Here is a 71,437-nt window from a genome sequence, read left to right on the forward strand (position 1 = left end):
GAAAACAAATTAGACAACTTAATCAAGAAATTCCTTCGTCACCCATCCCAAAATATTATTAATAAAATTCACTAGTTTCCAAAGAGAAAAAGAAACAAATTCTTATTCTCACTTGTTAATCAAGATTAAAACCTACCACGTCATGCCACGTGGACCTCAAATGTACACCCTGGACCACAGTCGTTACATTCATTTCTATAATTATAATTCCTCATTACTGTTATTTTAATTATTTAATTAAACCTAAAATCATTTCCTTTTTTCAAATTTTGAGTTTTCCTTTTTTATTACAAAGCACCCATCGTCGTTTACTTTTTATCACCTTCTACGCAGATCCCTCTCTCTCACTTCCTTCTCCACTTTCTTCTTTCGCAGAGATTCAAAGCTGAAGTCCCTCTATAAAAATGTGTTCAAATCTTTGAAATTTTTGGGTTTTTTATTGCTTCCTTTTTTTGTATTGAAACAAGGTTTTGAGCTGCTGCGGAGCAATACAAGAAAAAGAAACAGAGATTTTGTGTGTGTAAACGGAAATGGGAGTTTGCACTTCTAAACCCAAACCCTCTCAAGAGCTCAATTTCCATTCATCAGATGAAATCAGCGATAATTATGCTCCGGGGCAGAATAGCGGTGAACAACCAGTTCCGGCGAAGAATAGCGGCGAGAATGCGAGAAGTTCTGGAAACCTCGAGAAGAAAAAGGGCGAAGAAGCAGAAAAAAAGTCTCCGTTTTTCCCCTTCTACAGCCCGAGCCCAGCTCATTATCTCTTCTCCAAGAAGTCTCCGGCGAGATCTCCGGCGCCCGGGAGTGGGACGCCGAGGAGGTTTTTCAAGAGGCCGTTTCCGCCGCCGTCTCCGGCAAAACACATCAAGGCGGTGCTGGCGCGGCGGCACGGCTCGGTGAAGCCGAATGAGGCAGCTATACCCGAGGGGAAGGAGGTGGAAGGGGCAGGTTTGGATAAAAGCTTCGGCTTTTCGAAGAATTTCTATAGCAAATATGAGGTTGGGGAAGAAGTTGGGCGAGGGCATTTTGGGTTTACTTGTAAGGCCAAGTTCAAGAAGGGGGAGCTCAAGGGCCAGGAAGTTGCTGTTAAGGTCATACCTAAAGCCAAGGTGAGGAACCTCTCTCTCTCCAATTTTGGTGATCTGGTGTTTTTTCATCTTGATGGATTTTGATTTGTGGAGATCTGTTCTATTCAGAAAGGGGTTTAATTTTGTAAAGAGGCTAGTGTCTGAGAATGAGATTTCATTTGATTAGGTTATGTTTTGGAAGATGGTTGAAATAAATTAATTTGAATATTGGATGATGAGGTCTGGAAATGGCTAATCATTTTATTAGTATTATGAAGATGAAAGATAAATGCCCGGATCTTGCTTGCCGATTTTCAAATTCTAATGATATTATATGTCTGATGTTGGGAGTACTTGTTTGTGTTTCTAGATGACCACAGCTATAGCTATTGAGGATGTGAGGAAGGAAGTAAAGATATTGAGAGCTTTGACTGGGCACATCAATCTCATCCAATTTTATGATGCTTATGAAGATCATGACAATGTTTATGTAGTCATGGAGTAAGTCATGCTTGCCTTTTTTTGTTGTTTAATTATTCTCTTATTTTTGCTTATGATGTGTAGAAGCATGATCTTGAGTTTTACTTAATTTCTCAGGTTATGCGAAGGCGGTGAACTTTTAGATAAAATACTTTTGAGGTATCAGTTCGTATGGACTTATTTTGTTTTGAGAGGGCAATATCCTGTAACTTTGGATGTTTTGAGCTTGAATATTCGTGTGAGAGGCATCACCTATAATAGGTTATGTTTCCTAATGGTTCAGGGGTGGCAAGTATACAGAAGATGATGCAAAGTTGGTGATGATACAAATACTGAATGTTGTTTCGTTCTGCCATCTCCAGGGTGTGGTACATCGGGATCTTAAACCTGAGGTAGGAGCTTCAGCCGTGTGTCTTGAGTTACAAATGGTTTATTAGAAGCCTAGATTGCCTTCTCTTGTGTTATTATAGTGTGTCAACAAACAGCTGGAGCTGAATGTTCTTTTTTAGCATGTTTGATTTACTAATGGAATACTAGTACTATTTATAGTATCGACTAACTGGTCCATGCCTCTTGACCAGAATTTCTTGTTTACATCTAAAGAAGAAGACTCAACATTGAAGGCCATTGATTTTGGATTATCAGATTTTGTGAAACCAGGTTTGTCCGATTTGTTCTTCTTATAAAATTTGTGGAGGAAGTGATGATTGACACTGTTAGATTGACACTGATTCATTTCTTTATAGATGAAAGGCTTAATGATATCGTTGGCAGTGCATACTATGTAGCTCCTGAAGTTTTACATAGGGCATACAGTACTGAGGCCGATGTTTGGAGCATTGGTGTTATCGCTTATATATTGTTATGTGGGAGCCGGCCATTTTGGGCTCGAACTGAATCTGGCATCTTTCGAGCTGTTGTTAAAGCTGAACCAACTTATGAGGAACAACCTTGGCCAACTTTGTCCTCTGAGGCAAAAGATTTTGTCAAACGTTTGCTTAATAAGGATCCGAGGAAACGAATGAGTGCGGCTCAAGCCATGTGTGAGTGTCAAATGCTAGTAATGCTCAACCCTGCCCCAACAAAATAAGCCAATTTGCTAACTTACGAAAATATCTGCTGCTTCAGGTCATCCGTGGCTCAGAAATACCAGTGACGTGAAAGCGCCATTGGATATATTGATATTTAAGCTCATGAAAGCATATATGCGATCATCTCCCCTTAGAAAAGCTGCATTACGGGTGGGTAAAGTGTATATTCCTTCAATTTCTTTTGTGCATTGCATTGAAAGACTTTAAATGTATTTCGGCTTGAACTTGAATCTGCTATGGTGATGGAGTCTGAATGTGTAGATTATCTCTCCACTAGAAAGATCATAAATATTTTTCGGTTTCAATGATTAGGTAATAGGCGCATTCTGGATAGAGTAACCAAATTTAACTATGTTATTTCTTACTCTAAGGTAGATATCCCAAAATGGACATTCCCTTCAGAGATATTGGATTGGAAGAGATGGATAACATTAGGGTGCACTTCTCTACTGATATGGGATCATAATTTGTTAGAGATACGAGTGTGAAAGTTTCCGGTCATAGGGCCTATTGTGAGAGCTATCTCGTGACAATCTGATTTGCTACCCGGTCATTTTAAACTTCTACTCTGCTGTTTTTACTTTGCTGTTGTGATTCCATAATTTCCTTCATCGATCTCTGCAGGCTTTATCGAAAACACTGACAGCGGACGAACTTTTCTACTTGAGGGAGCAGTTTGCACTGCTCGAGCCAAATAAAAACGGCACCATATGTATAGATAATATTAAGACGGTTGGTAGTCGTTACATTGTTCTTGCTATTGTTTGTTTGAATCAAAACTTGGTCTAACTGTCCCTCTAATTTGGCCAGGCCTTAAAGAAAAACGCAACAGACGCCATGAATGAATCCCGCATCTTTGATTTTCTTGCTTCGGTGAGGCTTTGGATCAAATGTGTTATGAATTGTCAATCAACTGCAACTTACTCTGTTTTCTCCACACAGCAGCTGAATGCACTACAATATAGAAGAATGGATTTCGAAGAATTCTGTGCTGCTGCTTTGAGTGTGTATCAGTTGGAAGCTCTCGATAGATGGGAGCAACACGCTCGTTGCGCCTATGAGCTCTTCGACAAGGATGGAAACAGGACTATCATGATCGAGGAACTAGCTTCGGTAACGCATACTACAATTTTCTTGGTCCTTATTTCATGTGAAGGTTCGATGAAAACGTGGAAACTTAAAGAAAGTGGATGGAATTTTATGTTTCAGGAACTCGGCCTTAGCCCTTCTGTTCCTGTTCATGCTGTTCTTCATGACTGGATCAGACACACTGATGGGAAGCTCAGTTTCCTTGGATTTGTGAAGCTATTGCATGGAGTCTCCAGCCGGGCTCTCGCCAAGCCTCATTAGGATGCTACTCAGCTTGTTTTCGTTGTCGTTTTATAGAGCAATTCACCGCCAGATTCAAGATTCCGGTAGACTACCAGCTTCTGAAGATGAGATACACGAGATTAAGGATTGCTGGAATTCAACACAAGCAGTTCTGCAGCCACTGTAAAGCCATAGTTAACTTCGTCCCTTTTTTTTACTTTTTTTAAACTTTTATTAATTTATATTTTGATTGCAGCTGAGAGCATTTCTCAGCAGGTTGTAGTGGACATTCATACCCTCTCTTCTGACTACAATGCTGACTTAATAACCTTGTATCTTCCACTCCATCTAATATATTCAATCTCCTTTTTTTTAATTTGACGCATACAGTTGAATATATTGTAAATTACTGAAAATTAATATATAAAAATTAATCCAAAACCAAGGAAGTTTTAGAGCCCCTAATCTAATGTACCAAACCAAACCAAGCAAAAGTTAACATTGTCAAAAGAAATCAAAACTAGAAGAAAAACAGAATTCCTACATATGCAATCAAGATTTTCATGACTGTCTCCTCTTTGTCATGGACAACAACAGACCATGGTCTGTGTCACCAAGAGTGCAGAGCCCCAGGGACCGGAATCCCTTTACAAGTGCCCATACCACAAATTCAGTACCCTTGCACCAATCTCCGATTTTATAACATGATTGTAGCAGAATCCCCAGTCATAAACGGACAACGTGAACAGCTGTTGTAGCAAGAATTCAAACATTGCACCTAACCAATCTGCTAATTTGCAAGGATCTTGAATATTGACCTGCTAATATTCATGACTGTTCAGGACAACTACCTGGATCATATCAGCTTCAACTTCACTTGGCTCGACACAAACATCGGATCATTAACGTGTAGCCAATGAGAAGAGACACAAAAGTAACAGACATTGCAATATATGTAGCAGGAGTAATATATAGGAAAAACTCTAAATGGTCGTCAAGCATTCATGATATCAAACATCTACAAAATAAAGTTTTCCCAGTTCAAGAACAAAAGATAAGATTGATAAGACTTGTATGCATAAATTTTCATGGTTTCAAAAGGTAATACTTTATTCATATGACAGAAGTAATTTGTGGTGGAAGCAAGCACGTGAGATTAATTCAACTAAGCACATTAGGTAGGCATCATATGGCTAAAAGAGACCATTTTCTGCATACAGAAAGAATTGCAAGGTCATCACCTGCAACTTTGATGCTTCAAGCAGAACCTCGCCCCACAAAATCAGCAGAGGAAGCATCTTACTGAAGAATCTTGAGAACTTACAGGTAAACTGATAGAGTGAGTTGGCATGCTCATCTAATGTGAAGCAGATTTGGATCTAAATAATACTAATTACTACAAAAAATAAGAAACAGCAGATACAAAACAGTCAAGAGAGTACTTCCAGGGCCAGTTCGGAGCTAGGATGGAGGTATGGAGCTAGCTCAAAACAGGGACTAAAAATGGATAACAGCAATTCAATTCTGAGTATGTCCAAATCTGGAATTTTACTTATATCCAGAATGAAATTTAATTCTGCTGTACTAAAAGTATCAAACAAAAAATTCCTGAGCTCTACTTGGTAAAAATAATGGAAACATTAGTATTACTCAAGCAAAAATTCCATAAACACACATCGAGTCTAATCAGTTTCTTCAAAGGTCCCAATGTCCAAAGAGAAACTGGTGATGCAGTTCTGAACTTCCCAAGGAATTAAGATTCATCTGGTGAATGAGGGCAACAATGACGAAACCAAACTAATTACTGTACACTTACCAAAATTTTATCCAAAAGCCTTGAGAGAATGTTAGATTTATGTCCAACTTCATTAAGCAGAAACCAAATAACCAAAACAAAAAATAAAGACAGTGTAGAAACCAACAAACAAGTTTCAGATAGAAATATTTATTTATTTATTACCCTCCATGTCCAAACTTACAGGTTTTAGTACAGAGTTTCTCATGAGGGTTTGTGGACCCTTCACAAAAAAGCTCTCAGAATTGTTTTCAAGAGGATGGAATGGCAAATTTGAGGCCTGGTTCGACTGGTTAGCCACAGGAAGTCGAAAGATGTGATCACCCCATATGTCATAAGTAAATTTCTCCTCCACAGCAATCATAGCCCCCGGCTCACTAATTTTATGGTTATTCAGTTTGGTGCCAGGAGCTCGTGCCTGAGGAGAAATTGTCGATGTCGAAGCCAAAAAAGGAGAACGGCATTCCCAGGAAGGTGAAGGCCTCCCAGCACTAGGAAAAGTGGCAGAAGGTAACAGAATGGCTCTACCAGCAAGTTTTCTAGTTGAATCTAGTTTTTCTCCAGCAGAGCAGCACCAGTTGGTCTCATGCTCAGGTGAAGCCTCATTTTTCAACAGGTTGACCTTGGGAGGTTCAGAGTGCTCTCTTTTATCACGTTGCTGATCGGATGGCTCAGAGAAAGGGTTTCTAACTTCCACAGGTTGATTTATATCAAGAGGAACCAGCCATGAACGCTTAGGTGTTAAAGATGTTGCAGGTGATAAAGGTGATGTTGGGGTAGAATTGCTACTCTGACTACTTGAAACTTCAAAAATTCCAGGTACCCTCATGCCACAAGTCTTCTTCTTCCTCCGCCTTCTTCCCTTTTCTTTTCCGATTCTAACAGTGAGACTCCGTGAATCCGATTCAGCGGAGTTCCCAACTGGTGATAAGTTTGACAGCTGAGAGGATGCTAATCTGTTTTCTGGTGGATGATCATCTGTTAAAGAGTTCTCATGCTTTTGATGTTCGGAAGCATTAAAATGTCCCTCTCCAGAGGCACAACCAACCAGTCCTTCAGCGGCAGATCCCAAAAGCAATGCTTCTTCTCCTACTATTGATCCTTCATAACCATTCATGTTGGGAGGCAAGGCAGCATTGGTTTTCTTTTTCAACCGCATACTCAAATAATTGACTACACCACTCCCTGCAGATGATTTTCCCCCACTTTTCAACTTATGATATGTGAAGGCAGTTGAACGTGGAATCAAGAGATGCACTAGTAGAAACAACAATGATGCGGCAAAAAAGATTAGAACCATAATCTTCTTCAACCTCATCCAGAAAGTTGATCTTTTGCAGAAGTTAAGCAAGAGCATTGGTAAGCTTGCTCTCATGGGTATCACAAGGATGCCAGCTGCAAGCGACAGTTCAAGGTCCCTCTGTATGGTAGCCATGGAGAAATCACTTTGATACAATATCTGAAGAATTACAGATTCTCCAGGTGGTAAAGTAAAACCTTTACAATTAAGCACAAGAAACCCATCTAAACCACAATCCGACCCTGAAACTCCAATGCGTACAACCTCCAGAGGAAAATCTCCCATATTCTTGGCGTACACTTCTTTAATCAAGGGATCAGAACACATCGACTTCTTACCCGCTGTGGCGTGCAAAGTTTCCGGGGAAGAAAAATTTAGTTGGGATGGGAAATTCATCTTAAATTCTAAACTTCGCACAGAATCAGACCCCTCTAGCAACACCAACGAAACTGATCCACCGAATCCTCGGAGAGGCAACCACTCCACTCCAGAGAGATTATTCCTGATGAGAGCCGAACTCCTCCATTCACAGCGAACAGAAGGTTGGAAGAGGACGGGACCAAAAGATGCGCTACCATAAGGATGAATCAGAGCTTCAGTCATCCCATCCTTAGCTATCGAGAAACCATACTTTGTTGGAGCAATTGATTTGTTACCCACTATAATGCTAGACGAAGATGGCTGTAAATGCATCTCATTTGTGCGGCAATTATCTATGACTTCTCCAGAATTTAGAATAAGCTGCACCAAAATTGGTTGATTACTCGGGTTTTTAACAGCTATCCACTCGGAACAATGATTTCCAACCTCAACCAATGGGAACAGAACTTCATCATCATCAAGAACAGACATGAAACTTGCTCTGGCCTGAGATTTCCAGTTACTGAGCACCAAGTCATCTGCTTGTCTTCTATCCACTGCCTTCAGATAACAATTGACAGTCATTATTTTCTTAAATTTGAACTTCAGACTTTTTGCAAATACATAAAAAGATTCTACAAGGATAGAAACTATATGGTTCAGGAAAAAATATAGGCTAACTACCAACTTTATACACATGCTATTATGTACCTGTTTAACCTCTACTGATCTTAGACGAAAGCTTAATGCCTAATCTAGCTTCAACAATGAAGTAACGAACAGAAACAGCTACATTTCTTGACACCAACGCCATCATTATATGTTATGTACTACTAAGACTTCATGATATGAGTCAGACTTGTACCATTAGGGTTATGTTCTCTTTGGTTGTAAATTTATCATGGGAGGGAAACCAAAATTCTTTCTCTTTAAATCCCTCTGTTCTTTTCCATCCTTATCAATGCATAAAAAGACATCACCTATTTTTATTCCTCCTTTTTACTCCAATAAGGTAAAATATTATGCATAGGTATGAGAATATTCTCATATAGGGGTGAAAAGGAGGAATAACAAATGATAAAATTCTTTTTATAGATAAGACTCAAGAAGAAAGGAGGGATTTAAAGGCAAGAAACTTTTTTTTATCCTTTTTTCATGATAAATTTTCAATCACGGAGACCACAGCCTAAATAGTGCAATCACTTCAAGAATCCAACTCTGGCTGTTGAAAACTATAAATAAAAGCCATTAAAAAACTTCTTGCTAGCATTGTTACAAATTCAGTTACAGTTTGACCTCAGCATGGTATAATTTAAGTAATCCAACTCTGGCTTCAATATTTACAAAGTGAAGAACTTGTACACAAACACAATTAACTAATCCAAGAGAGTTAATTTGTACAAAGAAAATGAATCAGGGATGTATACCTTGACACCAGTAGGTGGATGCACGTCATTGTCAAAAGGCTTTTTTCTGCCTTTGACACCAATAACATTAGTCATCTCCTGGGCATATATAGTAGTGGAATCCAATTTTTGTCCTGCAAAAACATTGATTACATCTATGCAAGATATTTCAATCTGAGAACTTCTTGTGTCATTCATCCCTACAAGAAAATTACATGTCATGTCTACTTCATGAATCGCCCGATAGCTTATGACAGCTACTTGTGTGACAGACTTCGGAAAAAGTACAAGTCCTTCTACAAACTTAACTTGAAAAGTGTCAGCACTATCTCCTACTTGTCTGACCTTGATAACACTCAAAACATGAGGACCATCATTTCTCACCGAGAGAGCAACAACAGGTGCACTTGTATCAGATGGAACCAAGGCCTCTAGAGATACTGAAATATAATCTGTATCTAAAGCTGGACTTAACATAAACTCCGCTTCAAAAGGTACTACAACAGTTTCAATCTCACTGGCTGAAGATTTCACTAACTGTAGACAGAAAGCACCAGCAATTTTTCCCTCAAAATGATCTGAAATCTCTAATTCCATAATGGCCTCTGTTAGCAGAGAAGGAACCTCCCAATTTTTGTGAGGCCTTACGGAAATTTCAGGTTGACGACTATCAGCGCTTCCAACATCCAACCACTCTTTAGGTCTTAATATCCCTTGCTCACTGGAACCCTCCATACTGCGTACACTGCAAACAGCTTTTGACAAGCGGGAATTATTTCCTGAGGAAATGGATATCCAAGCAGTTATCTCTTTCACATAGAGAGCATCACCGTAAGGATTGAAAAGAGACAAGTTCTTCCTCCACCTTCCATTAGAAGAAATATTGAAACCATCGAGAGGCTTTACGAAATAAGGAGAATCAACAGCAAAGCCTTTAGCCTGAATCACGAACCCCCCGAAACTAGTCTGTAAAACAATTTGAGCTGAGGATAGGCCCAAATTTCTAGGGAAAAAAGTGAAACATATTGATCCAATTTCTCCAGGAGCCAAGAATATTTCACTAAAATTACATGGATAAAACTGTGAATTGCTGCTGTAAGGATAATGGATAGTTAGAACACTATCACTGTGTACATTCTTCACCGTTAAAAAGGCTACAGAAGGATAATACAAATTCTTTTGTCCCCAATCAAGCAGAAAGGGTCCGACTTCCACAGGGGGTCTAGAAACACTATCCCAAATGACCGAGTTAACTCCCTCCGCATTTTCCCCTGATTTTGACATGTGAGTTCCATGGTCAAATAATGTGTTCATACAAGATGTTTGACCATTGTTGGTGCTATCCGCGGGCTGGGATCCATGAAAATCATCTGGCTCATTCAACGAACACAAAATAACTCTGCCAGCAAAAGTCTTGAAGATACTGTGCTTGGCTGGCCAGCTGAGATTACTCCTCTCTTGCTTCAGTCCAGGCAGAAAGCCTTCCGACTGAACATCATAGGCTTCATCTACTGCATCTTTTTCAATAGCAACTTCACCAAACGAAGAACCGGACAATGTTGAGAGGAAACAGAAGGAATTTGGATCTGGACATATATTTTCAAGGCTCTGTTGGTCAACAGCATTTCTAGATGCTAACGAACTAAAATCGCCATCAAAAATCCCCAGAGAACTTGTATGAGAATTGGAAGTATAGGTCTTGCACCTATCAATCTCTATCTGGCGCTCTGCTTCATTTAACGAGCATTTGTCGCACGAAGCCAGAAGGAAAGCAGCACACAAAAGAACCACCAGCACGCACAAATCCTTGGCACAACCACAAAGCCCCCTAAAAACATGCACCAAACAGCTTCTATCACCAAGAGAATGCATGCAAAAACATTCAAACAACCACCACAACAAAATGGGAGCTTCAATGGGAGAATCCAAATTAAATTGTATTTCACCATGTCTAAATTCTAAAACATTAAAGAAACCATAAGCAACGCTTTCAAAAAATATAAAAGCGGCCCGTTTACAAAATTAAAAAAAGTTCTTTTTAAAGGAAAGGAAACCCAAAAAATTTCCTTGCATAGACAGAATACAAAGTTACACAACTCTCTCTAACTCTATCCACCCATCACCTCAAAAGTATCTCCGGAAACAAACCCAGAAAAGGAAACTCATGATAGACCAACATAAAACAGTCAATACCAGCTATAACTTAAAAAAACAAAATTTTCCATTTCAAACTGGAACTATCTCAAAAACCCGGAATAAAGGTTTCAACTCTTATGTTAAAGAAGTACGAAAAGATGCAACAAAAGGATTGAAAACATTTGAATAAGGAAACAGGAAGAAAGAAGAAAAGAATTTGAGGATAAAACGAGGAAGGTTGATGGAGTTATTACCGAAGATAGAACATTGAGGAGAGCTGCTGTCTGCGAGCTTCGATCATCAGGGTTTGCGAGACGATTTCTCGCAGCAGAAATATCTCATCACATATAAGAATATTTTTTTCCTTTTTCCCTTGGAATTTATTTTTAAAAAAAAATTTACGACTTTTGGATTTCGGCTGAGCAGAGCAGATATCGACATACACGCACAACACACAGTGAGACAATGAATGGCCTCGGAGAGCGAACTCAAAAAATGAAAAGAAGAAGGTGAATATACCATTTTGCCCCTTGGCAGATGTCGTATTTTGACTATTTTGGTTAATATTGATGATGTAGTAGCAAATTAATTAAGCATCTTTATTTAAGATGTGACAGAGCATTGAACAAAACAATACAGCATTATGTAGAATTAAAGTGTACTGCATTTATTAACTTGTGTAACTATTTTTACATTGCGAGTAAAAATTCAAGAATTCTTATATTAGGCGTAGTATATTGAATGGATTATGATATTTAATTGATAATTCTACAAGTTTGCAGCATGGTTGGCATAATAGTAGCCAGCTTTTATTCTGCATTCTTCATTAATGAAATTAATTGATTTTTATGTAATTTCTCTTTTAATCAAGTACTTAGAATTTTTAATTATGTGTACTACTTTTTTTTATTTAAGTGAATGCCGGATTTTAGTTAAGTAATTACATTTATATGAAATAATAAAGAATAAAAAATAAATAAGAAATGAAAATTTTAAAGGAAGACTCAAGGTTCAATCTTTATGGTGGTGGTAAAAAATTAAGGGAAAAGCTTATGCGAGGTTGATGGTATAAAAGAAAATTTGAGGTCATGGCTTTGTTTTTGTATGTTTTTATACAACCCTCGATGCGGTCATGGTTTGCTTTGACAAATGAAGAATGGTTATATAACTAATTAAATGGATTTCTAAAATCATGAACCTTAGCTTAAATCCACATGCTTATATAAAATTGAAGTGTTTTAAGATATTTATAGATTGACAATTATCATTGAAAGTGATACGTGACATTAAAGATACGAAAACTCTCCAGCATTATAGTATAACACTGCACAAAATTCATTATATACATATTACATCTACGACATTATTAAAATGTATCTACAACATCATCGATTATTCCATAACTACAATATTTTCTATTCTACTCTAACTGCATAAAATAAATCTAGTAGATCTACCATTTTAATGTAATTTAAGCGATTGATCAATCTATTTTATAAAAATTTTAGTTTTAATATAATAAGATTTGGTTTCATCCTAACCGTACTCTAATATATACTAGTATGTGATAGTCCAATATTCTAGCCCGACCTGTTATCAAACTAGTATGAATAGGTTATCACCATAAAGGAATAGGTTATGAAGTTAAAAAATGGCGTTAAATATCATAAAACGTACCCCTTCATCTCATAATAGGAGTCATAATTGGTATGGCGAGTTTTAAGAAATATAAAGAATAATGGATTAGAAAAGTTAATAAAATATGGATTCCACTTTTTATATTGGTTTTATAATAAAATGTGAGTGAAGTGAGTTAGTGGAATGTGAAACCTACTTACCATTTATGATAAAAGTGAAATGTGACTCTTATTTTGGAACGGACAAAAATAGCAAAATGTGACTCTAATTGTGTGGCGAAGGAAGTATCACACTTGACCACGTAAAATAAGATTTTAATGAAAATATCTTATTTAGTTCAGTTTGGGAAATACTATCTAACAAAGTGTAAAGTTTATGATATTGTAGATCAATTTTATAGTTTGCAGAAAATATCAAATTTTAGCCGAAGTTCATAGTTTTGGAGACCAATATCTCTATTTTCGAATACCCAAGCAGAGTACAAGTCAAAGATTGCAATAATTAACCTCAAAATTTGAGGCGCTCAAGATGGATTGATTTTATTGGTGCTTGATTTATTAATTTATGTTTATGTGATTGTAATGCGTAGTCTCATCTCATGTTTCACGGATTAACCTAATATTTGTGTGTGATTTCTACGATATGATTCAACAATCTATTCAATATTTATTTATAGTAACCCCTCTTGAAAATTAACGAATTAACATATTATTCATTTATATTTGTGGATAGTGTGATCACTCGGTCAGAATATGAAGTTGAAATATCACAAGCATTGGCAGACACAGGTGGAGGGATGGAAGGGCTTAAGCCCTCCACAACAAGATTTTTTTCATCTTTTTCTATTTATAAATTTTTTGAAAATTAATTATAACAGTTTTAAGTCCTTCCAAAGGCAATATAATTGCAAACTAAATTGCTGGAACTGAATGATGTGAAAGGGATGGACAAATTTTGAGGATCGAAAATTTGCAAAAGATAATGAAAGAAGAAAATGGGTGACGAAACTTTGGGGAAGAAGTTAGTGATATAATATTACTATATTAGGTATTGAAAGTCACATTTAAAAAGTATTGTACCGTTTTGAGCTCCAATTAATGTTCTCTTATAAAATAAAATTGATTATGAAATTTATCCTAAGTTATAAATTTTGACCAATGAAAACTTCCTTAATTCCTTTTGCTGTGTTGCATAAATTGTTAAACTTATTTCAAATATACGAGTAGCTAAAATGCATAACAAAGATTTTTTCTACTTTTCCAAATTCTTTCACATCACTTCCTTTAATTCCTTTAGCTATTTTAAATTTATGATGGGTTGGACTAGTGTATATGATTTTTTACGATACAAGTATTACTTTTTCATATATACTAGTATATAATATGAGCCCGACTCAAGACAGGTGAAGCATTTTTTTAGACACAATACTTAAGAAATTGATGTGTTAAATGTTAAAAGTGAAAAGAGTAAAGTAAGAGATGAAATAAAATAAGAGAGATGAAAAAAGAATAAAGTATAAGAGAAGATAAAATTTTTGCCAAAAAAGTAAATGACTTAACTACTTTGAGACAATAAAAAAAAGAATACGACACAATTACCTTGGAACAGAGGAGTATAATATAATAAAAATATACTCCATCAATTTACTAGAAATAAAAATTCTTTTATTTAAAAACCATTTCTTAAAAATAGAAACTTTTCATTTTAGAAAATGGACACACAATCCACTAACACTAATTTCCCTATATTTTTTTCCTCCTCTATCATATTTTACCAAATTTTTTTTATTTTTTTTCATTTTTTTACTTTATCGATTTTGCATTAAAACTTATACCGTTTACAGAATTTATATTTTTAATAAATGAAAGGAGTATATGATTAAGCTCCTACTATTAATATTTCCTGCGTCCGCCACTATTCACAAGTTTAATATAATTAGGTTGGTTATATAAAGTCATATTGTTGATTTGGATTGAGAGTCTTGAGACTATTGAATGCATGAACTATATATGCTTTCAGCTTGCATATCAACCCAATTCATATAAATTCTGACAATATCCTATTTATTAAATTGTGTGTAGATAGGTGAAGAAAGCCGCTTACCAAATTGCCTCTTTCATTATGTCACATTCTCAAATTTCTAACAATAATATGCTCTATTTGAAAATTTTACACTGGATTCTGAATGGGGCACCAAAGTTGAGTTAAATTTTTCGAATTATACTTAATTAATCAAGTTATTATAAAGGTAGTTGACTTACTGAATTTTGTCAAAAATACTACTCCACTCTATAATTCAGTAGTTTTCAATGGCGTAGGTCCTTTTGTTCCATCAAGAAAAATCGGAAATTATGTGTAGTGAGATTATATGAAAATAGGGAACATAATACAAACAATATGCGCTATATAGATCAAAAAGTGGTAACCACTACCTCGTGTTTGTTTTACAATGGACCATAACCAGCTAAATTTTATTTTTTCACAAGAATAACCAGATAATTTTTTAATTTAATTTTCAGCTTTTTTGCAAGAATAACCAATTAAATTAGACATCACTATGCACTATTCAAAATTGTCAGTGAATCTTTATGCGTCAACAGAGTTCATGTAGTTCATATTCGCTACTTATATAGAGTTTTCCCATATTAATATTGACGATGCGTGGGATGTGCCAAATTGTCACCAAACATTCTTGAATAATCTATTTATTGATCGAGCAAGATATTGACATATAAATAAGGAGTAGTACTCCTACCAATTACTACTCCCTCCGTCCCTCAAACCGGACACGAATTTTAAGAAATATAATAGAAAGTGAGTTGAAAAAGTTGGTAGTATGTGAGTCCTACTTTTAAAGTACAATTTTATAATAAAATGTGAGTGAGAATAATTTGGTGGAATATGAGATCCACTACAAAAAATGGTAAAATATGAAATGTGACAAATTTTGTGGGACAGACGAAAATGGAAAATGTGACAAAATTTCAGGGACGGAGGGAATGCTACATGAATAGTTTTATCATTGAAAATTAAGTTTCCAGGAACTAAAATAGTACTCCCTTTGTCCCATGAAAATAAGGACATTTGGGACGACATGAAAATTAATGCATAATTGATAAAATTATAAAGAGAAGAAGAAGGGTAATTAAAACAATGTTAATGGATAGTGAGACCCATTATTGCTAGTGTTTAATAGTGAATCCTATAAGTTGTAAATAAATTAATGTATATGAGTAATGAGTTGGAAAAACTTTCCATAAATGGAAATGAGCTTTTTTATGGGCGGATGGAAAATGAAAGTGTCCCTATTTTTATGGGACGAGGGAGTACTATATACTCTCTATGTTCCATTTTAGGAGTCTCATTTGAGTTCGAGACGAGTTTTAAGAAATATAAAGGAAAGTTGGTGGAAAAAAATAGTGGAATGCGGATCTTACTTTTATATATTAGTTTTATAAGTGGAAAAATGTTAGCGGAATATGAAGCCATTACCATTTATGGAATATTCCAAACGGTATTCTTAAAGTGAGACATCCAAAAATAGTAAATCGGGACTGCTAAAGTGGGACGGAGGGAATAATATTTTCTCTTTTTTATGAGCATAACTTTACATCTTATATTTATTAGTAATTTCCTTTTAAAATTTTTTGTATAGAGATTAAAGACCCTAAATGAAATCAATACTGAAAAGAAATAGTACGTAATAACTATTTTTCCAAGGGATTGCCAAACAAGCTTATTAAATATATTAGAATATAATTTATTATTATTATTATTATTACTATTATTATTATTACCGTATTATATATTTTAGATATTATGGTTTCATAAGAAAAATAATCCAAGATGATGAGAAATTAAAAATGGCTATTCATCTTTCATCATGCTTTGAGGATAAGCGTTCTGGAGTGTTGACGGATTGATCATACATGTCTAATTCAATTCGTTATCAAGTAAAAATGTTTACGATAAAATGTTTCTTTAATTTATTAAAGAGTCGGAATTATTATGAGCCTTTAATTTGTAATTATTCCGACTTCGGTAATTTATTACTCCATTATATTGCATGCGCATAACAAATTTGAAAATAATGTTGGGAAAACACATTTTTTCTAAATTGTGAAGACCTAAATAATCTAAATATAAGTTTCCAAAATCTCAAAATACATTAATTAAGCCTAATATATTCCATATACACCGACTTTATCTGCAAAATTGATCAAGGATGGAATATATACTTGAAGTCACCAAATTTTATTTAGAGTATATTGCCAAAATTCTTAGATGATTAATTATTGAAAATTATTACTAGTAGTATTAATTTACTAATATACAACTCGGTTTCCAAGCCGAGTTAATTAATAATTATGTGGCAAATGATGGTGATTGTAACTTAATTAAACAAGCATTAATTAATTTGACTTCGACAATATTGATCCAAAAAGATTCCAGTTGCACAATTAAATAATATGGCGGATTCCATTTCAAATAATTCAAGATTCACGCACATCTACTTTCTATGTCCAAGTCGAATAATTCGACATTTTGGATTGACACTTTGTAAGGTCAGCTATGGTGTAGACTATATAGGTGGAATAGGGTCATATTATTTGCATTTATTGCCTATCGATTCCAAATAAGAGAGATAAAAATTATTAGTAGTGTTGATGAAACACGTACACTATATATAAATAATGCCAGTACATTTTCAACAAAAGTATTGTGTAAGATCGTAATTAATAATTACTATAGTTTGATCTTTGAAAGGAGCTACAGAGAAACAATCTAATTTCTATATTTGTTAAAATGTTCAGAAAAGATATTTTTCGAAAGAATTACTATAATATTTTGTTTCCAACTTAAAATTAGGGCTGGATAATCGTATGGGTTGGATAGTTTCAGATTGAGTAGTTATCGTGTCAATCTGATATCGACCCAACCCAATAAGGCAAACACTAACACAATTCAAAATTATCGGGTTATTATTTGGTTACAATCCATTAACTTTGTGTGTGTTCCTGTCGGAGTTTCATGTCATGTCGAAAATTGTCAACCATTCTGTTAACAATAGTATGTTACGATACAATTTAGCTTGACACGTGAATATAATTATATTAGACGATTAAAACATGATATCACACAATTAAAACACATTATAACATGATTAAAACGTTATCACAATTTAAATCCAAATAATAAAACTAAAGTATAATACTTACCTTTTTAGATAATAAAAAATAATTGAAATACTAATTTTATTTCTTAACGAGTAACCCGAATCCAACCTGAAATCATCGAGTTCTTATTAGGTCAACATGATAAGGACCCAAACTCATTAACTACGTAAGTACAAAAAATTGACTATATTTTGTTTCTCAAAAACAATTTACATACTTTAAATATATTGTATATATGGATTATATAGTTAGACAACAATCGAATAACATGACCGTTTGTGTGTGTGTGTAAGTTGTACTAACTGATAGAAGAAATTCCGACTTACAAAATTAAGTATGGAACAAAATGTAATCCGGCCCATTCTCAGTAGTGTTTTCCTCTGCAAACCCATGTCCAAATTTTATATGCTTCTTTTAATTCACGTTGAGTTATTTGAAGTTGAGCTACCATGTCTGGAATGGGCTGAATCTGCAATTTTACCACACACTATATGTTAATCCTTTTTCATTAAATTTTATAATGAAGAAACTATCATCATGCATTCCTAAATTTGTTGGATTAGTACCTAATTGCATTATGTCACCTATTACTTATATTAATTTGATGTCATTCTAAGTTGCATTAATTCTGTTTTATCGGGGATGTTTGGTTTGCAAGATTGTATCCGGGATTAAATTTGTAGTGTTTTTGGTTCATGAGATTCAATCTCACAACTCAATCCTAGATAGATAATCATAGAATAATTAGTGTTAGCTAACCCTCGTATGACTAAAATAATCTCACAACTCAATCCTAGATTATATCTTGGTATTGTTTTATCTTGGCAACCGAATACCCCTCACTTTTCATTAATATCTTAAATTAACTTTCTTGCTTTGCATATTTCCACTCTTTTCACGATCCATCATTTACTCTGTGTGATAAAATTGATTGATAAAATAATCCAAATTAGTTTACTGGTTATTTTGATGAATTTTGAGTTAGTTTTTTAGCCTTCAAATAGTGAATCTTATGTTTTATTAATCTATCATATAATGCCATTAGATATAATTACTATGTTCAGATTGAGGTGGATGCTCATTTTAGTCATTATGTTCATGATAAGATAGGAGACAAAAGAGTTAAAGAGATAGTAGTTAAAATGCTCAAAAATTAGCGACGGGTACAGTTTATGTTTATTGCCCCGTATATAGTTTGTCGTCATGGTTTTCCCTCTTCTTGCTTTTTTGTGGTTATCAGATCTTTCTTCAGTTGACTTGTTCCATGTGAATGTGTCGGTGTCGGTGTCGGTGTCGCCGTCGTTAGTGTTCTTTGGATTTGTTGCGTGTTGCAAGTCTGATCTCTTTGCTAAAAGAGAACAACCTATTTTTGTTGTCTGTGAGTTAGCTCTGGTATTTCTCTAGCTTCTTGTTTCTCTTATGGTTTAATGTGGATTTTGTGTTGTTTGTAGTTTGTATTATCATTACTCTTGGTGGACTCTGCTAGTTAGTTTCACTCTAAAAATAGATGGCTATTTGTTGTAATTCGTTAATAGTTGTATTCTTCTGAAGTTTTTTGCCGGAGTTTACGCTAAAAAATGTCATGTTAAATGCTATGTGATCTCGTGTTCAAACTTACTTTATTGAAAATTCATTACCAATAGTTATAATAAATTTTGAGTAGAGCTTATTAAAATTTGATCCACCCTACAATTTCAGCCTGGTATCTAACCATAAGTCCAAAATAAATGCAAAAGTAGATACCTTTTTTTGATTATCTAAAAGGTCTTAGAGCACTAGCAATAGAGGCTGATCGCTGAAGAACCTTTCTCCACTTATCATCGGCTCCTCCCAAAGACAAATAGATCGGCGCAACCGATCTCTTCCTTTTATTTTTATTTTTTAATTTTATTCATTTTTTATTCCTTATATGTACCTCATTCCCCACCAATTATTCACATTTATCCCATTTTATTTTATCTCACTCTACATTTTATTTCTCTCTAGTCACAATGTTTATAATATTTTTAGCAATGTTTTAGTTTGTTTTTTTCTATAATTTTTTTAAATGTAAGATGTTTTTTAATGAAATTTGTTTTTTATTAAGTTTTCTCCATTTATTGTTATTCTATATCATTTTATTTCACACTAAATTAAAAGTGAAAAATATAAAATAGTGAGGATGTGGAAAAGATATAGGCTCTGAGATAGGCTCTGGAATGAGCTGTCATTGCAGGGAAATAGGCTCTGAGATGTGCCTGCTGACATGACAGGAAAAAATGGAGACAGGTCACCATTGTGGGTGCTCTTAGGGAGCACTATAACAACCCTTCCAAATAAATCTTTCTCATATGAATGCACCTTTTTATAAATTTGATAAAAAGATATGATCATCCAATTTTTATGTGTATGATTTGCAGTCCATATAGTAACTTAGAAACGATTAGAACCAAATTAGGATATTGAAAAAGACTCATTCTTTGAAGACTTGGCTTATGGATTAAAGGGTGATGCCTAGACTTTTCTTTTCAACCAGGAGAACAATATTACGAATTGGTCAAAATTAGAAGGTGGTCTAGAAGTTATCGAAGAATCAATACCACATGCCGAGCGATATAAATGTAAAGTTCATCTCGCTTCTTTTTCCCTCTTTTGCGTGTAGTTGAGATGGCTCTCGTTTTTTTGTGGTTGTGTTATTAGTTGTCTCTTTTTGTTGCTTTATTTATTGGTGAGAGGTATGTTGATCGTGGATTTGTCGATCGCTTCTCTTTTGTCTTTTTCTTTAGCTTAGTAAATGAATTTAAATTTAAAGGTCGCACTATAGAAACTCGAACTTTAGACCTTTAACCTCAACCTTCTCTTTTATCTTTGATTTTTGACTAAATGTGACTTGGATTAAATATCACTGTGTTTGATTTTTGACTAAATGTGACTTGGATTAAATATCACTGTGTTGATAATCTTATTGTTCATTTTGGTTGAATTGAAACTTTTAATGGGTGCCATCTTTTTTTATTTGTACCTTTTGTCCAATTAATAAAAAGAAATAAACCTTTACTAAAAAAAATCATTATGATGTTGGCAAGATCCAAAAATAATTATATTAATTTTTTAGAAAGATCCATTTCAAGATAGAAAGTTTTGTCGCGGCTTGCCGGTGACTATGTGTGGTCATGATATTGAATGCAATATGATTTTGATGGATCGAATTCTGCCAAATAAAGTCACAATGCATTGGCTATTGTTAGGTGTATACTAGCGTAAGCAGTCCCACCATAAATATAAATATAAATATAAATATAAATATAAATATAAATATAAATATAAATATAAATATAAATATAAATATAAATATAAATATAAATATAAATATAAATATTGGGCAGTGTTAAACTACTTTTCTCCCCTTAGATTTAAGTTTCTTCGCAATCTCGGTCGTTGGATCTGGAGGATGGACGTTCTAGATTAATAGCATATTTATCATCCCGCGCTTCATTATTTGACCAATTTGGTGCATCATGGGGGTGATTTAGTCATTTTGTGTAATCAAAACCACTGAAAACGTATTTGGCGAAAATTAAGCGGGATCTTCCACTACTTTCCATCATCACACGCATTTACTCACAATCTCGCTCCCGATTCTCTCTCAATAAGCGTCTTCTCATTTTCCAAATTTAGCAAAAACCCTAGCCGCCGCCCAGTCAAAATCGCGACGATTTCTCGGAGATTCACCGCTGGTTCCCTTGCTTTCCAATATCCCTTCCCGGTTTGAACAAGATTTCACTGCACTACAACAGCAGGTAGGGTTTGGTCGTTTATTTTACGTTTTTTAACAAGCGTTCACGATTCAAACGATTTCAATTAAACCTCGAGTATTTGTTGCCAAAATTTTGTAGGTTTTTCATTGTTTGCTGTTAAGCGCAGATTATGTAATGACTAAAAGAGGAAGACCTTCAAATCCCCAACAATCCCAGAAAGAGGGTGAGATTCTGTTCGGCCGTTGCTCTGTTTCTGTGCTTGACATATTTTAAATTTAATTCTTTAAAGATGTAGTCGAGTTTGTAGATTATTTGTTCATAGCGCAGAATGCATTATGTTTACTACTGTTTGTTCATTACCTGATATAATCTATGCATTATTTTCCTATATGATTGCATTATTTGCCTATATGCATGCATTATGTTTACTGCTGTTTTATAGTGTCAAAGAGTAAATGGAATATGTGTGTGCATTACTTGTTATAATTTCTGCATTATATGCATATTCGACTGCATTATGTACCTATATGAATGCCATTATATTCAGTGCTACAACCTTCAATCAACTGCCGTTGGTCATTGGTGAAATAGTGAATGCAATAGTTTTATGCTCATTAATTGAATGAGTCTGTGCATTATGTGTCTTTTTTTATTCATTATATATCATGTATCTTGCATCATGTCAATGCTGTGTTATATTAGTCAAAAAGTATATGGAATATTTGTTTGTTCATTACCTGATATAATCTTTGCATTATTTGCCTATTTGATTGCATTATTTGCCTATATGCATGCATTATGTTTGCTGTTGTTTTATATTGTCAAAGAGTAAATGAAATATGTGTATGTGCATTACTTGTTATAATCTCTGCATTATATGCATATACGACTGCATTACGTAACTATATGAATGCAGTACGACTGCTGTTGGACATTGGTAAAGTAGTGAATGCAAGTTTGATGTTCATTACTTTGAAGTATCTGTACAGTATATATCTATTTTCTATGCATTATATTGCATGTTCATGATGCATTTTACTGTTGTTGGACAGGGACGAAGCAGTTAAGGATTGACATCGGAGACGCAGTCGATGATATCCTGCCTGTGGGAATCGCCCAGAAATTCCGCAAACGACTGTCAGAAGCAATAACTAGTTCAGCTCAAATTAGTTAACTACCACTTTGAGTATCTGTCAAACAAACTTGTACATTATCTATGTTCAGGGATGCATGGTGTATTAAAAGTGGATATAAATTCATCGGTAGACAGATATATGCATTATTTGAGTAAAACGTTGCATTATGTAGCGAGAACTTGTCATTATTTTGAATGTTGTAGAGAATACGAACTATCAATGGGCTAATGGGTACTTCACCGAGTTAATTATGCACCTAAGAATTACTTTACTTTTTATAATATGTACATTTCATAATACGTTAATTATGTATAACTTCAACACGCTCTATTTTTAAACGTTGGTATTAATGAGTACGTACTATACCCTAGCCCCTATGCTTATTAAACCCTTAGGGGAAACAAGAAACGTGTGCCAAACATCGAAACATGACACATCTTATTCGTATACATTGCAGTTCACATATGGTGCATTATATAGTAAATAATATCCATTATTCGTTACCATTCGGTGCATTATTCGTATCGGTTTGAACATTGTTACTAATGAGTACGTACTATACCCTAGCCCCTAGGCTTATTAAACCCTTAGGAGAAACAAGAAACGTGTATCAATCATCGAAACACGATACATGTTAATCGTATACATTGCAGTTCACATATGGTGCATTATATAGTCAATACTATCCATTATTCGTTACCATTCAGTGCATTATTCGTATCGGTTTGAACATTGTTATTAATGAGTACGTACTATACCCTAGCCCCTAGGCTTATTAAACCCTTAGGGGAAACAAGAAACGTGTATCAATCATCGAAACACGACACATGTTACTCGTATACATTGCAGTTCACATATGGTGCATTATATAGTCAATACTATCCATTATTCGTTACTATTCGGCGCATTATTCGTATCAGTTTAAACGTTGTTAAAATGTGTACGTACTATACCCTAACCCCTAGACTTATTAAACCCTTAGGGAAAACAAGAAACGTGAACCAAACATCGAAACACGGCACAACTTAAATTAAACGGAACAGGATAAATGTTCATTACATATCACAAATAATGCATTACAGAAACTAAAACTACGCATTATACTACACAATATGTACATTATGTATATCTGTTTTAAAAAATACCTACTCGCTATGCATGTGCAACCCCAAACGAATTACTGTAGCTTGTGTATTTGGACAACGTTTGTTTGACTTAGAACATACTACACCCTAGCCCCTAGGCTTGTTAAACCCTTAGGGAAAACAAGAAACGTGAACCAAACATCGAAACACAGAACAACTTAAATTAAACGGGTCAGTATAAATGTTCATTACATATCACAAATAATGCATTACAGAAACTAAACTGCGTATTATACTATATAATATGTACATTATGTAAATCAGTAAAAAAAAACCTACGCACTATGAATGTGCAATCCCAGATGAATTACTGCAGCTCGTGTATTTGGACAACGTTATTTAGACTTAGAACATAAATGTGTGCATTATTTTAACTTATGTAGTCATTATTTGTATTTTGGTGGTCATTGTTGTAAACATTAATGCAATATTCGTGTGTTCATTATTGTAATGGTTCCGCACATTATATGAATATTTATATGCATAAGCATATCCTGGTGTATGCATCATGCAACTGGTGATTTTTATTGTTGAAGAGTACATGGAATATGTTGATGTGCATTACTTGGTTTAATCTCTTCATTATTTGTTTGTACATTACCTTGTATAATCTGTGCATTATATGCCTATGTTTAATGCATTATTTTGCTGATCTACACAGATTATGTAATGCGACTGAGAACAGACGCACACCAACATGAAAAACGATCTCGAAGCTCTACACTGATTATGTATTACGACTGATATTCAATTACAAAATGAAATCGTCGAAACCACTAAACATGAGCGAGAAGCGGGTGAATAACCTTCTTCCATTGATTATCGACCAATCGTGCACAATCTACAATTGTCTGCGTTTGATTCACAAAGCACCGGCGTGCACAATCTACGATCTATAATCGTGAACTGCCAATTTCTCGAACTGAAATTATCAAAATTAAAAGCGGCGTGCTGGAGAAAGAAATCAGCGAGAAATTGGGAAGAAATCATTTGTTGAAACTGCATACAGCCTAAAAGGAGTAATTCATGGACAATTCCATAACTAACAAATTTGGTTAATCCCTATTTCACCCCCAAGCGTTGAAAATTAATTTTTTTTGATAATTTCAGTTTAAAATTTAAGCCATTAGATGCATTGAAATCCATGGATGAGATTAAAAAGGAGAAAGGATATATAAGGTGAAAAGGATTTGAATACAATCCTATAAATATAAATATAAATATAAATATAAATATAAATATAAATATAAATAAATAATAAAACCACACATCTGATACAAAAGTATACCAATAGTTATACTTTTTGCCTATTGGATTAATTACGTCTTGCAGTAACTTTTACATTTATAAGTCTAAGTTGATAAAAGTGATTTTCCACAATATACGCTTTGACTAGTACTCTCGAATTAACATATTGTCACCGAATATAAAAATGATTTTCTTTTAATGTGTAGAAACACTTCAAATTTACTGGATACCGACAAATTTAAAGGAGTTCTGGAAATTAAGCCAACAATGCTCCTATAATATACACTACGATATGACGTAGAAAGATAGAAATAATAAAGAATGCTTGTTGGTTGGTGTCTTTCATGATCTCCAATCTGTTAAACCCATTTATTTATAGAAAAGACCATGTGGATTGGAGGTTGCCACAATACGAAGAGGAAAGGCCTAAAAATTAACAAAAGGCATAGAAATAACAAAGGCCAAACACCTCTCTTAAATTCTCACGTTATCAACAAATTCTAGGTGGTAGTCAAGTTAAGAGAGAGCTGAGAGTTGCGATTGGCATTTGGCACGTTTTTCTAATTGTCCAAAATTAAAAATATAATAAAACAAAACTTGAAGATAAATCAATTAGTATTGTTATTAGCAGCTTTGGCAAGAATTTGGCAGCACAAAAGGTTGGGGCTAGTCTATTTGAGATGTTGTGATACAAGACATATCTTCCATATCTCCCATAATTTAGTAATTAATATCTTTATAGTATATTTTGCTTAGTTGGTTAAGATTAGATTAGATTTATTTGTTGAGGATTCCACATTATAAATATGTGGGAATATTTCATAATCATCTTTCATGAAATAGAATATTATTCACGCAGCTTTTCTCTTCTTCTTCAATATCAAACCCTAGTTCTTGTCGTTGTTGATGTCGGGCAAAGATTCCCGCGACTTCACGGAGGAACCCTAATTCTTACCGTGTGCGATCGACGGGCAAACGATTCCCGCGACCTCACGGAGGAGTTAATCCGACGTTAAGGAGATTATCCTTAACATGTTGCTCAGTTAAAATTGTAAACTTAAGGAAAAAATTGCAAAATTATAGTAAATTAAAATGTAAAATTATGATGTTTGCCAACTTATTTTTTGTTTTTGGTACATCAAATGCCATATGTGCACATTTCACCTTTGGACATTATCTTATCATAAATTAGATCGTTTTAGTTCACTTTAGATAAAGTAAAACTATCTAAAAGTGAAGTAAATCATTTGCATAACCAGAATGGGACTGTTAAAACGATCTAATATGAAGTCCATATTAGATCAGAATGGGACATTATGCTACACTAACTATATTTTGGTTCGATGGTTCGACACTAAGAATTAGTTCTGCATATATTACATAGTTCATTTTAAGATCATTTTAGTTCAGCCTTTATGAGTAAAACGATCTAATAATGAAGTCAGTATAAAATGAAGTAAATCATTTGCTTGATTTATTTTATCCACTAGATTAGAAAAATAGATGACTAAGATTTGGTTTTTAGTTCGGTCTTTAAAATTAGTTCGATATTTAATACAATCCTATATACTATACATATTGTTATTTCGTACTTTTAGTTTATAATTATTTGAAATGAAGATAAATTTGAGAAAGATAGTGTTACGATCCCCCTATATCTTAGGATTCTCCAAATATTTAGTTATCTTTTTATTATTCCCCATATCTTTTGATTCATAGTATATTTTCATATTTTGTTTTCTTGTTCCCTAAGCTAGTATTCTAGTATTATAAATAGGGCTAGGTTGTTATCTTTTTATTCATTGAATGAAGAAATAATTTGCCCACATTACTTGTGCAATACTCTACAAACTTTCAATACTGCCGACGGAGGGATCCTCCGCTCCAGTCTCTCAGTTTCAGCCGCCGACCCCAACGTTCGGGGCGCCGGATTGGTGTGTTGCGAGTGTAATCGCAGGATTTCTTCGTTAAGAGAATTGTGCTCTTAACAATTGGTGCTTTCATCCCGTGCTCATCCTCCGTCTTCGTCATCCATATTCCCAAAATAAATCACCAATATCAAAAAAAAATTCAGTCACATCACCTGCTCGATCACCTCCCACTGTCGAGCTTCACCGCCGCCGTTCAACGTCATCATGTTACGCAACTACACAGAAGTGGGGCGTTATGAACAACTATTCGATCAATTGGATGCCGCTATGTCCAGGTTGGAAACACGTTGTGACAAAATCGAACGGCGTAGGACATACTTGCTTGCGTATAAAGCAACGTATGCACAACAGGCGTGCTACGATTCCCGCAAAGAGATTCGTGCGCCTCCGCGGCCGGAGCCACCGCCTCATCAGCCGCCAGACCCGATGTACTCACAGCGAACCCGCCGCTATCCGCCCCACAGTCAGTCGCGGCCTAGAACACCTCCTTACACCTCTGGGTCGTCATCGTATTTCAGCCCAGATATGTACGGCCCGCAGCCGTATTCTTGTTCAGACTGGGAACAACCTGGAGTGCTCAGCGACTACTACGACCCGCCGCACGAGCGCTCTAATTCTAGCCGGTATTCCGTCCGACGGAATGCCTACCGGCCACCTGGAGAGCTCAGCGACTACTACGAGCCGCCGCATGCACGCTCTAATTCCAGCTGGTATTCTGCCCGACAGAATGTCTACCGGCCTCCGCGCAACGCCTTCACCTCTGGGGATCAGTTCGCGGAGCAGGAACGGCCACTCCGACAGCCACATTGCGCTCGCCAAAGCCCGAACTCGGGTTGGTCTTCGCCAGAATCGCACCAGCAGCCGTTTCTGCATGCGGAAAACCAGACTTGCTGGGATCTGCCCTCCCAAACGTCTGGTCGCCGTGTTGGAAAGATTCGCGCTCTCCCGTTGCCAGAACATCCGCCACAGCTGACTCCCCCAAACTTGTTGTGCCAGCAGCCCCAAAACCGGAACCAGCGCCCCACGTTCCCAAGCTCTCGTACCCCCACACGCCCGCAACTCGTGCTCGACCAGAAGCCACCGCTATGGTCAGATCGTCAGCTACAACAGCCAAGTACAACATCGACTATTGAGCTTCCGCCCTACGCCGCACCGAGCCCTTGCCAGCCCTTGCTATCGATGTCCGTGAAAGCTCCATTATGCGCCTCTCCTCGTCAACCGCAAGCGGGTGTCTCAAGCTCAAGGAAAAAGGAGTGGAAAATTGATTCGCACGATGGTGAAGAGAAGAGGGACGAGATGTTGATAGTACTTGGTAATATGTGGAATCAGAAAGAGATAAGGAAGGAGAATGACTCTATTACCAAAAGAGAAGATGAGGTCAACAACACCTTTCTGAGGCTGATCGAGAAAGAGATGACACCTGAAGCTCTTGATTCTAGTTTGGAGTCGAAAGAAAAGGATTTACCTATGCATCCTGAAAAGCAGAGCAAAATCGCGAGGATGGACAAGGCTGCTTTTGAGATACAAAAGTACAACCTTGAAGAGGAAAGGGAAGAGAAGAGAATGTTATTTGAGGATGAGATTAGAGTCAAGACTGTAAAATTGGTTACGAAGAAGACCGCAATCCGCAACACAAAGAAAATATTGAAAAAGAGAGGGCAGTCTCGTGCGTTTGATCCAGGAGGAGTTGCCTCGCCGAAGCTTCTGATTTCAACTCTCCTTTTTGCTTCGTGATTCCCACCTTGAGGACAAGGTGGATTTTAACCGTGGGGGAGTTGATACGAGTCTATTATTATTATTATTATTTAGTTTAGATATTATAGGGATTTAGCATATCTTTTTCTATACCTTTGTTTTCTTGTTCATTAAGTCAGTAGCATTATAAATAGGATAGACTGTTATCTTTTTTATTCATTCAATCAATATATGAAATTATCATTCTTTTGGCTCAATTGAGTAGCAAACAAGAAACATCTCCTAAGGTTGCCGACGAGGCTGATCTCGCGCTCAACCACCTCTTTTTTGCCGTCCAAGTCACGACCCAACGTTGGGCGCTCGACAAACGACGACATCGCGTTTCTTGATTTTGCGTAGAAATCGACGTTAAGGAATTAGGTCCTTAACAGATAGCTAGATAGATGATACACATTTTAAAAGTTATGGTCTGGTACAAATTGAACGATGATGAAACAAATGAGATGGATGAAATGAATAACGATAAGGAGAGGGGCGTGAGTTTTGGATGCTCTAATTGAAACATATTATTGGTGGCATATGTTTTCATGAGAGTTCGGTTAACATTGTTTAAATTAAGAATCTTATGTTTGAGATGTTATATTTTTCTTACTTTTTCCACTGATTCTTCTTCATAATTTCTTTTAAAAGAAATACATTATATCAAGTCAAAATGTATCCTTAAATGATAGGATTAAGGGAGTTCAAGTGATTAATACAAGTCCCTTTTTTGCTCACAATTACATTCACCTGAGAATCTTCTGAGATTATTAAAGCGAAAATTTTTTAGGATTATGGGAGGGAGTAGGTAATAAACTGAAATAAAAACAAGAAAAACAAGAAAAGTGAAAAGGTGAAGTCTTGTAAGTTGTAAAACCCTACACAATAGTAGAGTGGCCTCAATTATTATACCGAAAATGACAATCTCCAACCCTTTTGCAGAAAGTAGGTCACAATTTAGGGATACTGTACTCTCCAGCATTACAACCTGTCATCCACAACCTTACAAATTTATGATTTATATTCTCTCTCTCTCTCTCTCTCTCTCTCTCTCTCTATATATCCATGCAATATATATATATATGCACTATCTCTCTCTCTTCCTAACACACACACACAACCACTCAGCTGAGATTGCTTACAAAAATGGGGATATGCAGTTCTAGCGAGTCAAGTTGTGTAGTAGCGACGGCTAAGTTGATATTGGAAGATGGGAGACTACAAGAATACTCCTATCCCGTTAGAGTCTCTTACCTTTTGCAAAAATTCCCTGACTCTTTTATCTGCAATTCCGATGAAATGGGATTCGACGACGTCGTTTTGGGTGTCACCGACGATGAGGAGCTCCAGCTTGGCCAAATCTACTTCGCCCTCCCCCTCTCCCTCCTCAACCGCCGCCTCCTTCCCCAGGATATGGCCGCATTGGCCGTCAAAGCCAGCTCTGCTCTTGGCCGGAATCTTGTCGTCTTCTCCGCCAAGAATCCGCCGGGAAATGCTGGATCTTGGCGCCGGAGAGGGAAGTTCTCGGCGAGGTTGAATGTCATACCCGAATGAATAGGTCCAAAACCAAAATGTAGTAGGAATTCAATTGTTCATATTCCTATTAATTAAGTGGGGCATTCACATTTTACCCCAGTAATATCATTTAATTACGCATGTGTCCTTCAGCTTAATTCTTTTTTCCCCCTCTCTCCGAATTCTTGCTTCATCTTAACCATCTACTATATACTTTTCAAACTCTCTAATTTCATCTTTTAATGATAATTAAATACTGAATTGACTGTAGCGGATACAACACAAAACAATTCATGTTTCTAGTGCAGTTTTGAGTACATAAAATCTTAAATATTTATATAATTACACATATATTATTACACTGAAGTCCAAAACTGATCCTATATAGTACGGAGTATTTGCCAAAAATACTTTTTGATCCTTTGGATCTTGTTATGTTGCCAGCTAGTACACCTTAAATTAATACTCCCTCCGTCCGCCATTAGGAGTCCCATTTATGGGCGGCACGGACTTTAAGAAATGTTAAGAAAAGTGGGTGAAAAAATGTTGGTGGAATATGGGTCCTACTTGTATATATTAGTTTTTAAATGAATGTGAGTGGAATGAGTTAGTGGAAGGTGGGACCCTATTACCATTTATGGTAAAAGTGAACCGGGACTCCTATTCGAGGACGGACTAAAATGGAAAAACGGGACTCCTATTCGCGGACAGAGGGAGTAACTACTAAATCTAGTCTATTCGATTCTGAAAACAATGAGCTTTTTCTTCTAAATAGTATTGAGGCTCCCTTCCCCGTTCACTTGGCATACCAAAATCTTAGGGCACCCGCAACGCGTGCCGCAGGCGTTCCGCGTGCCGTTCCGCCGGAACGGTTTCACCGCGGAACGCGTTGCGGCGCACCGTTCCGCTCCCATTCCGTTCCGCGTGCCGACGGCACGGAACGCGGCACGGCTTGTGCCGCCACGCGCTCGGGCGACGTGGCGCTCCCCGCTTCGTGCGTGCTTCCCACTCGCCGGCCCGCGAGTGGGACACGTCAGCGATGACGCAATAATTAATTTTTTTTTAAAAAATATATATTTTTATAAATTTTTTTTTAAAACGGTCATATTACCGTTTTTTTAATTTTTTTATTTTTATTTTTATTTTCTTATTCTATAAATACACCTAATTTATTACATTTCACACACAACTACACATCTACTCTTCCTAAACCAACATCAATTCCTCTCCAATTTTCTATTTCAATCTCCTTCACAAAATGTCCGGCGACGGGAATTACGGCGGTGGCGGCTCCGGTGGGTGGGATCTCAACGCGTTCGGTGATTGGGAGACCATGTACAACACACTAGGTGGTTCCGAGTCGTCGACGCCGGGCACCCAGGGGTCGGCGACGCCGGGTGGGTACCAACCACCCACTTTCGATGTGGATGCCTACGCTTGACCACCCGGCTCGCGGCTTTCTCAGGGTTTGTCCCAGATTCGGGAGGATATCCCCGTAGAACCCACCCAGGGAGGAAGCCGAGGCGGTGGAAGCTCTAGGGCTGCGTCTGAGGCACCCGAGGAGGAGGAGGAACTGGAGGATCTGGGCCGGCATCCGTACAACAACGAAGAAACTAAGGCGGTGTACACCGCCTGGCTCACCGTCTCGTACGATCCCATCGTCGGGAACCAACAAGCCGCCAAGTGCTTCTAGGAAAAGGTCCGTGATGTCTACCACCAGACTAAGCCGAAAGGGGCCCGGAAGCGCAAATATACAATGCTCCGTGCTCACTTTGGCCGAGTCGACGCACAGGTCAAAAAATTTAGCGGCATCTACGCGGCCGAAGCGGCGAACTACCAAAGCGGAGCTTCGGGCGCCGACATTCTGAGGGCGGCTTTGCGCGTCTTCTACCAGGACACCGGTCTACAGTTCAAATATGTTGATATTTGGCAGCTCGTCAAGGACGAGGAAAGGTGGGCCGGCGGTGTCCGCTCGAGCTCGGGCTCAACCTCAAAGCACACGAAGCACACGGCGAGCGGCCGCTACTCGTCTGGTGACACCGGTGAGGCCAGCGAGGGTACACCGCAGGTGTTTGGGGGTACGGGGGATCCAATACCCGACGAATACGGGGGATCCAGCCGTGGGCGCCGTCGGCCGCAAGGGACGAAGGCGGCGAAGACGGCTAGAGCGAGGAAGGGCCGAGGCGAATCAAGCCAGTCGGCCTCAGGATCGGGCTCGCGGGGAGGCTCGGACACACTTATGGTGGCGTACATGACCGCCACAATGGCGGACACTTCCCGCTTCTCGTACGCCCAATTCACGGCCTGGTGGAACGGAATTGTGTATATGGCATCACAACTTGGCCTTCCGACTCCCCCTCAACCTCGACCGCCTCCGGAGGATGATTCGCCGGCGGAGTAGTTTTTTTATTTTCCCACGTTTAATTGTGTGTTTTTTATTTTGTGGTTTTTATGTTTTTAGGATTTTAATTGTGTGCTTTTTTTATTTTTTTTAAGTTTAAGTTGAATTTTTTTTAATGTTGTGTGTTTTTTAATAAAGTGTGTTTGTTTTTTATTAAAGTGTGTTTATTTAAATTGAATTGGGTTGGAAATAAAAAAAATGAAATTGAATGAATAGTAATTTAAGGAACGGTTAAGGAACGAAGGGTTGCAGGTTCCGTTCCTTAGTTAAGGAATGGAGTAAAAAAGTACAGTGGGGCCCTCAAATAGTGGTTTAAGGAACGGTATAGGAACAGCGTTGTGGATGGCCTAGGTGCTCCATTCCCATTTTACATATGTTAGATAAACTTGATTCTTGACCGTGAAAAACTGATGCATATGTGAATAATTATACTCCGGAGTACACTTTATGACGTCTCTAAATTCCACATTTCTAATATAGTTAATATTTTTCATAATGATATGTTACATTAAATACTACTAATAATTAAATGATAACTAAACTTTATTTACCAACATTTATATAGCATTGGATTCAAAGATCTCATCGTATCTAATAGTATCATGCTCCATCCGTCCCAAAATAAGCGAGTCATATTTCTTTTTAGATGTTCCATTATAAGTGAGTCATTTCTCTTTTTAGCAAAAAATCATCTCTCTTACTTTATTCTCTTTTTACTTCTCTACTTTTCTCTCTCTCATGCTTTCCTCTTTTTACTTTAACTTTTTAAATATCAATTCCTTAAATCTCGTGCCCAAAAGAAATGGTTCACTTATCTTGGGACGGAGGGAGTATGTGATAAACTCATGTTTTTATCGGTGTAATTGGTCTGTTGAAGTGTTAAATGCCGAGTTTATCACTCGAAATTGTCTTTGTCCAGCCAATTATTCTATATCTTCGAGTTTTATGTGTTAGTTGAGTGTTCTATGAAAAATTGATGGAAAATAAGGCAAAATGCAGCTGAATGGAGCAGTAAGGAAGAAAAGAGCATCACCCGGCCGGGTGAATTAACAACACAGAAATTACACCCGGCCAGATATCATATATTGTGCGTGAAAGAGGCAGAGAGGGGCTGAATTCGACCACCCGGCCGGGTGGATATCTAGCACAAATATCCCACCCGACCGGGTACTTTAAATGACGCGTAATTTAGCAGGAAACACGATTTTTGAAGAGGAAAAATGAGAAGAAAAAGCTAGGGTTGCAGTCCACGAGATGCATTCGACATCTACCGCCTCCAACACTCACACACACCCCCAAGAACACCATTGAAAGAGAGAATTGAAGATTGAAGACTCTAGATCGGAAGATTGAAGCCTTCATTCCATAGATTCGTTCCACAAGAGTTCTTAGTATCTATCTTTCATGTTTTTGTTTGGATTCTTTGTGTTTGACTTGGTTTCCTCCATGAACATGAGTAGCTAAACCCTTCTTGTAGAATTCTTGGTGATGATGCACTAATTTCATAGTTTTTATCCAGTTGATTTTGTTTTTACCTTGCTCTTGTAGTTATTTGATTATTCTTGGGTTTATTCCTTTCAATTGCTTGATCACCACTTGATTGTGTATGATTAATTAGATTAATCAGGAGATGAAATAATTAATTTGGAAATAAGAATAATTCACACCTTAGTACAATAGAACTCGGGAGAGTTGAGGTTTTGAGTGAGGTCTTTGACCTAATCGAGCTTTTGGGAGTTAGGAGTTTAGGATTAGAAGAGGACTTCAATCCTAGCACCTAATCTACAGGTTTCTCACATCGGGAGGGGGTTTAATCTATAATTGCGGTCGACTTAATAACTCTAGAGACACTGAAAGGTAAGACATTTTGATTGGATAAGAGCTTCGAATTGTGCATCGCATCCTAGAGTTCTACAATTTTCTCCGTATTATATTTTCACATCTTATTTACTTGTTTTCACTTGTTTATTTGCTTTTTATATGCTTTTAGTAGTATTAGAACAAACCAAACTTTTTCCGATTGTCTAGATAGTAGTTAATATTTGTTCGTGGTAGTTAAGTTGGTACAATCTTGTCTCTGTGGGATACGATACTCTTGTTTGCTAATTGTCACACTAGCCCGTACACTTGCGGGTATCTAGTGTACACTTGCGGGTATCACTTGTGTTAAAATAATTCCGAGTCAGTATGTTAAATTGGGATAGTTATATAAATTGAAAGTTGTGAGATGTTTTATTAAGAAAGAGAACATAGGTAATTATGACTAATAAAATTCATTTTCGAATAATACTTCTATTGACATTTTTTAAACAGGATATTGTGTGATATTTGAATTTTACCATCTATTTTGAGATCTAACGGACTAAAGTTGGTAATAGTTATAACAATAATGGATATTTATCATCTTAATAGGACCATATTACATTATTTAATTATGAATTAGGTAATCATCGTGTTCATCACATTTAATGTACTCCTATTACTTATTTATTTTATTTACATAGTTAGTTTAATTCTATTAAAATAGAACATAGGAAATACTTCATTACATTTGCTTGTTTATTATGATGTGGGAGTGCATATTAAGATGAGAGAAAATTAATTATTCTATTGAAAAGAGAAAGTAGTTGGATTTTTAAATGAAATAATAAAAAGTGGCTGGGTATGTTTATTTGAGAGAAAAAAGTACTTTACGGTGTATTACTTAGTACTATTATTTTAGTAACATATCATTTTATTCAGCACAGTAAAGAAAAATGCATCATCATGGGACGAAGGTAATATTATTTTAGTACTACTAAGTAACGCTTATAATATGAAGTCAATTTGAAATTTTATGCTATATATGCATCTATATAAATATTCTATTAATTGTTAAGATCAATCTTATGCAATTGTTCGAAGTCTTAGATATAAATTCATTTAATAATTTCACTATCATTCGTAAACAATCGTACGTGAGAAATTGTTAGAGCATCCACAACCGTGCTCTTGCCAACGAGCACGGTTGTGGGTCCGGCTCCACTTTTTCTGCATGCTCTTAGGCAAGAGCACAACACCCACAGCCGTGCTCTTCCGCAAGGACGAGCACGAGGGTCCTACCATTCTATTATTCAATTTAAATAAAATATTTCATAATATTAAAATTCATTAAAAAACTAAAATAATATTACAAATTACAAATAAAATAAAAATTACATAATTAAAATCCTAAAAATTAAAACTACATAATTAAAATCCTAAAAATTAAAAATTACACAATTAAACTCCTACAAATAAAAAATTACATAATTAAACTCCTAAAAATTAAAAATTACATAATTAAAGGCTAAAAATACCCCGTGGAAGACTATTCATCCGGCGGCACTACCCCCAATTGTTTTTGGAGACCCAATATCATGGCCTCATGAGATCGAAGTTGCGCGGGAGGTCATAGTTCACCTATCGGCCATATTGAGTTGGGCCAAAATCGCCCACAACGAGTTGGTTGAGGGTGGAGGTGGAGCATAGGGAACGGGGACGGGAGCGGGTTCAGGAGCATCGCCGGATGGAGTCGTGGCGCGACGGCGGTTGGCTGCCGTCTTCTTCCTTCCTTGCGGTCGGCGTTGGGAACCGCTCGGGCCGGCGTCGGGGCTACCTAAGTTAGCTCCGGCAAGTTGGCTAGCCACGTCTTCGGAGCCGGCGTCGGATAGGGATACCGACCTTGACCGTTTGGAGGAGCCGCTAGAGGAGGATGTTACGCCTCCCCTATACTTCGGATGCGACCGCGTCTCCTGCCAAATGTTGAGTTACTTGAACGGCTGTAGTTTATGGATTGGTAGGTCGACAAGGCGGAACTGATGATGTCGACCTCGCTCCGACCGCTCTTTCCGGAGGTAATACCCCTGGAACTTTTGGATTCTTCGTTGGCTCTGTATATGGCATTGCGCACCATACTCTCGTTGCGCTCGATTGTTCCCGCCGGCCGGTTTTCATTGTACCGGCGACAGATGCGCCACCAATAATGATCGTCGGATTGGTTCGTGCCAACCTCCGGATCTTCGGAGATTGACAAGAACGCCTTGAACAATTGCTTCATCTCCGCCGGAGTGTACGGTGTGCGGACACCGCGAGTAGGAGGAGTCGGAGTTTGGGAGGGGCCGCTCGACCTCGCTCTGGGCTCGGGTGTCCACCCGTATAGCCCTTCGGGGGCATCTTGGTCGTCGATCGGGTAAGGCCGGTAGCCACCCGGAACTCCTGAACTTTGGGTTTGAGGAGGGGCAGAATATTCCATTTCCGGACTAGGAAACGGTTGTGAACCGAACCAATCGGGGTCGCCGTGGCCGGACATTGTTATGTTGTAGGAGTGGAAGAAAGATTGAGAATGGAAATGAGAGAATGTAGAAGAGAATTGTGTAGTGTGGTGTGAATTTTTTGGTATGAAAGTGGGGGTATTTATAGATGAAAATGTGTATTTTTGGAGGAAAAAATGAAAAAAAAATAAAAGTGGGTAGAAAACGGATATAATTTTTTTGGGAAGTGGAAAAATATAATTTTTTTTTTATTTTTAATCGATATTTTTAATTAAAAACCGATTTAAAAAAAAAAACAAATTGCCAACGGCTATGCCGTTGACCAATCAGCGCCTGCCACGTCACCTGCTTGCTGGCACAGACGTGCTCGATGCATCGAGTAGCACCGTGCCAGCGGCGCGAGCGCAACGGCGGACGAGGTCTCCGTGCCACTGGCACAGACGGACGGACGGCGTCCTGCTCGCCGTTGTGGATGCTCTTAAGATCAATTTTATTTTATGGAACTGTTCGAATTAGCTTTCAATTCATTTAATAATATCACTATCATTTGTTAACAATCATATGTCAGTGGGAGTGCTGAGGAAAGATGTGACGTTTATCACCTTTGTGGGTTTTGTAAGTAAAGAATCATTCCGTCTATTACAAAAATAAAACATTTGCTTTCTATGTAAAACTATTACGTGAATAAGAAAGAATAAAGTAAGAGAAATAAAAAAAATAGAAATAATGTTATTTTTATTTTAGGAAATGTTTCATTTTAATAGAACAATTTAAAATTGAAAACGTTTTATTTTTAATAGGACGAAAATAGTACTATACTTTTCGCTCGGTCTCACAATAATATGCATTCTTTTTTTAGTACTCTGTACTACAAGAGTATGCACTCTATAATTTTGGAAACTATTGTCTTTCTATTGAGGTGTTACCCATTTTCATTTTAATTATTTTTTTTATATTTCTCTTAGTTTATCAATTGTACATTAAAATCCATCTTCAACCAAAAATGCATACTCTGGTTAGACGAAGAGAGTATACGCTAATAAATATTACAAGTGCGAAACATTATAACGCATGAGCAAAAATTGTACTTCACGAGATGAAGCAGACAATCCAACTGAAATCTGCAAAAGAAACATGGACTTTTTAAAGTGTCGATGAAACAACTTAGAGCATTAGCAATGGGGCGCCCTAAGGCGCGCCATATGGCGCGCCACATCATCATTTTATTGTTTTGTTTAATTAATTTAACTGTTTTCAAATAACAAGTAACGAGTAAATAAAAAACGGTCTAAATAACAAACGGCGAAGTTTTAAAAAAAAAAAGTTACATCATTGAACTAATAAAAAAAAAACTAAGTAGGACCAATTCTCAACTTCCGACGCAGCTCATCGAGTAATGCCCGGAGATATTCGGCTTCGTCGGGGTCGGTACACTTCTTGAGGGCCCTGTGCGTCTGCAACATCGTCCTTGCCATCGATGCTGTTGCTAACGACTCAAACGCAGTGGCCGTCTGGGTCGGGAGCTCTACCGGGACCGGAGCTTGGGTTGCAACGGTCGACGATGAGGTCGCGGTCGCCTTCCCCTTGGCCTTCGCAGCCTTGACGCCGGGAGGACGCCGGAAGGACACCGGTGTGCCGGAACTCCCTTCATCCACGTACGTCCGGTTGAGGTCAACCGGGTGGTTGCCGCTGCCGCTGCTCGTGTAATCACCAGCTTCAGTGGTCTTCGTCCTCTTCGGCGCACCAGTGTGCAGAATTCCACCTTGGAACTTCTGCTTGTCCCTCAAGAGCGCCCATATGGCCTCGTGCTTGAAGTCGCCGTACATCGACCGGTACGACAACAGCGCTTTAGCTCGCACGTCGCTCGCGCTCTCGCCGCTCCCCTGTGACCGCGTGAACTTCTCGAACTCCGCCGCGTACAAGTTCACTTTCTTCTTGACTTGATCCCAGTGCTTGCGGAGTTGCTCACGCTTGCGCTTGTACGCGGTCGGCGGCTTCACCGAATTGTAGAGGTCCGCGATGCGTTCCAATACGCGATCTGTCGCTAGTTGTTCGCGAATATCGGATCTTCCGATATATCTACCCAACACCGGGCCAAGGTGAGAGTTTCGTCGTCGTTGTAGTTCGTACGACCGGGGGTGTACTCATTGCAATCACCGGGAGGCGGCAACTTCTGCGCCCGCTGCCGGTTCCGCTTCTTTCTGGCTGGGGCGGAAGCGGTCACGGCGGGGTCGGGATCGGCCGCTGCGGTTGGGCGGTGCGGAGACGGCTCCATGTCAGACAAGCCATACGGTTCCGTACTGAAATCGGGATCGTAATGGGCGTTGGTGTCGAACGAACGATAATCGCCGGGTTCTGTACCCGGCCAATGCGCCCATGCGCTAAACGTAGGACTATTGGGGCTTTAATCCATTTCGTAGTAATTATGTAATTGTAAGTTTCGAAAATGAAATCGAGTGAAATGAAATGTTACAAATGAACGGTATTTATAAAAAAACGAAACCGCGTGCCATCGTCCGCGGTTGATCGTCCACGACCTCCACAATGGGGCGGACGATGGCCATCGTCCGCGCTATCCTCCGCGATCGAAGTATAGGGAGCGACTATCGTCCGCGCCCTATGGCGCGCACCAGCAATGGGTGCGGACGATGCTCGCCATCGGGCGTGCCATCGTCCGCCCATTGCGGATGCCCTTAATGAAATCACAAGCAAATGTTTCAGTTTATCTTATTTTAATAATTTTATTATTCTCTCCGTTCCATTTTAGCAGTTTCAATTTTTCATTTTAATCTGTTCCACATTAAGAATCGTAGTTAGAATCTTTAATAAATGATAATAGGTCTCACATTCTACTAACATTCATATTTTATTATAAAACTAATACTGAGTATATAAAATGGGACCCGAGTGATTGGATTTGCACTAATAGAAACCATAAAGTTTCTACACAATAGAAAGATAGATTTGTTTATTTTTAGATAGTGAATGGAGTTCCTTCTTTCATTCTATCCTATTCACTAGTACTGGTCATTCATACGGGAAACGGTTTTCTTGGCTTTTATGAGTCGCATATAGACCCTATTCCACTATCATATATCACCAATTATATTTATTCTTAAAACCAGCGCATAACTCAACACAACAATGACTGCTAAAGTGAGAGAGAGTATAATTTTAAATTTCAATTCAAATTATCTAACTTTTTTATATTTAAACATATTAAAATAATTAGAAATAAATAGTCACCATTTAAAAAAAAAAAATTTTTAATAAGACGAGTCTAATTTTCTATTATTAAAAAGATCATAATGTGGGTATTTCTTTTTCTTTATTAATTTTGTATTAAAAATTGCATTGTGATCTATAATTAAGATTATTTTTTTGTGATGGAACGTAGTACTATTAATTTTTAAGTTTGAGAGTTATGCATGTGGACAAAAAAATAATGTTTTACTATTATATTGATTACGATGAATATCAAATTAAGTAGCTTGATGGAGAAGTCATGATGGATTATCATCATCAAGGACAAAAGAGTTGGTTGTTGAATAATGATGAAAATTATGAAATTGATAAGACAACTCCATAATCTGCATTGTACCGACAGCTTGAATATCACACAATAAACGCAATACATGAATCTTATTTGGAGTATTTGTACTTCATATGTCTGGTCTTTGTGTACACTCTTTTTATATTTTACTAGCATTATGGCGTGATTATATAATTTTTAGGATGGGATTATTACAAATCGATTGATATCGTTTGAATATAAAATTTACAAATTATTTAGCCATATAATATTACTTAGTTTTGTTTGGATTTTGGATATATTCTTAACTCATATACTCCAAAATTGGAAGAATTCATTTATATTTAATTTGACACAATCTGCAATTTTGACTTGATTTTCCAAACGTGCATCAAACAAATATACCTAATCTCACAAAAATCAGTTAAACATAAAACTACCCATGTATTGGCGACCCAAATTTCAAATTCTGCCTATTTGAGATCTTGATTCAAGAAACTGAAGTTTGGTACATTTTTTTATATAGTAATAGTATATGTTTGATTACGACGATGAATTTCAACATTCAATCTAGTGTAAACTACTACAACAATTGTAATAAAAATTTGTTATATTGAATAATGATTGGACGGTGAACCAATATTGCAGCTTAAATACAAAGACTGATAGGTAACATTCTACTCCTTAATTTATACTCCCTATGCGCCCTAAAAATAAAGATGTTTAAAACGACTCGAATTTTAATGCTCCATCTGTCCCATAAAAATATGGATATTTAGAACGACACGAGAGTTAATGCTCCATCTTGTCCCCTTCAAATATGTTGAACGATCCTTTTACAATCTCCCAACATATATTGACAGATCAATATCGCATTTGATGATGTTGAAATGCAAAGAAGATGAAGCTGATGCCATAGGCAACCGCAACGCCAACCAAAAGGGGCATACCTATCACATAAAAACTTGTCTTACAAATCTGAGCAATAAAAGGAAACAAAGTTGAGAGTTGAGAGAGTAGCATACCATATCTTGAGTTGTCCTTCACAAGACACATGGAGCTAACAACAAGCCCACTCCCAAATCTCTCTCTCTCTCTCTCTCTCTCATATCCATACACCAAATCCCACATATTCCATGAATCAAATCTTCTGCCCCAACTTTGATAAACAAGAATACGCCAAGGCACAATCCAAACTTGGCCACTTTTCTGATTCTTGGTGAATTTGGTTTACAGAATTTCAGCAGATTCACAAAACAAGCAGATGCATATAATGGGATCCACAAATACCAATCTAAAATCAAAAGCATTAAAGAGTCAAACAAGCCCATTTTTTATAGTACTAATAAATAAATAAAAAGTTACCTGGATCGTTGAATTGGAAACAAGTGGATAGACCGAAAAGGGAAGCCATTAACAGACAGCAAATTCCATTTATTGAATTTTCACCCATTTCAAGTCTAGAACAACAAGGCAACGAAATGAATTTTCTTCATTTTGACTTATGTAAGCATATCTTTTTATTTGGAGTTAATTGTTTATGGTATTATTATACTCCATTCAACAACATAAGTTAAATGGGTTATTTGCCCGTAAGTAAATGCACGAACTTTCAACTTTTTCTAGTTTTTTCCGCTAAACTTTAATTTTTGAATGTAAATACATGAACTTTAGTTTTTTCCAGTTTTTCCCCAAAATAAAAAATCGAAACCGATGTGGCAAATTATAATTTATGTGGCAATCAAAATGACGTCGTTTTGATTAATTATATATTAAAAAATAAAAAATAAATTCCATGTCATCATCTTCTTCACCCATCTCTCCCCCTTTCTTTTATTCTTTTGTTCATCATTCTTTCCAAATTTTTAATTAAGCTTGTGGAGAAATGCTCCAAACTCTAAAATCCGCACAAGCCAAGGCATCAGTCAATACCTCCACCACATAAGATATCGAGGCCGGATTAAGAGATTAAACACTAAATTAGTTTAATTTTTTAAAGAAAATTGGAGAATTGGAGTATGACGCTATGGATTGTGACAATGAGTGGACTCTACACTTGGAAGTTCTATGCCTACAACTACAAGTAAAAGAATGCTTCGAGATGTTGGGGTATTTCTTCTCATACAAAATGTTAAGAGCTTTGAAATTTTACCCGGACATCGGTTTCAGAACGGAAAGATTATTTTTTTGGGTTTCAGAATTGGGGCATTTCTCCACATACTCGAGTACAATTATAGAAAGAATGATGAATAGTGAAAGGGAAAAAGAAAGGGGAAAGAGATGGGTGAAGAAGATGATGACAGAGATGGGTGAAGAAGATGATGACATAGAATTTATTTTTTACTATTTTTTAATATATAATTAATAAGACGACTTTGTTTTGATTGCCACATAAATTATAATTTGCCATATCAGTTTTGATTTTTTATTTCGAGGAAAAACTGAAAAAAACTAAAGTTCTTGTATTTACATTCAAAAAATAAAGTTTAGGGGAAAAGTTCATGCATTTACATACAAATAATTCTAAGTTAAATGGCAGTGGGCCCCAGTAATTTGTTGCTACTTTCATAATAAAGCTATTCTTTTAATTAATCCACTTTTTAGGTTGGTATCTATTAGATGCAAGTCACATTTAGTTCTCTTCTCCGCTTACCTTTTTGCAAAGGCATCTTCATATTTCCTTGCAAATACACTACGGAAGCCACAATGCCTTGAATTGATGACTGATGATTCCTTTCACCAAGGGGCAGATGCTGCAAATGCCTTACAAATTACCCCTTCGTGTCCAAAGAGTATGAACTATTTTCCTTTTCATCTGTCACTGAAAAGTACTCCCTCCGTCCTAAAGAAGATGACCCCTTCCTTGGGCAGCACGGGATTTTAGGTAGCTTTACTTTGTGTGTTAAGTGGAGAGAATAAAGTAAGAAAAATGTAATAAAGTAGAGATAATGTGTTTTTATTTTTAATAATGAGTCATCTTGATTGGGAAAAAAAAGTGAATCATCTTCCATGGGACGAAGAGTTGTAATTTTAAAATTCAAATAACATATTACCCCTACACATCATTTTATTTACAATTTATACCATTACCATTAACAACTTATATTATTACAATAATGTGGACCTCATTCTCCACTAATATTATTTTCACTACTCTCTTCTTTCTCTTACTTTTCCTCTTATTGTGCCAAATTCATTGTTTATACTTCATTGTTTATATTTTAGATTCATTTCAAAGCTATAGAGGATGAGAATGATGCAATTAGATTGTCTAAGATAATAAAAATCAGTTTTTATTAACTTAAGTCTAGTACACTAATCCGGCCATTGAAAATTGAAAAATGGTCATTCTAGTTTTTGGCCTCACAAAAATGGTTTCCGGTTAAGGTCAAGCAAAAAAATTAAATAAAGGTATCTAAAATCCAAATCTCAACCACAAAATACGATTTCCCAAAATGACGTTGATTTTATAACACGCATTCAAAATAAAAACAGTAAGATCCTGTACTTGATTTAAACAAAGTTTGGGAGTACGTGAGAGAACAAACAAAAGAGATGGCAAAGACTGAGGAGACAGAATGATATAAATTTCAGACCCACAAAAAAAGAATCTATTATTTCAATCAAGAAAGCATGCGTCTTCTGATTTTTGTTCTAAGTTATCTAAAGTTCAAAACAGTCCTCTGATATATCCCATGTGGTGTTTTTAGTAGTAGTAATAATACCCAGATTTTTAAATCTTAAAGGAAACTTTATTTAGCCTCATCATCATTCCACTCTGTTTTCTACCTTTTGTTAAAGAGGTTCCCTTGATGCGTGATATCGAAGCACCCTTCAATCATATGCGAAAGCTCATAAATTAGAGAGAGATAGAGAGAGACTGAGCGTCTGATATTTATCAGGTTTTCTTTGGTGAGTTTCTGTCTTTATGCTTCCATTGTGGTCTCGTGGAGCCTTCTTGTTGATTTTCCCTTCTCAGATTATTTTCTGTGAGCTGTTTTTACACTATATGTAAACTACAGTTTTGAGAAATTTGTGGTTTGTTTCATTCTTCACAATAGGGGATAGAGATCACAGTTTTTGTAGTTGTTTAAAGAGTGCAGGTTAAAAAAAATTTAGAAATCTGTGGGCCCTTTTGCTTGTTTCTTGGCTATTGTTATTGGAAATGGAGATTTTCTTGTGGGAAGCAATAAAGTTTGGATTTTTAATTTAGGGCTCTTCATTTGTTGCTGGAATAGTAAAAGAGATCTGTTAGCTTGATGGTGAAGCATCTCCATCAATTTAAATTCGATGTTTAAGATTGATTTTGCTGAGAAATTGGTGGTTAAATCTTGTTTAGTATGGCTGAAGTTAGGCTTCCTAGGTTAGAGCAGGGCCAAGCCAAAATCAGGAGTGTTCCAATTGCTGTAACCCCAGAAGGATTTTGGTGTTGCCCCTCACCAACTGTGTTTCAGAAGACAGTAAGGACACAAAATCCTTTAAACAAGCCCAAACCATCTCTTCCCAGCCAAACAGCTTCGTCTCAGAAGAACCAAACCTCGGTGAATGAGAGGAAGGCGAGTTGTGTGGCATCTAAGACCAATGTTGTTAGTGATGTGCAAAAAACTCAGGGTTCTGATGCACCTGCTGCAAATGCTTCACTAGCAAATGAGAAGGTACCTCATTCTAGGCCTGAAAATGTCCCGAGGAAAGTGGCAATCGAGTTTGGTGAGCCAGGAACGAGTGATCTCAAAGTGATTTTGCTGGGGAGGCAGGGAGTAGTTGTGAAGTTGAGTGTGCACAGGAGTGTACTAACGGATCATAGCACTTTCTTTGCTAGCAGAATATTGGGACAGCAGCTTGTTTTCCCTTGTCTTGAGATTGATAACTGTGAGGATGCTGAGATATATGTCGAAACTATTGGGCTCATGTACTGCAGAGACCTCAAGCAACGCTTAATCAAGCAGAGTGTTTCACGTGTTTTACGCATTCTCAAGGTAACTAGCAGAACTACGCCTCGTGTTTTTGTTGATATAAGACTGCGATTCTCAATTTATGTGAGGTTTGATTCCTTTTTCCGCAGTCTACTCATGAATATTAGAACTTGCTTTGGAACTGAAGCTGTTTTAATATTAGGATGGTGTACTAGAGTAATTTTTGCTTGGTTTGTTGTTCTATGCAAATACATGTGCAAGATTTTGTCAAACCTATCTTGGTTTGCTGTTCTATGATGAATAATTTATTGACATTACTAACTCTAGATGCAAGATTACTAGTCTTGTTGTTCCATATGTCAGACAAATAGCAATTGTGCTTGATGAGTTGCAGGGCTGTTAAAAAATCAGGGATCATTACATACTTTTATGGATTAGAAGTTCCATTAAGATGCCATTTACTTGTTCAATATTCTCAAACCGTAGTGATGCATCTGTTATATGGTTATAAGTTGAAGGTGACAATACTACTTGATTTTGTTGTTCTATGTGAAGTAATGTGCAACTTTAATTTTACCAGATAGTAAGCATTGCTCTTCGAGCATCTTTCTGTTTAAAAGTCAATCCTTATTGGTTCTACAAATGGTACCATGTTAACTATCTTATTGCTCTCGCACTGTGAGATTCTTTAAAATGATGTTACAAATATGTTGTTAACTTGCATATAGGTCAGCGAACAGCTTGGTTACACAACGTGCATCCATTTTTGTTTGGAGTACTTGGAAGCTGTCCCTTGGGTGGGACAAGAGGAGGAAGAGAAAGTGGTTTCGTTAGTCTCGCGTCTTGAAGGTGAGGGCATTGGGGTGAAGCCAGTACTGAAACGTGTGTCTCCCGAAACACCAACACCACCTAACGACACCTTCTCTCACATATTGGAGTTGGTGCTAACAAGCAGAGAAGAAAAGGGTAGGTGGGAAATGAAGTCTGTTGTGCTGAAGCTCCTTAAGGAAAACAACAGTCTTGGGAGCTCCTCTTCAGAACCGTCTGACTTGTGCAACGAGACTCTTTATAGCTCGTGCAGAAGCTCCCTGGATTCCCTACTGGCTCTATTCAAACAAGCTGCAGAGCCTGGTTTTATTGACAGGGCTGTGGACAAGCGGGAGCCAGTAGTGAGGTCGATCTATCTGGAGTCCGACAACATGTTGTGGCTGCTCGATATCTTAGCTGACAGACAAGCAGCAGACGAGTTCGCCATAATGTGGGTGAATCAGCAAGAATTGGCCACACTTCACGCTAGCCTTCCATTGGTATGTCGCCACTACGTTAGCATGATCAGCTCAAGGCTCTTTGTCGGGATAGGGAGAGGGGAGGTCCTCCCATCCAAGGATACGCGCCATCTTCTGCTGAAAACGTGGTTGCAGCCTTTGATCAACGACTACAGCAGGTTGCAACATGGGTGCAGGTCATTCGACAGGAAAGCTGTGGAGGAAGGAATAGGCAGGACAATCCTCACGCTCCCGTTGGAGGATCAGCAGAGCATCTTGCTTTCGTGGCTCAGAAGTTTTCTCAAGGGTGGCGATAGCTGTCCGAATCTTCAACAGGCATTTGAGGTGTGGTGGAGGCGGGCGTTCAGAAGACCATATGGAGAATCTGGGATTATCGGGCACACGGAGAATCAGACATTGTAGGAGAAGGAGAAGTTACATATACGTTGCTGTGTTGATGGTGAGATTGAGTGAGGTTTTAAGAAACAAGCTAGGCTGTATGGCAGAGTTTCCATCAATGTAATTAATGTATGCTTCATTTGTGTGGAAGGTGAAGAAGCCCAAGATCCAGTGGTTGTAACATCTGCGCAACAAATATAAAGGAATATGAACTATCTATACTGGGCTTGGCTTGGCGTGTACCTCATATTCTTTACTAAAATATGTTAGTTTCCTTTAGGATATATGAATTATATGACAGATAATTATTCAAAATAATAAAGTAAACATTAAAATTCAAAATAACTAAAAAAGCAAGAAATTTAATTAATGTACAACTTGTATGCAAAATAATACTCCCTTCGTCCCAACTAAGTTGAGTCGTATTCTTCATTGGGATGTCTAAACTCAGTTGAGTCATTTCCTTTTTTAACTAAAAATAAAACATCCGACTACTCTTACTTTATGCCACTATATACTTTACTCTCTCTCTTTATTTTTCCTACTTTATTCCTCTCTCTTTATCTTTCCTACTTTATTCCTCTCTCCTACTTTTCAACATAATTTCTTAATCTCCGTGCCCAAAAGTTATATCTCAACTTAGTTGGGACGGAGGGAGTAATAACACGAAACAATAAAAATAAAATAATATTCTCTCCGTCCCACTTTAGCAGTGTCGTTGACTTTTCTGCACTTGTTTTATAAAAATTATACTCTCTCTGTCCGGCATTAGGAGTCTCGGTTGAGTTGGTGCGGGTTTTAAGAAATGTTTGAGTGTGTAATAATTGGAGTGTGTGATAATGGAATGTGGGACCCATTTGCATTATTATTTGCTTTATTCTTTGGACGTGTTTTTACTTGTGTTTTTTAGTGTTTTATTTTATAATGTTTTTATTTCACTTTTTATGGAAATGTCTAACCGGGACTCCTAATGCCAGACGGATGAAAATGGTCAACCGAGACTCCTAATGCCAGACAGAGGGAGTAATAAATAGTTAAAATGGAGAAATGATAAAGTAAGAGAGAAAATAGTCTCCACTTTAACTATTTATTATTATTTTTATAAAAATGAGTGCAGAAAAGTCAACGGGACTGCTAAAGTGGGACGGAGGGAGTAGTAGTGTATAAAATCAAAAGAATTATAAATATCATACCACGTAATATCTAGAAAAGAAAATAACAATTATATAATAGAAAGAATAATTAAGAAAACAGGAACACAATTTATTATGCAACTAAAAGTATAGTTAAAAGAACACATAACGTTTTGCCATTTGACACATAAAAATATGGATATATTTTGACTGGAAGATAACATCTCTTTAAAATAGAAAGAGAGTACTTGGTTCTTGAAATTGTAATTTTATTTGAATATACATAGTAAAGACCCATTAGAAAATATGGAATATCTCAATCATGAGAGATTGAGCTGCGCCAAAGCCGCAAAATGCCCACACTTGAAGGCTTCATGGCCGCCAATTCGAGCCTTGCCCTCGACTCGTGGGTGATGGGTCTGGTTTGCATGCATGACGGCCCACCTCAATATTTTTAACACGAATATTAAAAGTAAAATGAATTAGGATTTATTAATTAAAAATAGGAGATCATATTAGCTCAAGTTTTTATTTTTATGGAAAAATTCTTTTCCGGTGTTCATACTTGATTATTTTCTCATAAAATAATGTCTGGCCTCTTCTTCGTTTTTCTCTAAACGATAATTAATGGGTTAATCTAGAGAATAAAGGAGAGCTCAAGTTCACCTGGGGCTAACAATTTTTAACACAATACAATAAAAGAACACGAATACACAATTTTTTAATATGAGTCCTTATAGGTTGACTCAATAAAAATTCATTGATTTTGGATTGAGTTAGGGTCAGGTTCAGATTATCGGTTAAGAAATAAAATTATTATCTTAATTATTTTTATGAGTTTTAAAAAATATTATACTTTAATTTAAATTACGGTAAAGTTTTAATCATGTTTTAGTGGAATAATCCAAAAAGTTGTAAAGCATATCAATGGGACAATGAGTATATCATAAATCATAAATCATTTTGATCTGTTAAGCTCATTGTGAGATGAGATGATGCGCACAAGTCAAGCAAAAGAGTATGTCATGACTTCTGAAGTATACCCACTCATATAAGTATGATATTGTATTTCTAGATTCATAAAAGATGATACTTATAAGAACGAAGTTAAAAAATCAGATGTGGTCTTTCATTCTCCCAATCATATATAAAAGGATACTCCATTACTTTATATTCTCCCAATAAAAAAATAAAAATCTAATCAGCAAAAGCATTTGAAATTAATATATATATATATATATATAACTTGAAGTGTAAACAAAAAATTTGACGTGACCAAATTTAATTAACTACTTTGTATAAACATTATTTTTTTCATAAAAACAATGTGAAAGGATTGAAAATGATAATGCAAAGTGATGTATTGTAGTGTAGAAGAGGAAGCGAAGACACATACATATACATATACATGTACATATGATCGGAAATGAGATAATATAAAAGGGGAGTAGGAGTAGAAACTCAAGCTATACAATTAACAATAACACTGAGACTAATTAATCTCCTGGCACCGCTAACAACACTAGTTCCTACGCGCTGACTCAGTGTTTAATTTTCATGTTTTGTTTACCAAAATTAAGTCTTCCCCGGAGTGACGTAGCCCTAACGTAAGCGACACGTCACCCGAAGTCGTCCCAAACCTAATCAAGTCGGACTCAATCTCTGGCTGATTATCCGAGGTGTTGATTGTAGAAGGAGGCGGCGAAGTGGTGGTGGGGAGGAGAGGTTGTTGATCTTCATCTTTGGCTTCTTGTAGGTACATCTCTTCGACCATGGGTTTCCACAGGCGGACCCTTGCATTTATGAACCAATTTGCTACCTGCAACACGCCACAACACAACAAAATATCACTCCATTTCACATTTCTGTCTTCCCCAAATTTAATGCCCCTTCAATTTAATGATCTTCTCAGATTTCAGAGCATCATTATTCATTAGGAGAGGACACAGATCATCTCTCTCTCTCTCTCTCTCTACATATATATGTCTGTTATTCAACAGTCATTGTACTACTGTGTAAGACTGTCATAGAGAGAGTGAGCAGATGATGAGTGTCTTAATTTGTCCGTGAGACTTGACCATCTGCATCAAGGTTCAACTATATCATTCTCCACAAAGATTAGGGTTGTGCTTATCACTTACCAATTCATTACTACTTCTTCAACTTCTTTAGGGCTACCCGTTTTATCTCTTCCACTAACTTACATAAATTAATATACTGTACATTGCTTGAGATCACATTCGAAATTAAACAACAAAGTATAATTAACAGCTTGAAAGTTTAGAATGGGGATGTGTTCTTACAATTCTCCCAGCTCCAATAGTTGTCACTTGCTGCACCAACTTTCAGTGTCCCACTACTTTATTAATTATACTCACAATATTTATTTTTATATAAAAAAAATTATCTCCTACTACTATAATATACTAACCATATTAATATTTATTGATTGCTAAAAATTAAAACTTAGAAAATTATTTTAACCTAGTTATGAACCTAATAATCTATTCATCCCGCTCTAAGTGGGACATTTTTCTTTTAATTGAGATGCCTCACCCTAACGACACGTTTCGTAAAATGAGATTCGCTCTCTACTTTATTCTCTTTTCACTTAACTTACAAAACAACAATGCATAAAATTATGTGTCGAATAAGAAATGTTCCACTTAGAGTGGAACGGAGAGAGTGATTAGCAGATAATGAGACTATTTCTTTAGAGAGAAAAAATTCCAAAAAAAAAAATAGAAAGTTAAATGATAAAAATAATACTCTTGATTATGGACTGATGTAGTATAAAACAAAAAAATTCAGATCATCCAAGTTAGTTATTTCTACTTTTTTCTCTTTAAAGTGACTGTCTCTTTTTCGTTACTTTCCCTAGTTAAGTTAAGTTAATATAGGAGACTCTCAAATTCAGAAGCGCAGAAAGGCTTCTCAGTAACTAAGTTATTAAATCATGTAGTGACATAAAAGTTAATGATTTACTGTACAAAAATAGCTACGGAGTAGTATTTCATTTACTTTTCCAATTCTTATCTTAGAGCATCTCCAATGGCGGACGTCCGGTCGGACGTGCGCGACGGGCGACAGGGACGTCCGCCATTATGGCAGGGGAGGTCAGATACGGACGTCCCGTGAGGACGTCGGGTGTCCTCGAACGTCGGCGCGACGGGCGGGCGGACGTCCGCCATTGTGGCTTGGGTCGGACGTCCGATTTTTAAATTTTTTTAAATTTTTTTAAACTCTATATATACGGCTCGTTGAATTTTTCAAATCATGTATGTTTTTTTTAAATGAAGTTGTTAATTTTTCCCGTTCGTATTCGTGTTGAAATTTTATTTCCGTAAACGTAAATTGTTTTATTTGTGAATTTGTGATTTTTTTATTGCGGGAAGTCCTAGTGGGAAGGGCGATCGGAAGAGCGGATTGTGAAGGGGATGTCCTAGTGACGTGGCAGTGGGATGGGAAGTCCTAGTGACGTGGCGGGAGGTGTTTTCGGGATGTTCTAGTGGATGTCCGAGTGGGACATCCGCCCACTGGAGATGCTCTTACAGTAGTAGTAGAATTAATTTGAATTTATGAGAGAGAGAGAGTCTCTATCACGTCTGTGTCGTGTGCAGTTGACACTGGTATCATAATTTTCGCTCTGATTCAGAATTTATGTCTTTGTGGGAAAAGAATCCAAAGAAACAATGAAAAAGGATAAGAATCCAAAGAAACAATGAAAAAGGATTTCGAAAAATGCTCTGTCTTTTTCTCCAAATCAAACAAACAAAGACGCATCATGCAAATTCAGCTCTCACCTTTCTTCCTCACACTTCCCACTTTCACCGAATCAGTAGAAACCATTAAGTGCCTTCCCAAATCATGAAAACCCATTTTCGTCTCACGCAAGCAACAAACAAAATTCGTACTATAATACTACTATTATATGTGCAATGCAATCATAACTAGGCTTATAATTTATAAATCCACATTTCAAGAATAAAAAAAAAAATACCTGGTTTCTTGATAGACCTGTCTGCCTCGCAAGCAGGTGCTTATCTGCGTCACTTGGATACCTAAATTACACCAAAATAAATTAATTCAATTGAAAAAAAAATAAAGATATTAATATCTGATTGAATGGTTGTGCAAATCTATGAGGTTTACGACAGCAGCAGCAGCAATGACTGTAGAAATTAAGTAAACTGATGCTGCACGCTCTCTGCTATCTTCTTTTTCTTACCCTCAAATATTTACTGAATGAATAGTGTTTCTTCATACTGTGAAAAAAAATAAGACTTACGGGTGCAGAAAATGGTCGAAGAGCCAAGCCCTCAGAATGGTGACGGAGCGTTGCGGCAAGCCTCGCTGCGGCCGCCACGCGTCTTGGTCGATGTGATGGAAGGCGGCGTGCTGCTGCTGCCGCAGGCTCTGCTCCAAGAATTTGAGCCGCGGCGTCTCGCCTTTGGTGAGCCCCGATTTCGTGCCGTCTTTCTCCCCCAGCTGCTCGCAGCTTTGCGCAAGTTGCTCGGCGACGGCCTCCCTCAGGCACCGGAAATGCCGCGACATGGCCTTCTGCGCCAGGCTGGTGTACGGCGCCGCCGCGCCGAACCCCATTACCATGTCGAATGAGTTCACCACGACCTGCATCCGCTCGCAGTAGTGGTTGTACCTTTTGTCTACCTGAATAAAATCACATCAACCAATGATTAAATTTTTACTATTAGGACGGCAGGATTATTTAATTGATTGTTAACAACTGTCAACAGTTGGCTAAAACATCGTAATCAGATGGAAACATTTTTCCCGCTGGGTGGTTAGCCACTCGTGTCATCTCACCAAATCATACATTAATCCATTAGACTAGTTTAATTATTAGTATATAGGTAGTAGAGTAGGAATGAATATAATATTGGAATTCAAATAATTGGAAGATGTTTGATTGGCCGGCAATATAATACTAATGCAGGAAGTTAGCCGGAATTTTCCGATGGATCATCGACAATGATTGCTTCAATTAATTAGGAAGACTTGCCTCATCAAGCATGGCTGATAGTTTGACCTTTCTTCTTTGATGCTCGAGCTTCTCCGAAGCTGATAAAGGAGGTGGATCTCTAGAAGAGGACGAAGCTTCACCGCCGCCGCCACTTGGTTTTTTGTCGTCCTTATTCCTGCCTTTCTTCACCTGGTCCCTACCAACACTACAGAACTCTTCCAACAAATCCTGCGCCGCCTTAGCGTATTTGGAATTACTCAATGACCCCAAACCTATTTGGCGGCTGTGGTTATACTGCGGCAGCGGAGCAGATGTCCCATAAAGCAATCCAAGCCTCATATCCTCCGCCGAAGAAGACAGCGATAGAGAGAGACTTTCCGCAGCTCCGTTAGGGTTGGGAGGCCATGTGAAATGACCAAAAGCCCCTCCCGCCTGGAACAAGGAAGGATGGTTTTGAACGGATGGAGAAGCCTCCGATCTCATCGCGAAAAGCTGCATGGCTGCAGCTGGATCGGGATTAATGCTTGAAATCTCGTGATGATTGTAGGATCCGGTGTCGTTAACTACGCTCTGGCTCTTCGAATTCCACTCCGCCGTGCCGCCGGAGGAGAAATTGAACATCTCCGAAAAGATACCGCTGCCTTCGTAGCTTGGAAGGCCGTCTTCTTCCATAGCCACCGCGCCTACGCCTTGTTTATCTCTTCGGATCTGCGATCCCTCCAATCCATTCGAGAAACTGAAAATATTTTGATGAAAATCTTGTGACATAGAAGAATTGTCTGCTTCTTCGACAATTGGCGCTATTCCCATGTCACTATCTTCGTCATCACTGTGAAAATTGAAGGATTATATATGTATTGATCGATCATGGAGGAATTGAAGATAGCTAGAGAAGAAAATTGAGATGAAAGAGAAGAATGGAAAGGGAAGTGGGGAGTAAAAGAGAAAGCATCATATATTAGTGCTTTATGTTTTATTTTTTTTATGTTTTTTAGATAATAAAATAAAATAAAATATAGTTAAAAAAAATGTGGGCACACACAGAAAAAAGATACAGCTTTATCAAATGGAGTATACATGTACATACCTCTTATAGTTGCAGGTTGCAAAAGGGTGAATACCCCTCAGACATCGTTTTCTACTTCTCTGGGATTTCGCTAAAGAAACAAAAACTGTTCTTTTAACATCTCTCTCTATTAGTTCTCAGGCTGTTTTATTTCAAAAAAAATAAAAGTTCTCAGGCTGTCCCCTTTCTTGCTATTTGCTATTTCCAGTGAGAGTGGTGTTGTGCTTCTCACAATGAAGAAGAAAGCAAAAGAATCTGGGAAAAGTTGAGTAATAAAGTTCGTATTTAATTAGTTTACGAAGACTTCTTCTTATGGATTATATATACACACACGTATAGTGTTCATTTGTATATATCAACTATGTCAAGGAAAAGGTTGATATATTTTGATTTATATTTTGGAATCAACATAATTATAAGATAGCGTACACGGAACAAGAGATATATTATTAATATTAGAAAAATTTTATTTTGGGTACATATACTTGAATATCTATTTTACATTTTCAACTAAAATATCATAAGAGTACCTGCATCGCTGTCTCGATGTGGGCTCGGTCTCGTCTCGGCGAGACGAGACCGAATCGAGACAGTGATGCAACACTCCCATCTCGTCCCGTCGCGTACCGTGGCCCGCCGCGGAGATGAAGCTGGCGAGCTCTGGCGCGAGGCGTGACGCCCACTCGCCGGCCCGCAAGTGGGCGTCGTCATGCTGATGCAATAAATAATTTTTTTTAAATTCAATTTTCTGATTATATAAAAATTAAAAAATTTAAACGGTAATATTACAGTTTGTAACGGTAAAATTTTTATTTTTTATTTTTTTATTCTATAAATACTCTCATTACCATTTTCATTTTACACACAAACACACATCTCTCCTCTTTTTTTTCTTCTCATCACTATCATATCATCTCTATTTCCTCTCCAATTTCTGCAAAAATGTCCGGTGACGAAAACTCCGGCGGCGAGGACGGCTTCGACTTGAATGCGTTTGTCGATTGGGGGGGCATGTACAATGTTTTGAGTGCTACCGGTTCCGGTTCGTCGCCGGGCACCCAAGGCTCGTCGACGCCGGCGTACCAAACACCATCTTTTCCAGTTGATGCATACTATCGTCCCTCTGCCCCGAGGTATGGACAAACGCAGGGATTATCCCAAATTAAGGAGAATTTTCCAGCGGAACACACTCCGGAAAACCTTTCGACCGGAGCTAGAAGAGGAGGAGACGGAGGAGGACGAGCCAGCAGGGGAGGAGGACAAGGCGGTGGAAGCTCCGCCAGACGCGGATTCGATGATGAGGAGGAGGACCTAGGCCGTCATCCATACAGCTCCAAGGAGACGATGGCACAGTTCGACACATGGATCAACATCTTGTACGATCCCATCGTAGGGAATCAACAAACCCGCAAGTGTTTTTGGGAAAAGGTCACTGTCGTATACAACAAGGAAAAGCCGAAGGGGGCCGCCGCCGCAACTTGAAGATGCTTCGCGGTCATTGTGACTGAACAGACAGAGATATCAAAAAAATTTGTGGGATCTACAGGAATGAAGCGGAGAATTACCAAAGCGGAGCTAGTGGAGCCGACATTCTAAGAGCGGCTTTACGAGTTTTTAAATCCGACACCAAAAAAAATCTCAAACATGCCGATGTTTGGCAGTCGGTCAAAGAGGTTGAAAGGTGGGCTGACGGTGTCCAGTCCAGCACGGGCTCGAGCTCGAAATGCACGAAGCACATGGTGGGTGGCCAATACTCGTCTAGTGAGGGCGGGGAAGGCAATGTCTCACAAGAGGTTGAGTTCCCGACATTCGATGCAGGGGGCTCCTCCGGTACACGACGTCGGCCGCAAGGGATCAAGGCGGCGAAGGCGGCTAGAGCTCGCGCTGGGAGGGGCCAAGGCGAATCAAGCCAGGGAGGCTCCCAAGGGCCGCCGTCCTCCCTAATGTCCATGTACTTCACTGCCACGATGGCTGACGCTTCCCGAATGACGCCTGCCCAATATCAAGCACATCTTGCCGGCATTGAGTATCTGGCAAGTCAACTTGGTATTCTGCCTCCATCTAGCTTGGGTGTACCGCCACCGCCTTCGGGGGATGATTCGACGGCGGGGTAGTTTTTATAATTTAAGTGTGCAATTTTTAATTTCTAGTATTTTAAATTATGTATTTTTTATTTTTTTTAGATTTTAATTATGTATTTTTTTTATTTTTTAGGATTTTAAATTATAATTTTCTTTTATTTAATGAAGTGTGTTTTTATTAATTGAATTTGTTGGAAATAAAAATAAAAAATGAAATTGAATGAATAGTTAAGGGATAAGATGATTAAGAGATGGAGGGATGCGTATGATGTCTCTTAGTTAAGAGATATGGTAAAAATGCAGTGAGACTCATGAATAGTGAAAGGATGAGATGGTATTGAGACATGGACGTGGATGGCATAAAGTACTTAATTTAGCCATCATTCCAGTTTAGTAATATAGTCAACAATGAAATTTATTCAGATAAAAATGCCACTAGTCAATACGAGTAGTTATTTTTATTTTATCGTGCCATATGGGAGTAGTACATTTCTCTCCATTACTACACCTTCATTCCATCGATACAATAGTGTTGTTCTTAGGATAATGACTTTTGAATGAACAGTCGAATGCACACCGTCGACACCGCCGTCGCCTCCAAACCCAATCCTTTTCGAACTATCTGCAGAATATGCAATTTCTCGACGATTAGGCAAAATTCAAAATATATCTAAAATGCCACTAGTCAATTAGGCAAAGTTAGCCACCATCTTAGAGCATCCGCAGCAATGAGTGGACACCCGTCCGTCCGTGCCAGCGGCGCGGCACCGCCTGCTCGCCGCTAGAGCGGCGCTGCTCGATGCATCGAGCACGTCCGTGCCAGCGAGCAGCTGACGTGGCGCGTTCTGATTGGCCAACGGCATTTCTATTGGAAATTCATTTTTTTTAAAAATCGAAAATAATACCAAAAAATAAAAAAATATTTTCAGATTCCCAAAAATATGGCCGTTTTTTTACCGTTTTCTGGAATTTGTTTGATTTTTGTTATTCCCAAAATCATCTATAAATACACACATTTATCATCCATTTTTCACATCAAATCATCTCTCATTCATATTTTTTCATACAACTTATCTACATCTTCCTCTCTCACTCAAACCCTCTCAAATGGATTTCACCAATCTCACTGCGGAAGCGGAGTGCAAAGATGAAGGATCGATGGACCGATGACGGTTAGCTTTTACGACGATGATGAAGCCGAAAGTTCAACCGCGAGGTCTCCCACGCCGAAGTGTGCGTACGAAGGTGGGCGAGAGGATCGAAACAAGGAACACAATGCACGATACCCGATCTCACATTGAGCTACAAGAAGACCTAATCAAACACATTTGGGCGAAATTCGGCCATAGAGTAGTGGGTTTTTTTAATTTTATGAATTTAATTATGTAATTTTTAATTTTTAGGATTTTAATTATGTAATTTTTAATTTTTTTGTAATTTGTAATAGTATTCCGGATATTTTTAATGCATTTTAATTTTATGGAAATGTTTTTATTTAAATTGAATAACAGAATGGTGAGACCCTTGAGCTTGTCCTTGCGGAAGAGCACGGATGTGGGTGTTGTGCTCTTGCCTAAGAGCAGGGAGTAAAAGTGGGTCCGAGCCCACATCCGTGCTCGTTGGCAAGAGCACGAATGGGGATGCTGTTAGTTTAGTATTACTAGAATATACATAATGACTTTTGCATTTTGAGACAAAAATGCTGGCCACTAGTCATTACAAGCAATTATTTTCTTTTTATGCCATATACATACATTTCTTTCCCTGTTTGTAATTCTTTATATGTGTCTCCCTTATAAATCACTGCTTCATTATTGTTGTTGTTCTCGTGACAATGACTTTGGTACGAACTGTTGAATGCACTTTGTCGACGAGGCTGCTGTATCCAAACCCAAACACTCTCGAACCAATTACTGCACAACGCAGTCCGTCAGCAAGTAGTCAGTCTCCTACAAACCCCAATACTTCAAAGTTCAAAAACCAACTATAAAATGGACTATGTCTAAATTCGATCACAAATTTGATTATTATAATATTTTACTACTATATTTTAAAAAATGGTACTAGTATAAATTTGAATCGACTTAATTTGGTCCTCACAAATTGTATTGTTTTCACTTTCATTTATTTTCCCTGTATTCTTACTTAAAATACTTTTCTTGCGATGACACTTATTTATTTTCCTTGCATTCACGCTTTATTAGTATTTTTCTCCTCTTTTCGTTTAGTAGATAATTATTGGACTTTATTAGGGACCAAGATGTTTGAGCTCGGACTTATATAATGGACTCTCTACTTATTAAATTAAGCCTCAATTTTATAATTTAATGAAATATTAATGTATATCACTATATAAATTAATATTGACCTCCTAGTCTAATGTCAAATTATGAATAATCTTGACTAGGGGTTTGTTATGGTAACACCAACCTCGTGTTGCCACGTGGCACATTATCATGCAATATTAGGGGTATATCCTACAATATTCATTAGTAGGCATTTTAGATGGATTTCTACATATTACATGATAGTAATAGATGGATTGCATGGTAGATTGTTGGGTATTGCATTATTGCCTATAATGCAAAATAATTATATACAAAAGCAAGCAGTCTATATATTATATAATGCAAATTAAACATTCTATGCATATAATGCAATGCTCAACAATCTACACTACAATCCATCTATTACTACATGCACTATGTAGAAAACCATCTAAACGCCTACTAATGAATATTGCAGGATACACCCCTAATATTGAAGGATAACGTGCCACGTAGCAACACAAGGTTGGTGATACATTGTCACTTTAAGAAGGATTGTCATTTTAATACATCTCATCTTGACTATCTTTAAATTAATTATTTTCTAACATTTAAGATATCTAAGTATCCACTATTTAACTTAACACGCAGTTGATTGTAATTAATTATCAATTTTACAAAGAGTTATCTAGTTCAAGAAAAACTTAAGAGTAGGGTTAATGCTTGCAGTGAGTGTGTGTGTGTTGTGCGCTAGTTGTGTTGTGGGTGCGCGCGCAAGGTGTGCAGTATATGTCTAGTATGTGTGTAGTATATTGTTGTGCATAGTTTATTTGATTGCATGAATTTATTACTATTTGGCATTTTCAGATATTCGGTCTCCACATTATACTATATTCCATATATCAAAATCTACACTTTGAATACTAATGAAATATATTGGGACAGTGACAACTGACACAGTAATACGGTGACAATGTCTAGTTTGATTAGTAGGGCAAATCTGTCTTTTCCTCTTTTTTAAAACAATTACGCATCTTTACCTATTTTTTATAACAATTACGCATAAATATGATGACGAATCTATTACTAATATGGAGTAGCACTTTTTAGCTCTTTTAATTTCGGTAATCGAAATAACACAATACTACCAAAATTGGTAAATATATATAGCATCACTTCAAAACGTTGCAGTAACAACATCACTCTTATTGTTACTCCATTTTATTTTCAATTACAACATACCCGATTTTTACAGAAAAATGAGGCACCTATTAAAAATTTTGTATATTCAAAAAAATGTAAAACGAAATACTATATTGTAATTTCAATTTTATACAAGAAATTAGGCAAAATACATCTTCAAGTGTATGTACTTTACAATTACATACAGTACTATGTTTCAATACATTCTTATACTACAGCTTTCTATTTACTTGGAAGTCTATGATTGTACTTTATAATTATATATTCTCTCCGTAATTTGAAAAGTATGAATATTTGGTCTAACAAGAATTTTATTTTAATATATAATTTGTAAAATAAGAGAGTGAGAGGGTTAAAGGTCTCACACCTCAAGGCTCAAGCAGAGCGGTGAATGGTGGAAATAAATCGTTGTCAGAGGATCAACTTGCACTTAAAATAAAAAAAAATTATATTTTTTTAAATATAAATATGACATGAAATTGAGGTAGGATATGTCATTTCATTAAAGAAAAAGGTATCAAATTCAACTCCCTTAAACATGAATGCTCAAATATAAGGATTCATTAAACCTTAAACTAGTTGTATGACATAATAAAAACTAGTATCACACCCACGGCCTATTTTATTTTCTTCAAACTCTATTAAACCATGAGATATTATTATAAAATTATAAACAATATTAACATACATACTCTAAATTTATAAATATATATAATAAAAATATATAATAAAAATATATTATAAAAATATAACATCAAATAACTTAGAGAAATCGAAAAATGCACACAAATATATTGATTAATGAATTTGTAAAAAAAATATATCCATGATTTTGTTAATATTATAATAATTTATATTTGTTTTAAAAATATTCATCACTAACAATATTAATAAAATAATAAAATTTACATTTCAATGAAAAAAGAGTATTGGTAAGTATGTATGTTGGAGTATGTTTGATACTTTGAGGGGTCCTATTAGGTTGAGATTTTTTAGCTTAATTGAGAATTGAGATGTAATTTCAGCCACTCATCCACAACATTTTCGAAATGTCAACTACAAGTAGATTATGTCAACTCGAGGGTATTATCGTCAATAGCATGCACATCAAATGTCAACAACTTATAGTTGACATTGTATGTGTATAGTTGACATGAATTGTATATGTAGTTGACATGAATTGTATACGTAGTTGACATGGATTGTACACATAGTTGACATTATATGTGTGTAGTTGACAAAAAAAAAGAATTTAAAAAAATTAAAATTAAAAAAATATTTATTGAATAAAATGTACCATGAAATTACCATTCTGCCCTTTCATATTTAATTAATCTAAAAATATTAGTAAATTCTGGACCACTCATTTAATAAAAATGAGTGGCTAATAATGAATCACAATTCTCAATTAGGCTAAAAAATCTCAATTGATGAGAACCCAGTTTGAGTGTGTGATAATGCAACTAATAATTTAAATTCATTTAGGTTACAAAATCTATCTCCGTCTTTTCTTATGCATTGTCGCCGGCGTGCAATTGTCGGCGTCGGTCCTCACTCTCGGATCTCACAACACTGTCCTTTCCCTCGTAAGCTATCATGCCGCTGTTGAAGAACTCGTCCACGGAGAGAGACACCAATTTCTCATTTATCTTGACGACATCAACCCCAAAATCGAGATCATCATCTCCAGCATTCACCAATAATTTTGGTGTACCTTGCATCACCTTCAGCTTTCACCCTCACGTGTCTTCGAGGAATTTTGATTGGAAGAATGAACAGTATTTATAGATTATATTTTATTTTGTTTCAATCAAGAGTTTCTTTGATTCAAAACTCTTCACCTTTCTTATTCCTATATTAATTTCTATAATGAGATCGATCAATCTTCTCATGCCAGATTTGCAAAGAATTCCAAACCAATCAACCATATTAGTAAAAAGTTAGAAGAGGAACGGGCGACTACTATTTTTCCTAAGCAGTTTAGTCGACTCTAATTTAATAGTAGTATAGAGTGAATAAAAATAAATGTGTTAATAGCAATACCAATAAAATGAAACTGGCGATTATGATTATTAAAAATCAGTTTTAATTAAGATATTATTCTTGTAAATATCTCCAAAACTCTCCTTATTTTATATACATATAGATATAAGGAGGTTGACATGTATTTTGGTGAAAAAATATGTGTGAAAAATGAAAATCAATGCCCCAGCCCAAGAAACCAACTTTTACTTCGGAACTTTAAATGTATCCAAATTAATGGCCATATAAATGGGTTAGTAAAAAATATTAAGAAGGCAATGAATAAGGAAGGGGCCACATTGATTAGGAGAGTGACACGAGTGAAAAAGGATGACCGACTGGTCCTCCACCACCACCAGTGGTCCAACTATCTACACGTACACGACTTGTGGTGACACCCTGATTTCAGGCTAATTAATCTAATAACCTCTCCCACTTAATTACACAAGGAAGAGCATTCATAATTTAATCCAGTAAAAAAATCAGTTGGAGGTTAATTAATGGTTCATATACAATACAAGTAACATTTTTGTAGAATAACATATCATATGAGATTGATTGATTGATTAATTAGGTTGAGTCATGAGTGGGAGGTAGGGGGGGCCTTCTGGCAGCAATCTCGGATATTTATTAATTAGACCTTACTTATAAATTTGTCCGTGGTTGTTAAATGGTCCTCAATTTTTGGGTTTTTGCATCATAAACATAAATATATATCCCATTCTTTAAATGGTACACACCATTTCTCCAAAATTCTAAATTATCAAATACTATTTCGAAATAGACAAACCCACACTTGACGTCGATTAGGCCATCCACAACGCTGTTCCTATACCGTTCCTATACCATTCCTTAAACCACTATTTGAGGGCTCCACTGTACTTTTTTACTCCATTCCTTAACTAAGGAACGGAACCTGCAACCCTCCGTTCCTTAACCGTTCCTTAAATTACTATTCATTCAATTTCATTTTTTTTTATTTCCAACCCAATTCAATTTAAATAAACACACTTTAAAAAACAAACACACTTTATTAAAAAACACAACATTAAAAAAAATTACAACTTAAACGTAAAAAAATAAAAAGCACACAATTAAAATCCTAAAAAAATAAAAGTACACAATTTTAATAATTTCATCCGCCAAAATTTGCCCAAATGTGCTCAATTAGATCATGTTGGAGTTGGGTGTGGGCACTAGAGTCGCGTGTCCTTGCACGAATAGATAACCGTTCTTGTATAGACATATGCGCTCCACTTCGAGGCGGACTACTTGCGGTTGAGCTTCCGGGGGATTCGTCGTCGAACCAATTTCCCGCCTCGGGACCCCGAAGTACGCATGCCAGATCCAAAGGCGGTAGTCGGCAACGGCCTCAAGTATAACGGTTGGGTGGGTGCCTTTGTGGCCGCTCGTGTAGGACCCCTTCCACGCCACCGGGCAATTCTTCCATTGCCAGTGCATGCAATCGACGCTGCCGAGCATCCCGGGGAATCCGTGCACTGTTTCGTGAAGGTTGAGCAGGAACTGACAATCGGTCGTGCTTGGCCTTCGGAGAAATTCGGCGGTGAAGGCTGCCCGGACGCCTTGGCAGAATTTGAGCAAGCACATTCGCCCAGTGCTGTCTCCGATGTGGAGGTATTCGTCGAACATGTCGGCCGTTTGTCCAGTCGCAAGCTGGCGGATTGCTGCAGTACATTTCTGCAGCGTCGTGTGGCTGGGATGGCCGACCGCGTCGAACCCTTCCTGGAAGAACTCTTCCCGGGCTGCCAAAGTATTCGCGATGTGGAGAAATAACGGTTTCCCCATGCGGAAACGGCGACGGAAGTACGTATCTCCCCAAACCGGGTTATCGCAGAAGTAGTCGCGTACTAACCTTGCGGCGGCTTCCTCCCGGTTACGATGGATGTACGTACGGGAGCGTCGTTGGGGCGGCGCGGCTTCTTCCGCCTCACGTCGTCGATCTTCTTCAAGTGATTGTTCCAATATTTGACGCATTTGTTCATAAGGATCCATTAGTTTGATTAAATTTGGGAGAAGGAAAATATAGTTGATTTGAGATGAAAATTGGGGTGGAAATAGAGAGGAATAGATGTGTGTTTGTGATTGAAATGAGTATGAAATAGGAGTATTTATAGAGTAAATAAATAAAATAAAAATTAAAAAAAAATTAAAAAACGGATATAAAAAAACGGTCTCATTACCGTTGCAAAAAAAAATTTTTTTTTATTAAATTCGAATTTAAAAAAAATGAATTATTGCGTCACCGGACGAAGCCCACTCGCGGGGGCAGCGAGTGGGCTTCACGCGTCGAATGGGAGGCCGCCACGTCGCCTCGGCGCGTGGCGGAACGTTCCGTTCCGCGTTCCTCCGGAACGGAACGCGGCACGGCATAGGAATGGCGACGGCACGGAACGGCGACGGAACGCACCCCGCAACGCGTGCCGCCGCGGAACCGTTCCACCGGAACGGCATAGGAACCGCAACGGCACAGCGTTGCGGGTGCCCTTATTCCATTTTTTATGCACATGCCACATGGTATTGTTATTTCTTCAAATACTATTACGAAAGACCGTTGGGTTACAAACCTATACCACATCGGATGAATGAGAGAAGTTGGAAGGTGTATATAATTTCTGTTCAACCTCAATTAGTTTGAGGCCTTTTAGGAGTGACCCAAAAATAAATCCGTGCGGGCTTGACCCAAAGCGGACAATATCAAACTAATGTTGCAGTCGACGATCCTAACAAGTGATATCAGAGCCTAGGTGGCTATGGGTTTTGCCTGGATGAGCCCCGGTTAGGGTCGGGCCCTGAAGGATTCTGGTTAGAGTCGGGCCCAGGATGATCCAGGGGCCAGGGTGGGAACGACCCACGTTTGTGTCAACTGCGTTACCGATGTGGTCTCGGTTTGATGGGAGGTTTGTTGGGTTACAAACCTATCCCACATCGGACGAGTGAGGGAAATTGGAAGGTGCATATAATTCTTGTCCAACCCCAATTAGTTTGAGGCATTTTGGGAGTGACCCAAAAACAAATCCGTGCGGGCTTGACCCAAAGCGGACAATATCAAACTAATGTTGCAGTCGACGATGCTAACAAAGACCACACAACTTTGTATGTCAAAGTTACAATCATATACAATCTCACCAAAATATATTATCAAATTCAAAATCAAGTGTATTTCAGAATACCATTTTCTAAGAATAGGCAATTGAAGCCTCATTTCATTCATGTTTTAATAGTATAAAGTTATATATTTAACTATTTTTTCACTTATTTTTTTACAAAATCAAATATTTTAAAAACATGTGCCAATTCAATGTGAGACATTTATCACCGGAGGAAGTAACGTTTATCCATCACAATAATAACTTTTAGTCAAGAAAGCAATTACTTTTTTATATTAAAATTTTTTGTTTATTTATAAGAACAATAATTTTTATTCCTTCGAACAATAACTTTTATTCATTCGAATAAATAAACTTTTATCAGCAAAAATAATAATTTTTGTTTACAAAGCACATTAAATTTTATTCGCAAAATAATAATTCTTATTCACAAGAACGATAACTTTTATTTATCAGAACAATAACTTTAAAACAAACACACTACCTGTAACTTTTATTCAAAAAAAAACGCAACCATTATTGACAAGAGTACTAACTTTTATTTAATTAGAACCATAACCCAAATGAGTTGATCCAATTAATTTTCCAAATAGATTCTGCTACCAAACAAATGCTCATCCCATACCCACTTGTAGTAGACAACAGAACAAACTTGAGACTGAGTGATTTATAATTTTCCATTCCTTAATTTCTCGTTCCCAAATAAATTATATTCCTTCTGTATAAAAATAGATATTTTTGTTATAAAAATAAGTTTTAATGCAAATTTAGTAAAGGTGAGAGATAGAAATAAAAAATGGTTGAAGTATTGTTAATAAAGAATAAGACTAACAAAGAAAAAAATTACAAAAAAACTGAAACTAATATAATCGAACGGATCAAAATTGAAAGGGTGTCTATTTTTTATAGAACTGAGAGAGTAATTGTTAAGATTGAGCAATTTATAATCTTTCATTCCTAAATTTTATCGGTTCCCAAATAAATAGTGATAATTGTGATGCGTTTATGATTTCCAAAAATGGCTTTCTTACGAATTATAAGGTGCATTGGGCTATTTGGGCCGTGATTAACAGGTAAACTTGTTTGAATTTAAATGGAGGAGGCCCATCTGGATCTGCGCACATATATTTCACATACATGTGTAATTGTCATCAAACATTCGGTTTTAATCGATTTTCTTATGGAAAAGCATCAAATGTTTTCTCCATAAAGCAATTTTTTTACAAAGACTGGAAGGAACCCTATGATAGTGGGATGCTATAAGAAAAAATATGCTTATATAAAACAGTATCAAAATATAATCTATGATTGAGTTGTGGAATTATTTTAGTTTTAGGGGGTAAGCTATGACTAATTATCTCATGATTAAATCTATCTAGGGTTGAGTTATCTCATGAACCATATGATAATTAGTCATAACTAACTTTTACCACTAAAATAATCTTACAACTCAATCCGAGATTATATCTTTGTACTATTTTATCTAGGAAACCGAACACGAACACCAACTAAATATGTTTATTCTAAATCCAAGAACATACAACATTAAATATGCTTATTCTAAATCCAAGAGCATAGAACATGCAGTTCCAAGAGTTACCAAAAGTCTAGCTAATTGTCACAATAACATAATTGTCACAAATGAATTCTGTTCTTATATCCTAATCCTATTGTCAAAAATATATAAAGAACCGAAAGCTTCCTTAATTAAAGCATAAATTATGGTCTCCTCTTGCAAATTGTTTAGTCCATTATTTCTACATCGACCACATTATAATAGTACTATAGTAGTAGTAAACTAGTAATATTAAAATGTAACATGGAAATATTATTTAAATTAAAATAAGAAAAGAGGCAAAAATTAAACCAGCCTCGTATTTTTACTAAGCTAGAGTGGACTGATAGATGAGGAGGGGTCCAGGTCCAGGTCCAGCATTACACAAGTACATAAAATCTTGAAACTGAAACATCTGGGGATTTATCTTATTTTGTTTGTTCCATAATCTCACATCACAAATAGTGGTAAACAAAATTGCATCTTTATATATAATTCCGGTCTTATTAATCAGTGTAAGAAAATATGGTATTTTTTGTTACCTTGGAATTCTGCTGATTGGAGTAAACTGTTTTGACACTAGTATTTGTTTTCGACTTTTTATGGTTTATCGGTAAAATATGTTCTTAATTTGATGGTGGAGTGGTTGGATGCTTAAATGTTAATCACAGATGATATCTTTCTTCAAGGATAGGATTTATATAAGTGGCTCGAATTGAATAGTGATCCAACCAAAAATCACCGAATTTGTAGAGATACTGATTAAAAGAGTTGATCAAAGTTAAGGTTTTGTGTGATATAAATGTATAATCTACCTTAACTCTCCAAACAGTTAGCACTATCAAAGTCAAGGCTGAGCATGGAGATGCATGCTTGCTTTCGCTTGCGCTTGCGCCTCAAAAGAGTGGTCTATTTCTGCTAAACTAAAGAAACCATGCTCTACAAAGTGATACTAACATTTCTTTTAGCCTTACTACATAGCATTCGACTAAGATGCTTTCAGATTACCCATATTTGGATCCAAGGGTATTTGCCAAGTGCTACGATTCTGAGATTACCGGTGCATCTTCGCCCAACTCGAGGAGTTCGGGATCATCGAAGAAGGGGGTCACGGTCCCAATTCGAGAGAAAACTAGGTGACTTTTTCTAGCACTCAAGTATGACCTCTTAATCATATAAATATTCGTTGAGTATTACAAATTAACAGATCAAACATGAGGAATAGCACAAATAAGGGAGACTATCTAGGCTTTTCCCATCAACCAAACTAATTCAAACAATCAATTGAGGTTTTCAGATTTGTACTCTCAATTTACTGAACTATCACATTGTGAGATTTGCCTTATCTGTGCTATTCTTATCACAATCAACTATCAATTCAGTCACTAATAATTAATTGATCATTGTCACATAATTCATTACGTGAACAAAAGTCCAAATATTTATCACCAAAATCTAATCCTTGATTTCTTGTCACTATCATAATTCATAACCTCAACTCCTAATATTTATTGTATTTAAAATAGAGCCAAAATTAAGATATCTATATACTAGTACATTAAACACACAATGCAAAAGAACAGAACTTCCAAAAAATGAAGTCAATATATTTTGCACAAATTTTAGCTAAAATTTAATATTTACCACAAACTTATACTCCCAAATTTAGGTCATATATTTTGCACAGATTTGATCTTTTCCCAAATTGTAACCAAGCTTTTGTAAAAAGGCTATTAGTTCAGATACAAAACTTAGTACTCCTATTTTTTTAAAAAGTACTCCCCCGTCCCTTAAATTTTGTACTAACATTTTTCTATTGCTATCTGTCCCACTAAACTTAGTACTCCTATGGTACTATACAGTTTTTCTTCACACGCATCATCATCCAAAATACTACAGTTCAACGAATAATATGAGTGGAAAGTTTTATTGGAAAGGAATAAAAAAAAAGTTTGAAAATATAGGAGTATTTAGGAGTATTATATAATCGTGAGACGTTTGTTGAAAATTTTAATAGTTTTATAATTATGTGTAAACTAAATGAAGACATTTTCGATAAAAGTCGCTACTTCGGATACTAAATCATCCAGTGTTTCATTAAAAAGGCCAAAAGGGTGTCTGAAACTGAAATTAAAAAAAAACCCAAAAAATGGGGGACCGTTTAAATCGGGAGATTTGAACCCGACGTGAATCGAACACGCAACCTTCTGATCTGGAGTCAGACGCGCTACCATTGCGCCACGGATCCCGGTGTCTATTTCACTTACATTTTGGTTATTATACAAAATTATCGTAGAGAAGAGAGTATAGGAAACTAGAGTTAAAACGACATCGTTGCGATTGCGTTTCGTCTTCCTCACAATCACAGCGCAACGGCACCAAGGAGAAGATAATAATCACATCCACAGTATCTGTCATCACAACCATCGCTCTACTGCTTTCCAGTTATAGCCACTTCGCCAATCTCGTGTTCCCCGTCGAAAAACCACCGCTGTTCGCTACTTCGAGTAGTCTGTGTCTCGGTCAACGGAGACGGAGATTTCGAGGTTATACTAGCTGAAACGTATCGGGCACCGATGGCCTTGCCTCCTGGTATGGATATGCCGATCATGCACGACAGCGATCGCTACGACTTTGTTCGAGATATCGGCTCCGGTAATTTCGGTATCGCCCGATTGATGACGGATAAGCAGACCAAAGAGCTTGTTGCGGTCAAGTATATTGAGCGAGGCGACAGAGTCAGTTTTTTTCCTTTTTTACCTTTGCTAACCTTGTTTTTCACTTCATTAATTAATTAAGTTGATTTTAGGTTGGATCCAGATTGGGTAATCGTATTAGGAACCCCTTTTCAGTTTTCAAACTTAAATTTTGATTAGCGACCATAGTTCGGTTTAAAAGGGCCAATTAGGGTAGTTAATTTGTTAGGCAAAAACATTTCTCATTCCCAATTAGCCTTTATTAACCCCAAATTAGGGTTTTTAATCTGTATTTAGAGTTTATTTAACATAATTTCAATTTAATTAGTTGCACTAGTGTGTGCCTCAATTTGTTATTGCAGAGCTATTAACGGAACGAAGGATAAGCAAGCTGAAACTGTTGTAATGTAATCAATCTGTATTTCTAGTGTCCAAAATGCTAGAGTGATGAATGGAATCGTTGCAGTGGCTATAGTAGCAAGTCATTAACCACCTTAGCCAGGCCTTTAGGATCACTCAAAGCTGAATTAGGGCATGAGCTGTTTTGCCTACGTGATAGCGCTTATAATAAGGTTGAAAGCTGTAAAGGCATTCCCTTTCTCTCATTACAATTGCTAATCTCATAGTTGCTAAGTCTAGCAAGAACTTACCAATAATTTAGTAATGTAAGGAATTACTCCACCAATTATTGTTGGATTGAAATGTTTAGGGAAGCGGTTTCTCCTGCCTATACTACGCAAAAACAACAAATTGTTTCTTCCCTGCATCTTGTGATTCAAGTAAGAGAAATGTCTAAAGTTTGACTTCATTGAGATATAGCTATTCATGCTTACAGATCATATAAGAATTGTAGAAAAATAAAAAACCTTCTTCTAGCTCGGAATAACTACTCACTGATTCAGCCTATCACAAATCACAATAAGTGCCAAGCATAGAATTCTATATATTTGAAAGAGTCTAATTGAATCCAAGATATATAATTTTAGTACAGGCATGATCTCTCCCCACATCCACCTCCCCAAATTCCTCTAATTAGTGTTTGTGAGTGAATGTGCATGTTCACTGATGTCATCAATCACGGCTATTAAGCACGCAATTAATTTTATGCGGTAAGCGTTTGTCGTTTATTACCAAATGAAACCTAACATTTCACTCTCACATTCATAAAAAAAAAAGAAACGTGGGGCTATGTAGGAAAGAAAATCGTTGTTTATTTAACTGTCCAACTACTGCTAAACGACATTATACTTTCGTCAATCCTTACATCTCCACAACCTTATTCTGATAGCATACAATGCATCTGAATCAAGATTTTAAATTCAGTGCCCTATATCATCACTTATTGCTCTATGGTTCAGTTTCTACTTAAGAGCGCATAAGAAGAATCTCTCTCTCTCTCTCTCTCTCTCTCTCTCTCTCTCTCTCTCTCTCTCTCTCTCTCTCTCTCTCTTGCGTGCACATACCCTCACCCGCATACACGCTTTCATACATACATAAAATCATCTGACCTCTATTGTCTCACTCTTTTATTTCTTCCTCAATTTGACCACCACCTTTTTTGCGTTTCCCCCCTCAACCTGCTGGTTTATCATCAGATCCGGTCAAAAGAGTTCAAGTAAAAGCAATTGAATCAGTTCATACCCATTTTAGTAGAGTTCGCACTTGTGTTAATTAGCTATTGAATGGAGTTTTCTGCTCAAAAGAGATTTCCATGTAGCGTGCAAATTGTGCACAATAACGATCAATATGATTTTATTAAGGATATTGGATCTGGGAATTTTGGAGTAACCCGGCTCATGAGATACAAACAGTCTAATGAACAAGTTGCTATTAAATACATCGCGAGAGGCTGCTCGGTCAGTTATTACTTAAGTGCACATGATGCCTGTTTAAGATATCCTCTTTCTGCTTTTAGAACTGGCTATTGGGGTGTTAAGCTAGAAACTATTTGTTTTTCAGTCATACAACTCTTAAATTTCTAATTATTTCTCCCAACAAATATGCTTCTAAAATTTAGATTGAAGATTATCATGATAATTCAAAAAGTCCGATAATATCTGTTTTGTTTAATTTGCTTTGCATCTCATAATGTCTGCGAAAGTTCCGAAGAGATCATTCTCTGATTTTCTGTATTCAGATTTTTCTGCTTGAGGTTCTACCAATTACTATGGTGCCTACTAAGCTGGTTTTGATGTCATGATATTGGATTATCTAAGTTCCGAAAGTGATGCTTGTATTTACTTCTTTTTCTTGTCTAGTGTTATACTTATGTTGCAATAGAGACTTGTTCCAATAA

The 71,437-nt window shown here is 36.9% G+C and overlaps 6 protein-coding genes, 2 long non-coding RNA genes and 1 other non-coding gene across 10 annotated transcripts in view; 5 read left to right on the forward strand and 4 right to left on the reverse strand.

Moving 5' to 3' along the window:
- Window positions 1-289: 289 nt before the first annotated feature.
- LOC121804943 (CDPK-related protein kinase-like) lies at window positions 290-4,325 on the forward strand. Of its 2 annotated transcripts, none has more exons than XM_042204668.1 (11): window positions 290-1,109; window positions 1,438-1,568; window positions 1,665-1,706; window positions 1,831-1,939; window positions 2,129-2,207; window positions 2,294-2,590; window positions 2,676-2,788; window positions 3,263-3,370; window positions 3,449-3,511; window positions 3,581-3,751; window positions 3,848-4,325. In XM_042204668.1, the coding sequence occupies exons 1-11, from the start codon at window positions 531-533 to the stop codon at window positions 3,986-3,988; spliced, it is 1,833 nt and encodes a 610-aa protein (XP_042060602.1). In that variant the 5' UTR covers window positions 290-530; the 3' UTR covers window positions 3,989-4,325. The 2 variants fall into 2 exon arrangements, with proteins under 2 accessions (XP_042060602.1, XP_042060603.1); XM_042204669.1 differs by having other exon boundaries at window positions 3,584-3,751.
- A 1,553-nt stretch (window positions 4,326-5,878) lies between these two features.
- On the reverse strand, window positions 5,879-11,389 carry LOC121804730. The gene is made up of 3 exons (XM_042204374.1): window positions 11,201-11,389; window positions 8,832-10,638; window positions 5,879-7,965 (listed from the first exon to the last, which is right to left on the reverse strand). Exons 1-3 carry the CDS (start codon window positions 11,245-11,247, stop codon window positions 5,899-5,901), a joined length of 3,921 nt encoding a protein of 1,306 aa, XP_042060308.1. The 5' UTR covers window positions 11,248-11,389; the 3' UTR covers window positions 5,879-5,898.
- Window positions 11,390-21,451: 10,062 nt separating this feature from the next.
- On the forward strand, window positions 21,452-22,658 carry LOC121804463. Its single transcript, XR_006051156.1, has 3 exons — window positions 21,452-21,540; window positions 21,637-21,721; window positions 22,551-22,658. It is a non-coding gene; the product is annotated as an uncharacterized LOC121804463 (long non-coding RNA).
- A 6,956-nt stretch (window positions 22,659-29,614) lies between these two features.
- Window positions 29,615-30,341, forward strand: LOC121803171. Its single transcript, XM_042202874.1, has one exon. The coding sequence runs from the start codon at window positions 29,839-29,841 to the stop codon at window positions 30,244-30,246; it is 408 nt and encodes a 135-aa protein (XP_042058808.1). The 5' UTR covers window positions 29,615-29,838; the 3' UTR covers window positions 30,247-30,341.
- Window positions 30,342-41,067: 10,726 nt separating this feature from the next.
- On the reverse strand, window positions 41,068-41,937 carry LOC121803494. The gene is made up of 3 exons (XR_006051025.1): window positions 41,798-41,937; window positions 41,458-41,726; window positions 41,068-41,382 (listed from the first exon to the last, which is right to left on the reverse strand). It is a non-coding gene; the product is annotated as an uncharacterized LOC121803494 (long non-coding RNA).
- A 2,047-nt stretch (window positions 41,938-43,984) lies between these two features.
- Window positions 43,985-47,238, forward strand: LOC121804732 (BTB/POZ domain-containing protein At3g50780-like). Its single transcript, XM_042204376.1, has 2 exons — window positions 43,985-45,408; window positions 46,074-47,238. Exons 1-2 carry the CDS (start codon window positions 44,773-44,775, stop codon window positions 47,031-47,033), a joined length of 1,596 nt encoding a protein of 531 aa, XP_042060310.1. The 5' UTR covers window positions 43,985-44,772; the 3' UTR covers window positions 47,034-47,238.
- A 2,240-nt stretch (window positions 47,239-49,478) lies between these two features.
- On the reverse strand, window positions 49,479-54,455 carry LOC121804733 (BEL1-like homeodomain protein 4). The gene is made up of 5 exons (XM_042204377.1): window positions 54,211-54,455; window positions 53,163-53,952; window positions 52,431-52,810; window positions 52,143-52,203; window positions 49,479-49,961 (listed from the first exon to the last, which is right to left on the reverse strand). The coding sequence occupies exons 2-5, from the start codon at window positions 53,931-53,933 to the stop codon at window positions 49,698-49,700; spliced, it is 1,476 nt and encodes a 491-aa protein (XP_042060311.1). The 5' UTR covers window positions 53,934-53,952; window positions 54,211-54,455; the 3' UTR covers window positions 49,479-49,697.
- Window positions 54,456-68,621: 14,166 nt separating this feature from the next.
- Window positions 68,622-68,693, reverse strand: TRNAW-CCA. Its single transcript has one exon. It is a non-coding gene; the product is annotated as a tRNA-Trp (tRNA).
- A 71-nt stretch (window positions 68,694-68,764) lies between these two features.
- LOC121805124 (serine/threonine-protein kinase SRK2I-like) overlaps window positions 68,765-71,437 on the forward strand; it is a 5,001-nt gene continuing 2,328 nt past the window's right edge. The window contains exon 1 of the mRNA XM_042204916.1: window positions 68,765-69,183. Coding sequence (XP_042060850.1) covers window positions 69,022-69,183 — 162 coding nt within the window. The 5' untranslated portion in view covers window positions 68,765-69,021. The remainder of the gene's footprint in view (window positions 69,184-71,437) is intronic.

The sequence above is a fragment of the Salvia splendens genome, chromosome 5 (genome assembly GCF_004379255.2).
Source record: "Salvia splendens isolate huo1 chromosome 5, SspV2, whole genome shotgun sequence".
NCBI classification, from domain to species: domain Eukaryota; kingdom Viridiplantae; phylum Streptophyta; class Magnoliopsida; order Lamiales; family Lamiaceae; genus Salvia; species Salvia splendens.

Excerpts from the sequence above, each read along its gene's own strand:
- LOC121804943 (XM_042204668.1), top strand. The coding sequence starts at position 531 with ATGGGAGTTTGCACTTCTAAACCCAAACCCTCTCAAGAGCTCAATTTC. Across the intron at positions 1,569-1,664 it reads AATGTTTATGTAGTCATGGA|GTTATGCGAAGGCGGTGAAC; the intron begins GTAAGTCATGCT and ends TTAATTTCTCAG. Across the intron at positions 1,940-2,128 it reads ATCGGGATCTTAAACCTGAG|AATTTCTTGTTTACATCTAA; the intron begins GTAGGAGCTTCA and ends CCTCTTGACCAG.
- LOC121804730 (XM_042204374.1), bottom strand. The coding sequence starts at position 11,247 with ATGATCGAAGCTCGCAGACAGCAGCTCTCCTCAATGTTCTATCTTCG. Across the intron at positions 10,639-11,200 it reads TCCTCAATGTTCTATCTTCG|GGGGCTTTGTGGTTGTGCCA; the intron begins GTAATAACTCCA and ends GCATGTTTTTAG. Across the intron at positions 7,966-8,831 it reads ATCCACCTACTGGTGTCAAG|GCAGTGGATAGAAGACAAGC; the intron begins GTATACATCCCT and ends TGTTATCTGAAG.
- LOC121803171 (XM_042202874.1), top strand. The coding sequence starts at position 29,839 with ATGGGGATATGCAGTTCTAGCGAGTCAAGTTGTGTAGTAGCGACGGCT.
- LOC121804732 (XM_042204376.1), top strand. The coding sequence starts at position 44,773 with ATGGCTGAAGTTAGGCTTCCTAGGTTAGAGCAGGGCCAAGCCAAAATC. Across the intron at positions 45,409-46,073 it reads GTGTTTTACGCATTCTCAAG|GTCAGCGAACAGCTTGGTTA; the intron begins GTAACTAGCAGA and ends ACTTGCATATAG.
- LOC121804733 (XM_042204377.1), bottom strand. The coding sequence starts at position 53,933 with ATGGGAATAGCGCCAATTGTCGAAGAAGCAGACAATTCTTCTATGTCA. Across the intron at positions 52,811-53,162 it reads TATCAGCCATGCTTGATGAG|GTAGACAAAAGGTACAACCA; the intron begins GCAAGTCTTCCT and ends GATTTTATTCAG. Across the intron at positions 49,962-52,142 it reads CAGGTCTATCAAGAAACCAG|GTAGCAAATTGGTTCATAAA; the intron begins GTATTTTTTTTT and ends GGCGTGTTGCAG.